The 68,882-nt window shown below is 47.4% G+C and overlaps 2 protein-coding genes across 4 annotated transcripts; both read left to right on the forward strand.

The window, feature by feature from the left end:
- The first annotated feature begins 26,101 nt into the window (after positions 1-26,101).
- LOC100278012 (uncharacterized) lies at positions 26,102-58,892 on the forward strand. 2 transcript variants are annotated; one of them, NM_001402533.1, is made up of 5 exons: positions 26,102-26,430; positions 26,515-26,672; positions 27,284-27,349; positions 28,348-28,428; positions 58,802-58,892. In NM_001402533.1, the coding sequence occupies exons 1-4, from the start codon at positions 26,258-26,260 to the stop codon at positions 28,392-28,394; spliced, it is 444 nt and encodes a 147-aa protein (NP_001389462.1). In that variant the 5' UTR covers positions 26,102-26,257; the 3' UTR covers positions 28,395-28,428; positions 58,802-58,892. The 2 variants fall into 2 exon arrangements, with proteins under 2 accessions (NP_001389462.1, NP_001389463.1); NM_001402534.1 differs by having other exon boundaries at positions 26,102-26,672.
- On the forward strand, positions 56,401-58,904 carry LOC109941238 (uncharacterized). Of its 2 annotated transcripts, XM_020541790.1 has the most exons (4): positions 56,401-56,648; positions 56,770-56,951; positions 57,662-57,727; positions 58,725-58,904. In XM_020541790.1, the coding sequence occupies exons 1-4, from the start codon at positions 56,431-56,433 to the stop codon at positions 58,769-58,771; spliced, it is 513 nt and encodes a 170-aa protein (XP_020397379.1). In that variant the 5' UTR covers positions 56,401-56,430; the 3' UTR covers positions 58,772-58,904. The 2 variants fall into 2 exon arrangements, 1 of the variants encoding a protein (XP_020397379.1); XR_002263867.1 differs by lacking the exons at positions 56,401-56,648; positions 58,725-58,904 and having other exon boundaries at positions 56,686-56,955; positions 57,662-57,732.
- Positions 58,905-68,882: the final 9,978 nt, after the last annotated feature.

Genomic DNA, 68,882 nt, shown 5'->3' on the forward strand with positions numbered 1-68,882 from the left:
GTTCTAAGAAACAAACTTCCGTTGTCCTATCCACCGCTGAGGCCGAGTACGTTGCCGCAGGACAGTGTTGCGCGCAACTACTTTGGATGAGGCAAACCCTCAGGGACTTTGGCTACAATCTGAGCAAAGTCCCACTCCTATGTGATAATGAGAGTGCTATCCGCATGGCGGATAATCCTGTTGAACACAGCCGCACAAAGCACATTGACATCCGGCATCACTTTTTGAGAGACCACCAGCAAAAGGGAGATATCGAAGTGTTTCATGTTAGCTCCGAGAACCAGCTAGCCGATATCTTTACCAAGCCTTTAGATGAGCAGACCTTTTTCAAGTTGCGCAGTGAGCTCAATGTCTTAGATTCGCGGAACTTGGATTGATTTATAGCATACATGTGTTTATGCCTTTGATCATGTTCCTTTTGCATTGTGTTGCTTATTTATGGTGCTCAAGTTGTACATGCACTCCCCGGACCTCACAAGTCCTTTGCAAGTGATGCACAAATTTAGGAGGAGATGTGCTACAACTTGACCCTTTGAGACTAACTATGTGCTTGAGTTTGCCTGATTTAGTCTCGAAGGTGGATTGAAAGGGAAAAGGTGGACTTGGACCATGCAAGACTTCCACTGCACTCCGATGAAAGAGTAACTTCTTCCAAGCTCATCTTTGTACTCTTATTGCCTTTTTACTCTCAGTTGAAGATTTTGGTGAGGCAATGGGGTTAAAGGGCCAAAATTGATCCCGTTTTGGTGTTTGATGCCAAAGGGGGAGAAAATAAGGCCAAAGCAATAAATGGATCAGCTACCACTTGAGAATTTTGAAAAAGTAGAGTTAGAGTTTTTGTTTGTCAAAATACTCTTGTTTGCTTCTTATTATCAAAAGTTAGTCTCTTGTGGGGAGAATGGTGGATTATGGGAAATAGGGGGAGTTTTTGATACTGTGATCAATTTCTATTGGAACAACTATCTTTATGTCTCTACAAGTGTGTTTGACTTAGAGATAGGAAATTGAGTTTGATTTGCAAAAACAAACCAAGTGGTGGCAAAGAATGATCCATATATGCCAAATTTGATTCAAAACAAATTTGAGTTCTTATTTGAATTGATTTTGTACTTGTTCTACTTGCTTTATGTTGTGTTGGCATTAATCACCAAAAAGGGGGGAGATTGAAAGGGAAATGTGCCCTTGGGCCATTTCTAAGTGTTTTGGTGATTTAGTGTCCAACACAAGTGCCTAAGTGTCAAATGGTGGACAAAGTACAAATCAAGTATAAAGGTATGTTTCTCAGACTTAGTACATTGTTTTAGTGACTAATGTATTGTGTCTAAGTGCTGGAAACAGGAGAAATCGAATTGGAGAAGAGATGGCCTGGTTCAGCCAAAGCCAGCTCTGTCTAGGTGCACCGGACTGTCCGATGGTGCACCGGACAGTGTCCGGTGTGCCAGGCTGGCTCAGGCGAACTTGCCGCTCTCAGGAATAAGTTAACGGCATACAACTATAATTCACCGGACTGTTCGGTGTGCACCGGACTCTCCGGTGAACCAACGGTCGGCCGGGCCAACGGTCGGCTGCGTGATCCGCGCGAGACACGTGGCCGAGCCAACGGTCGGGAGGGGGCACCGGACTGTCCGGTGTGCACCGGACAGTGTCCGGTGCGCCAACGGCTCCAAGCCTGCCAACGGTCGGCTTCGCCAAATAAGGAAGGAAATCCGCACCGGACAATGTCCGATGGTGCACCGGACTGTCCGGTGCGCCAGGCGACAGAAGGCAAGAATTACCTTCTCGGATTGCTCTCAATGGCTCCTAGCTGCCTTGGGACTATAAAAGGGACCCCTAGGCGCATGGAGGAGACAACCAAGCATTCCTTGAGCACTCTTGATCACTCACACTCCATTCTTGCGCACTTGTTCGACATTCTAGTGATTTGAGCTCCGTTCTAGTGTGCTAGTCTTTTGAGCTTAAGTCTGGGTCTTGTGTGTGCGTATTTGCTGTGATCTTTGTGTCTTATGTGAGTTGCTAATCCCTCCCTTACTCCGTGCTTCTTTGTGAACATCTTTGTAAGGGCGAGAGACTCCAAGTTGTGGAGATTCCTCGCGAATGGGATATAGAAAATAAAAGCAAACACCGTGGTATTCAAGTAGGTCTTTGGACCGCTTGAGAGGGGTTGATTGCAACCCTTGTCCGTTGGGACGCCACAACGTGGAAGTAGGCAAGTGTTGTACTTGGCCGAACCACGCGCTAAACCACCGTGTCTACCTGTGTTGATTCTCTTGTCGTTATTGTGTTTCGCTAAGACTCTTCTCTAGCCACTTGGCAATACTGTGCTAACACTTAACCAAGTTTTTGTGGCATTAAGTTCAAGTTTTACAGGATCACCTATTCACCCCCCCTCTAGGTGCTCTCACATAGACCTCTTCCTTGATTGGTCCATTGAGGAAGGCACTCTTCACGTCCATTTGATAAAGCTTGAAGCCATGGTAAGTAGCATAGGCCAATATTATACGAATTGACTCAAGCCTAGCTACGGGTGCATAGGTTTCACCGAAATCCAAACCTTCGACTTGGGAGTATCCTTTGGCCACAAGCCGGGCTTTGTTCCTTGTCACCACACCATGCTCGTCTTGCTTGTTGCGGAAAACCCACATGGTTCCTACAACATTTTGATTAGGACGTGGAACTAAATGCCATACCTCGTTCCTAGTGAAATTGTTGAGCTCCTCTTGCATCGCCACCACCCAATCCGAATCTTGAAGTGCTTCCTCTACCCTGTGTGGCTCAATTGTGGAAACAAAAGAGTAATGCTCACAAAAAATGTGCAACACGAGATCTAGTAGTTACCCCCTTATGAATGTCGCCGAGGATGGTGTCGACGGGGTGATCTCGTTGGATTGCTTGGTGGACTCTTGGGTGTGGCGGCCTTGGTTCTTCATCCTCCTTTTCTTGATCATTTGCATCTCCCCCTTGATCAATGCCGTTATCTTGAGGTGGCTCATCTCTTTGATCTTCTCCTTCATCAACTTGAGCCTCATCCTCATTTTGAGTTGGTGGAGATGCTTGCGTGGAGGAGGATGGTTGATCTTGTGCATTTGGAGGCTCTTCGGATTCCTTAGGACACACATCCCCAATGAACATGTTCCTTAGCGCGATGCACGGAGCCTCTTCATCACCTATCTCATCAAGATCAACTTGCTCTACTTGAGAGCCGTTAGTCTCATCAAACACAACGTCACAAGAAACTTCAACCTATCTAATGGACTTGTTAAAGACTCTATATGACCTTGTGTTTGAGTCATATCCTAGTAAAAATCCTTGTACAGTCTTAGGGGAAAATTTAGATTTTCTACCTCTTTTAACAAGAATAAAGCATTTGCTACCAAAGACTCTAAAATATGAAATATTGGGCTTTTTACCGGTTAGGAGTTCATATGACGTCTTCTTGAGGATTCGGTGTAAATACAACCGGTTGATGGCGTAGCAGGCGGTGTTGACCGCCTCGGCCCAAAACCGATCCGAAGTCTTGTACTCATCAAGCATGGTTCTTGCCATGTCTAATAGAGTTCTATTCTTCCTTTCCACTACACCATTTTGTTGTGGGGTGTAGGGAGAAGAGAACTCATGCTTGATGCCCTCCTCCTCAAGAAAGCCTTCGATTTGTGAGTTCTTGAACTCCATCCCGTTGTCGCTTCTTATTTTCTTGATCCTTAAGCCGAACTCGTTTTGAGCCCATCTCAAGAATCCCTTTAAGGTCTCTTGGGTATGAGATTTTTCCTGCAAAAAAAATACCCAAGTGAAGCGAGAATAATCATCCACTATAACTAGACAGTACTTACTCCCGCTGATGCTTATATAAGCTATCGGGCCGAATAGGTCCATGTGTAGGAGCTCCAGTGGCCTATCAGTCGTCATGATGTTCTTGTGTGGATGATGAGTGCCAACTTGCTTCCCTGCTTGGCATGCGCTACAAATCCTGTCTTTCTCAAAATGAACATTTGTTAATCCTAAAATGTGCTCTCCCTTTAGAAGCTTATGAAGATTCTTCATACCAACATGGGCTAGTCGGCGATGCCAGAGCCAACCCATGTTAGTCTTAGCAATTAAGCAAGTGTCGAGTTCAGCTCTATCAAAATCTACCAAGTATAGCTGACCCTCTAACACTCCCTTAAATGCTATTGAATCATCACTTCTTCTAAAGACAGTGACACCTACATCAGTAAAAAGACAGTTGTAGCCCATTTGACATAATTGTGAAACGGAAAGCAAATTGTAATCTAAGGAATCTACAAGAAAAACATTTGAAATAGAATGGTCAGGAGATATAGCAATTTTACCCAATCCTTTGACCAAACCTTGATTTCCATCCCCGAATGTAATAGCTCGTTGGGGATCTTGGTTTTTCTCGTAGGAGGAGAACATTTTCTTCTCCCATGTCATGTGGTTTGTGCACCCTCTATCGATGATCCAACTTGAGCCCCTGGATGCATAAACCTACAAAACAATTTTAGTTCTTGACTTTAGGTACCCAAATGGTTTTGGGTCCTTTGGCATTAGCCACAAGAACATTGGGTACCCAAACACAAGTCTTTGATCCCTTGTGTTTGCCCCCAACATATTTGGCAACTACCTTGCCGGATTTGTTAGTTAAGACATAAGATGCATCAAAAGTTTTAAATGAAATGTCATGATCATTTGATGCAATAGGAGCTTTCTTCTTAGGCAATTTAGCACAGGTTGATTGCCTAGAACTAGATGTCTCACCCTTATACATAAAAGCATGATTAGGGCCAGAGTGAGACTTCCTAGAGTGAATTCTCCTAATTTTGCTCTCGGGATAACCGGCAGGGTACAAAATGTAACCCTCGTTATCCTGAGGCATGGGAGCCTTGCCCTTTACAAAATTAGACAATCTTTTAAGAGGGGCATTAAGTTTGACATTGTCCCCCTTTTGGAAGCCAATGCCATCCTTAATGCCAGGGCGTCTCCCATTATAGAGCATGCTTCTAGCAAATTTAAATTTTTCATTTTCTAAGTCATGCTCATTAATCTTAGCATTAAGTTGAGCTATGTGATCGTTTTGTTGTTTAATTAAAGCCATGTGATCATGAATAGCATCAACATTAATGTCTCTACATCTAGTACAAATGGAAGTGTGCTCAACGATAGATGTAGAGGGTTTGCAAGATTTTAATTCTACAACCTTAGCATTCAATATATCATTTTTACTTCTAAGGTCAGAAATGGAAGCATTGCAAACATCTAATTCTTTACCCTTAGCAAGCAATTTTTCATTTTCGATTCTAAGGCTAGCAAGAGACATGTTCAATTCTTCAATCTTAGCAAGTAATTCAACATTATCATTTCTAGGATTGGGAATTGAAACATTACAAGCATTTGAATCAACCTTAGCAATTAAACTAGCATTCTCATTTCTAAGGTTGTCAATGGTCTCATGGCAAGTGCTTAGCTCACTAGATAGTTTTTCACACTTTTCTACTTCTAGAGCGTAAGCATTTTTAACCTTAACATGCTTCTTATTTTCTTTAATAGGAAGTCCTCTTGGGTGTCCAAGAGATCATCTTCTCATGAATAGCACTAATCAATTCATTTAATTTTTCTTTTTTTTGCATGTTTAGATTGGCAAAAAGAATGCGTAAGTTATCCTCCTCATTGCTAGCATTATCCTCATCACTAGAGGTTTCATACTTAGTGGAGGATCTTGATTTTACCTTCTTCCTTTTGCCGTCTTTTCCCATGAGGCACTTGTGGCCGATGTTGGGGAAGAGAAGACCCTTGGTGACGGCGATGTTGGCGGCGTCCTCGTCGGAGGAGTCGCTAGAGCTTTCGTCAGAGTCCCACTCGTGACATATATGGGCATCGCCACCCTTCTTCTTGTAGTACTTCTTCTTCTTTCTTCTCCCCTTCTTGTCGTTGCCCCTGTCACTATCACTAGATAATGGGCATTTTGCAATAAAATGACTGGGCTTACCACATTTGTAGCACAATTTCTTGGAGCGGGGCTTGTAATCCTTCCCCCTCCTTTGCTTGAGGATTTGGCGGAAGCTCTTGATGACGAGCGCCATTTCCTTGTTGTCGAGCTTGGAGGCGTCGATGGGTGTTCTACTCGATGTAGACTCCTCCTTCTTCTCCTCCGTCGCCTTAAATGCGACCAGTTGTGCTTCGGACGTGGAGGGGCCATCAAGCTCGTTGATCTTATTTGAGCCTTTGATCATCAATTCAAAGCTCACAAAATTCCCGATTACTTCCTCGGGAGTCATTAGTGTATATCTAGGATTTCCTCGAATTAATTGAACTTGCGTAGGGTTAAGAAAAACGAGGGATCTTAGAATAACCTTGACCATTTCATGGTCATCCCATTTCTTGCTACCGAGGTTGCGTACTTGGTTCACCAAAGTTTTGAGCCGGTTGTACATGTCTTGTGGCTCCTCCCCTTGGCGAAGTCGGAAGCGCCCGAGCTCCCCCTCGATCGTTTCCCGCTTGGTGATTTTGGTCACCTCGTCTCCTTCGTGCGCGGTCTTTAGCGTGTCCCAAATTTCCTTAGCATTTTTCTACCCTTGCACCTTATTATACTCCTCTCGACTTAGAGAGGCGAGGAGTATAGTTGAGGCTTGGGAGTTGAAGTGTTGGATTTGGGCCACTTCGTCCTCATCATAATCTTCATCTCCTACGGATGGTACCTGTACACCAAACTCAACAACATCCCATATACTTTTGTGGAGTGAGGTTAGATGAAATCGCATCAAATCACTCCACCTAGCATAATCTTCACAATCAAATGTTGGTGGTTTGACTAATGGGACGGAAAGTAAAGGCGTATGTTTAGGAATGCGATTGTAGCGTAGGGGAATCTTACTAAACTTCTTGCGCTCATGGCGCTTAGAAGTAATGGATGGCGCGTCGGAGCCGGAGGTGGAAGGTGATGAAGTATCGGTCTCGTAGTAGACCACCTTCCTCATCTTTTTCTTGTCGCCACTCCGATGCAACTTGTGGGAAGAGGATTTCTTCTCCTTCCCTTTCCCTTTGTTGCGGGACTCTTCCGATGAAGCCTTGCCGTGGCTTGTAGTGGGCTTGTCGCCGGTCTCCATCTCCCTCTTGGCGTGATCTCCCGACATCACTTTGAGCGGTTAGGCTCTAATGAAGCACCGGGCTCTGATACCAATTGAAAGTCGCCTAGAGGGGGGGTGAATAGGGCGAATCTAAAATTTACAAACTTAATCACAACTACAAGTCGGGTTAGCGTTAGAAATATAAATAAGTCCGAGAGAGGGGTGCAAAACAAATCGCAAGCGAATAAAGAGTGTGACACGCGGATTTGTTTTACCGAGGTTCGGTTCTCGCAAACCTACTCCCCGTTGAGGTGGTCACAAAGACCGGGTCTCTTTCAACCCTTTCCCTCTCTCAAACGGTCCCTTGGACCGAGTGAGCTTCTCCTTCTCAATCAAACGGGAACAAACTTCCCCGCAAGGACCACCACACAATTGGTTTCTCTTGCCTTTGTTACAATTGAGTTGTTCGCAAGAAAGAATGAAAGAAAGAAGCAATCCAAGCGCAAGAGCTCAAAAGAACACAACAAATCTCTCTCACTAATCACTAAAACCTTGTGTGGAATTGGGAGAGGATTTGATCACTTGGGTGTGTCTTGTATTGAATGCTTAGCTCTTGTAAGTAGTTGGAAAGTGGAAAACTTGGATGACTTGAATGTGGGGGTGGTTGGGGTATTTATAGCCCCAACCACCAAACTAGCCGTTTGGTGGAGGCTGCTGTCGCATGGCGCACCGGACAGTCCGGTGCGCCAGCCACGTCACCTGGCCGTTGGGTTCCGACCGTTGGAGCTGTGACTTGTGGGCCCGCCTGGCTGTCCGGTGGCGCACCGGACAAGTCCTATAGACTGTCCGGTGTGCCACCCGCGCGTGCTCTGTCCTCTGCGCGCGCAGGCGCGCATTTAATGCGTTGCAGTCGACCGTTGTGCGTGAAGTAGCCGTTGCTCCGCTGGCTCACCGGACAGTCCGGTGTGCACCGGACATGTCCGGTGAATTATAGCGGAGCGGATTCCCGAAGCTGGCGAGTTCAGAGCCGCTCTTCCTTGGAGCACCGGACACTGTCCGGTGGTGCACCGGACAGTCCGGTGAATTATAGCGGAGCGCCTCTGAGAATTCCCGAAGGTGTTGAGTTCATTTTGGAGTTCCCTGGTGCACCGGACACTGTCCAGTGGCACACCGGACAGTCCGGTGCGCCAGATCAGGGCACACTTCGGTTATCCCTTTGCTCTCTTTGTTGAACCCTTTTCTTAGTCTTTTTATTGGCTTATTGTGAACCTTTGGCACCTGTAGAACTTAGAGACTAGAGCAAACTAGTTAGTCCAATTATTTGTGTTGGGCAATTCAACCACCAAAATCATTTAGGAAATAGGTGTAAGCCTAATTCCCTTTCAAATACCTTCAGGCGTATGTCCGAAGGTTCTTACGACTGAGGGCACAAGCGCCAACGGTGCCTAATGAAATTGTTATTGAGGCCATGATTAAGGGGCTTCGGCCAGGACCTACAGCCCAATACTTCGCCAGGAAACCCCCTTAGACCTTGGAGAAACTGTTTCAGAAGATGGATGAATATATCCGAGTAGATAATGACTTTCGGCAAAGAAGGGAGGAAGCTTACAGGTTCTCTGAAATGACCAGGGGCTTCGGAGGGAGAATCCACCCTAGGCACGTCAGATCTATCCATTCTACTTAGAATGACGATAGGGGAAGTCAGCAACAAAGACCGCAGTATTCCTCCCAGGCTTCGGGGCAGCAACAGAACTATCCTCGGCCCCCAGCTCCAAGGGGCAGAGGCGCCAAGGGCTTCGGAGGAAGGTTTGGGGATCAACCAAGAAAAATTTACTGCCTATTCTGCGGTGAGGACAAGGGCCATACTACCAGGATGTGCCATGTTACCATTCAAAAACAGAAGGAGATAGCAGAAGCTACAGCCCAACAGAGCCAGCCGAAGCAGGTTATGCATACTGCTTCGTACCACTCACCATACATTCCAGAGTATGTGGGTAACCATCATGCAGTTTCTGTTGCTTCAGCAAGCCAACCTCAGGCATCTTGGCAACAACCCCCACCTCCACCACCAATGCAACCCGCTTATCCCCAAGGCCAGCAGCCAGAAGGGAGCCAGCACAATCATCAGCAGCGAGACTTTAGGGAGCAGTCCGAAGCTCGCACAGTCAACAGTACTGTGCCAGAATTGAAGCACATCTACTAAGATATATCCTACCTCTGAAACAACTTTTACATTTGTTATCATTTACCCTTTCAATAAAGAGCAATCATTGAAAACTTAGTTCTTTTCTTGTTTTCAATTTCTTGTAATTGCTTCGTCATTATCATAATGAATATACCTTCTTCAAACATCGACGAAGCTCTAAAGGTTTTGACTAAGGAATGCACTACAAGTTTTTGTCGAAGCAACAAAAGTCGTTCTTTAGGGGATGCAGCGTAAGTTTTCTGCTCAAAAGTCGTTCCAAAGGGAATGCAGAGCTTACAGCGAAAAATAAACGCTGATACCACCGAAATAAAAGGCGAAGAAGCTCCTAAGGGAGGCTTACAGCGAAAAATAAACGCTGATACCGCCGAAATAAAAGGCGAAGAAGGTCCTAAGGGAGGCTTACATCGAAAAGTCAACGCTGATATACCAAAAAACAAATTGTATGCTCCACTGGGGAATGTGTGTGGGCCTCCGGCGCAAATATCATTTTGCATGTCATTACATCATGTGCATAGCATAGCATCATACATCATATTGCATCAATGGCACAAGAAGGGGATGCAATGTTGACCTTCGGAAAGGTAGACAATGTTGATCTACAATATTGAGCTTCGGAGATTGTTTCGAAGAAGTGCCAAGGCACAAAATAAGTTTTCAAGAAATACAGCTTCGTCACTTTGATATGAAACAGGAGATCCATTGTTCACAAAGCATAATGTTTCTTCGAAAACTATATATTTTACGGAATATGGATATTCTTCACGAAGCATGAAAAGAAGGGAAGGTGTTTTTTCGCCGAAGGCTCAAAAAATAGTATGTACGTAAAGTTTCATGCATCGTAAAGAGTTGAATTATAAACAGCTTATATATTACATTCAAAATTATAAAATATTACACACATTGTCCAGCAAATATTACATTTCAAATGTCTTTACAATAACATCGAATCTTCTTTTAATACTACTTCTGCAGCTTCGTTTAATAGTTGATCAACAACTTTATCCATAATAGCTTCGGCCATTTTAATAATTTCATCATCCTCCTTTGCTTTGGGGTCCACCAATGGCTCGGCGGGCTCTGGGGGAGGAGATAGTGCGGCTGTGATGCAAACCATAAATAAGTTCGAACTTATAGAATTAGAACATAAAGTCAAAAGCTATTAATTAATACCTATTTGTCTCTCAAGATCCGCAATTTTCTCAGTGACCTTTGCTATTTCTCTAGCATCGTGAATACCTTTTTCACTTTTCCTTATAATTTCTTGAGACATCTCCCGACCGTCGTTTTCCCAGATGTCGGTGAAAAATTTTCCACCAACCAAGCTTGCTTCGGCCGAGGGGTCCTTTATACCTTCGATGCATAAGGCAGCCTCGGTCTGCGCCAAGGATTTCACATGTTCGCAGCCTCTCCTCTCCAAGATAGCGGCAATCCCCCTAGCACCCGAGAAGGCGCATATGTCCCCGCGGCCACTCAAAATTTCTTCAAAAGCTTCGGCCTCACCGTTGATCCATTCAATTGGACCTTCAGGATTTCCCAGTACGAAATTTCCTTCATTCGAATATGCGCCGACGCTAGCGAAACTAGTCTTAATTGTTTCCACACATTTCATGTATTTTTCATAACATCTTTTTTTGAAGACCGAAGTTCTGCAGTTGTTTTCTCCCATTGATTTTTCCAATAATCGCTGGCATCTCGGTCAGCTTCGGCAATTGCACACTTTAATTTCGCTTCAGCCAGTTGTTTCTGAAGATCTTCAATTTCGCACTTCTGGGCTTCAGCTTGGGCCTTGGAAGTAGCTTCATCTTCTTTTATTTTATTAAGCAATGAGTTTAATATTTTATCTTTCTCAAGACCTTCGTTCCTTAGCTCAATCACTTTGGAACGAAGGTTATTCAACGCCATAGTACATCCCTTGTCTTCAGCGCTTTTCTGCGCTCTGAGGGCATTGCTAAGAATAAGGCCCTGCAAAAGGAATGTGGTATTAAAAAATAAGCACACGAATTTTTAAGCACACAAAAAGTTTATTTTCTCACCTTTAAGCTGTTGTACGCTAAGCTGTCGGCCAATTCATCCTTTGACAACACTGAGAGCCCGTCTTCTAGTGTTGGGAATCCGAAGCTTCTTGCCATCTCCCGGCAGACAGAGATCTCCTTGCTGTCTGGGAGACAATACAAGAAGTCTTCTTCTCCGCTGCCTTTGAAAATCAACGCCCCCTTTGGATATTTCAATTTTTGGGCATAGAACTGAGCATCCTGCTTTTCTTTTTCAGTCAACTTTTTCCCCGAAGCATGTCGTAAAATATAATTGAAAGCTTCGGAAAATGCTTCGGGGGCGGCAGTGCCAGTTTCTTCAGCCAAAATTTGTTCTGCTGCTTCTGTTTCTTTGGTTTCCAAGGATTTCACCTTGGCGGGCTCTGAAGGCCTAGCTTCAGTCTCAGCTTGGTGCTTTGTAGCTTCGGCACCAAAGGCTTCAATTTGCACTTCGGGAGTTTCGGCAATTTTCTTCGGAGTAGTGCTTGAAGACTTTGTTGTCTCCAATACATCCAGTACATTAACCATCCTTTTTCTTTTGGGGGTCATTGCTGGACCTTTTTGGCTTTTTGGTACTTCAATTTCTGCCAAAGGACTTAAAATTTCTGTTGTCTTTGTCCTCTCAGCTCTTGGCTCTTCAATTCTTTCAGCCTTCGGCGTTGCAGTCAACTTGTCAATTTTCTGCGAAGGTGTAGGCTCTTTGGCTTCAGTAGCAGTAGAGGTCTCACCACCAAATTCGGGCACCAAGGCTGGATCGATGAAGCGTGGTCGGTGAGTAAGGACCTTCACTCTTTTCCTCTTTGCCGCAGCCTCACTCAGAGCAACCGAAGTATCGCCTTTTCCAGAAGTTGCGCTTTTTCTCTTTTGCCCTTTCAGCGGGTAGCGGTAATCAGGGTACATAAACCCAATAGCATCGAAAACTCTATTCAGTCTCTTCTTTTTCCGCCCTCCGAAGGTCGCAGATAGAGCGTTATCTTCTTTCTTTGAATATGGTCCAAGCAGTTCGTCGCTTGTAGCTTCGATGCATTTCAACCAATCATCAATTGGCTCAATAAACTTACCCTTGTATCTGAAGGTGTATTTCAACCTAACCAGTCCACCTTCGTCAGTCTTGCTGATGGTTTCCTTTGGCATTTCCAATTGCTCTACAAGAAGCCACACTCTGAAAGCTATGTGCTCCTGGACTAAATCCCTCGTTCCGATGAAAGAGCAGACTATGCCGAAGGCCTTTTGGCAGTCTTCGGCTGCATCATCAATTTCCATCTTCGGTTTCCTAAGGCCGAAGCGCTGCCAGATAGGACGCATGATAATATCTTTGATGTCTTCTCGTGCCTTTAAATCGTTTTTCACGTAAAACCATTCCTTCATCCAGTCCCCAGGCCATCTTTTCCGGAAGGTTGGCACGAGACAGCTCGAGCCAGAGCGAGCGATGAAGCTATAACAGCCAAAATTGTTATGATATTGCTCCTTGCCCCAGGGTTTCGTCTCATATAACAATTCATGCATATTGCAAAAGCTTTTTGCATTTGGCTCCAAGCCCTGGCTCCTCGCGGCCTAGACGAAGATTCCCATTCTTATGATTGCTTCGGGTGTAATTTGATGAAGGTAGACTTGATAAATCTTTAAAACCTCAACCACAAATTTGCTTAATGGAAACCGAAGCCCTGCTTTAAAAAAGCTTTGGAAGATCACAACTTCATTCTCTTCGGGAGTAGGCACAGTCCTCTCTTCGTCATCATCCCTTACAGTAGACATGTCCCGAAAATATCTTCCCCTCATATTATCGAGATGACTCTGTTTAATAGTTAATTTTCCAAAAACTGTATGACTTAGTCGCCAGGGTTGACCTTCGGAGTCTTCTCCGCCACTTCCCACATCATAACTGTCACTATCACCAGTATCTTGAGATAAACCTTCTAAAATCTCCCTAGTAATCTTCTCTGTATTTGTCTTTGCTATCGATTCAATAAAGCCAAGATTCTTCTCCTTAGAAAGGCTCAGCTTCGTTTCAGCAATAGCATTTTTGTCTTGAGACATCTTTGGAAATGTTGAAAGCATGCTCTTAAAGCCGAAGCTAAAGAAAATCTAAAAAGCCATGCAAGCGTTGGTGTGCAAAGAACTAAAAATTAGGAAGGCAAGAGCATACGGCAAGAAAAGCGTGCTAAATGTGCTCGCGGTGCGCTCTTATTTATACGCCCAATACGTTGCAAGTGGCAGGGCCCCGCTTGTCATTGACTATTGCTATTCTAGCAAAGGGAAGGTGTTTTTTCAGACCTTCGGCTTAAGGCCTTCGTCCATATCGCAATCTGAATTTATCATTCTAACAAATTAATATTGCGAGGGGCTACTGTTGGGGGCCTTCGGCTTCCGAAGGTCCTCAAAAACATGATTTAACAATGTTTCTGGAGTATGATACATGAACAAGAACCTTCGGACTTAGGTCAAAACCACAGTATGAAGAAGCACAAAGAATACGAAGGATGGCGCAGAGCCGAAGCTGTTTGCAGGAGAGCTTCGGCGTGATAGCAGAAAAGGAAACCGACTTAAAGGAGAAAAGGCTATTTAGACCCCGATGGATTACTATAGAGTTATTAGCGAATGTAAAGGGCATGGGTGTAATTTTACATGGGCTGCATTCCGTGCCTATAAATAGATGAACAGTGCTCCTGTACTGTTCACGCGGACTTGGCATTTGCTTTTGCGTCACGCTTGTGCTTTTGCTTTCTTTCGAGCCGAAGGTACACTTGTAATTTAATGTTATTTCTATTTTCCATGTTAATAAAATAGAAATGGGATAATAATAATATATAAATGTTCATGATATCTTTCGTATTGCATGTGTTTCACATTTTCACTATCATATGCCGTAATGGTGAAGGTATGTCCTTCATGACCTTCGTCTGAAGATCATTATATCCCGAGGGAAATAATGCTCAGAAGGACGAAGGACATTAATCATTTAACCCCCTTTTTTGTGTTGCCTTGTTCTTAATTCATAGCATTTGAGAACAAGTCCCCAACAGTCATGATTGCTTTGTCGATCAAATGCTGGAAGGTAGGGAAAGTGTGATTCATCAGCTGGTAGTGAAGGGCGTCAACCAAACCTCTCAGAAAACGGTACTGCCTCTTAGCATCCGTGTTGACATCTTCTGGTGCATAACGTGACAGCTGCAGAAACTTGTCCCTGTAATCACTGATAGACAGGGGACCTTGCTTCAAAGCCAGATCTTCCTCCTTCCTTACTATCATCAGTCCTTTAGGCACATGGTAGCGATGGAAGTTGTCCTTGAACTCCTCCCAGGTGACGGCTTCAGGGTCGGCATGGGTGGCGAGGTAAGACTCCCACCAGGAATGTGCTGCTCCCCTTAGCAGACAGGGACCATACAAAAGCTTCTCGCGATCGTTGCATTGAGCAGTGTGCAACTCACGCTCCACGGTACACAACCAATCTTCGGCGTCCATGGGATCAACAGAATGGGCAAAGACAGGGGGATGGCCCCTCATGAATTCTGCCCGCTTGTCTCTGTGCACCTGCGGCATTTGAACTTGCACTTGGGGTTGAGGTGGGGCGGTTGCTGCCACACCTGCTGCATTGTTGCTAAGGTCTAACCAATTGCTTAGACTGCTTGGGTCTGCATTTGAAACATCTGCTCAATGGTCATCGGGGGTGGCGGTGGTAACTGCTGCTGCTGAGCTGCCTCCTCCTAGGGTGCGTGCTGCCCCGGCTAAGCACTCCTTGCACCTCGGCGCCTATTCTCAGACATCTATAGAAAGCACACACACATCAGATCTCACTATGCAGTCTTTCAGCATAAGAAAGGATATATGGAAATCTTCATAGCACTAAACAATTGATCATCTTCACTGACACCTTCTCAGATAAAGAGAAAAGTGGAAATAAAGGGATTACCCAACTAAATAACTAACTTTATTAATAACTACACCAAGTTGCAGGGGAGGCCCACACCTTGGTGACAATCATTACAAAGATCCAATTTCATTACAGGTACATCATGACAAGCATCCAAAACATATGATAAGCAAACTAACTCTAACTAAGACTAACAAAGACTAAGATATTGAATTAAGCATTATTACAGACTCCGATTCCGTCGATCTATGGATCCAAATCTTTCTGAGTCTGCAGTCAGGGGTACCATAATCGAAGCGACCACGGGGCGGTGAACGGTAAGGGTGCTGAATCCCGACAGGGGCGGGAGAACCACCATCCAAATAGTGGCGCGTTGTGCACTCAGCACGCAATTCCGCAACCTCCGCCGAACCTTGCCTAACTCGTCAAGGGCGTGGTCTAGCTCGGTGTTGAGCACGGCGACCAGGTTGACCATGCTGTTCAGCCTGGGATTGCCCTCATCAACGGGCGAGACAATCACACTTCCAGCACTGCTGGTCAGACGACGAGGGTTGTACTTCAAGTCACGGCCATCAGCTACCCCGCTGAACAACGAGCAATACTACGAAAGTGCACGTCGTGCTGCATCTTGCATGGCTACCTCGGCAGTATCCCTCTCAGTGATAGAATAGTGCTCTGAGAAGGCCTCTGCACCCCAGAGATCATTGTCCGGACGACGCACCAAGCAAGTAGCCTGCCACTGGTCCGGGTATAACCCGCGACGATGCTGGTAGACTACACAACGGTACTCGATGGACCAAGTGTGTCGACTGAAGGCTCGACGCAACAAGGTGTCGAGAGCGTCGTGGAAGTGACACCCGCGAGCAGCGTCGTGAGTGATGGGTCTAGCAATCTATCCCTCCGGCTCCTGCTCCTTCGATAGCTCCATGCTATGGCTCGAACTGCCACCGGCGTCGTCGTCGTCGTCGTCTCCGTCAGGGTCTCCTCCAGTAGCCGGGATGCTCTATGGTGGTGCAGGGGGCATCTCTCGCTGAGGTGCAGGGGAAGGCTGCCTCCTAGACTCCACCTCCTGCTGAGGCGAGGGGGAAGAGTCCTGCTGCTCCTGGCGTCGGTGCTCCTGCTCCTCGTGTAGGCCACGATGCAGTCTCTCTAGGTGGCTGGACTGACCTGTCACCATGCAGTGCAGTGGATGCTCCGCCAGGCGAGAGGGCAAAAAGGGGATCACTGACTTACGTGCAGTGCATCTAATACGAGCCATCTACAAAAGACTTCGTAAGCACAAGAGTGAGAGTAGGACTATAAGACCAACAAATAAACAAAAAGAAAAGTGAGACAAAATTTTGTAAGATGAGTAATAACATAGAATTGGTCAAGATGACCAACTTTTGAAATGACACTAAAGGTCAAGGTAAGAGTAGAGGTCTATAGTCCTTAGGGCGACCATTCTAGTCTATGTTAGCGGTCCTACAGTCAGCAAGGCTCTGATACCACTTATGTCACATTCGGTTTGCCTTCCAAAAACCGGGTGTGACATGAGGTGTGAGCATGAAGGATTGTCCCTTTTGTATAAGGACCAATTTGTCATTTTCACTACCTGTACTCTTATCAAGTACAACCACTCGAGACTGTATGGGTAGTCGCTTGATCTGAACTTGCACGGTCTGTACCCCAGGGTTATGGTGGTTGGGGAGCACTGAGATGACAAGGAGGGGAAATGTTTTATCCTGGTTTAGGCATGGGGTGGCCTTGTTCCTCTCGTTATAGCTTCCAAGGTAAATTCGTGCAGGGGAAGAGAGAGTTTTGGCATTCAGATCTCACGACGGTGAGATTGCAGAAACCAGACTAGTGGGTAAAGTTACACCTCTGCACAGAGTTCAAAAACCTACTCGAATAGTCTGCGTCCATGAATATGGATGAGTTCTGACTTGGTATGACAATTAGTGTTTTGTTTTCCAAAAATGCTTTTGAAAAGTGGTTTTAAAAGGTCCAGCGGTTGGGCCGTGAGCTATGGTGGATGGGAAGTCCAGTAGTTGTTTTTTAAAAGAAAACTGGTGGGAAACTACCAAGATTTCTGGATGGTTTAGTCCAGGAGATTTTGTTTTATATTGAAAAAACTTCCTGCTCCTTTAGGAGAGGATGCACTTTGAAAAGATAAAATGTTTTACAAAATAGCCCTGCATCAAAAATTGCTCTTTCTACAAAATATCATGACCTCCACATACTCCATGCATTATATATGATTTCCCCATTCCGTGGGTGAAGGTGGGTTGCTGGGTACATAAGTACTCACTCTTGCTTATTTGTTGTTTTTCAGAGAAGGAGATCGTTGATCGGGTAAGAATTACGCTTGTTCCCAACCATGCATGTGGCTGTTGCACCATTGATTTGCTTCACTGCGTATATCGGGCTACTTCAGCCCCACTCTGTTGATATGTCCCGAGTTGTGGACCAACTCTTAAAGTTGATCGCCACCTTTATAGGTTTGTCTTATTTAAGCAGATCTGGAACCATCTGATGTACAAATGTGTTTACTAGCCTCCTGGGACTAGTAATTATATCACATTTGAGTACCAGAGGATTGGGACAGTTCATTAGCCAACGCTAACGCTCGACCACAAAATCCTAATCGACATTTTACAAGTCCCCATCACCTAGGCGCTTAGAGTGAAGAACTATGATCTATGGCGTCGGTTCCTATGATCTCCCTATCGGGAACAGGATCCAAGCCTCCCCCTGTAGGTGCCACTGGGAGGCGGAGGAGGAGGCAGATCTATGATGCTAGACACCAATGACATCGCTACCGTGATGAACAACAATGAATGTATGTAACCCTACACCTCTCAGTAGATTAGATCTACTCGTCATCAAGGTTTTGCAGTTACAGATTGTATTCTAGTGGCTTAGGAATTGATCCTAAGCACCATAGAATCGAACAATCGTATCAGAGTCACCTTAAGTACCCCTAGATATCTTAATTCGCACATGATTTTGAGATGGAATAAAGGTCTTAGGTCAAATGATTAGACTCAGTATCCCTCATCATCTAATCACCCCAAGCACAGATCAGATCAGAAAAGGAGAAAGACAGAGAGTGATAAGATCTCTCGAGTTAGGGATTTTTACCTAACCCTACGTTCTAGGGTTTCATACACAGTAAGAGACACGAGGTCTTAGCCATGAACCCATGAACCCATAGTCTAGGGTTAGGGTTGTATTAACTAACCATAGTTCAACCAAATTTGGTCAGAGTGACAGCAAACAAAGGGCTCAGGATTTTGAATCCCTGACCAAGAAACAACATAAAGAAGAAATAGAAATCACACAACATCATTAGGGTTGGTAACCCTGAATTTTCTTTTGAAACGCAACTGGATCAGATAAGTGTAGTAGCACTATCTAAACATATAGTATGTTCTGAGCCGCATCCAAAATAATAGAACAACGTACATGGGGGCTCGGATCCACATCATAGGCACCTCACAACTCGATCCCATTTTACATCATATACATCTCATACAAGTATTCAACACAGAGGGATAGGAGTATGGAGGGCAAGATCTGAGCATGCTCAATTCAAGGAGACAGCCACAGAGGCCATCACTTGCCTTGTCGTTGTGCTGGACAACCGCCAGACCCAACCGATGTGGTGCGTCCACCCGCAGGAACGCATTCGTCGGTAATGAGGCCCGCGGTGCCCCCAAAATCGGTCGACCATCACCGGTAAGAAAGAGTGAAAGAAACAGACATAGAAGAGTAAAGAAGCGACAAAGGTCCTAGAGGGAGGCCAGAGTTTTCTGGAGCAAGAAGAATGAGGCGACGTTGTGCGCGTCAAGAGTGGCGGTGGTGTCCGTGGACTCGGCCGAGAGAGCCAGCGTGAGCTGCGGCGGGGTGAGAAGAAACCCTTGGGTTTTCAAACAGTTGCCGATTATTTCACTATATATATGACCGGTGCAGTAGTACATGGTAAACAGTAGCCTCCGGATCAAAATTGACAGTTCAGATGCAGGGGAGTTGGGTGCCGGCGACTTAGGCCGAATTGGCGGCTCAGGCCTAGGTTGTAGCCTGGGCACGCACTATAACACCCTAAATTTGGGGGTATAAAATTTCTTTCTAATTATTTTAAAATTCAAGTGTTACTCTTGTATCTCTCTCTAGACTTTCTCTCTCTCTTTTTCTTTTAGCTAGAATTGAGTTAATTAGGAGTGGATTAATTATTTATTTTGTCAAAACAATATGAGTCATGAAATGTTGCATCATGCTGAGCATCAAATATTCCTTGAACTGTTGCACATGTTTGAATTAGTTTGAAATTGAAACTTGGTTTGAATTTGAATTGAAAACCCTAGGGAAGATAAAATAGAAAAGTATTAGAAATTCCAGAGAAAAAGGAAAAACCATTTCGGCCCAAGCCAGCCCAGGCGGCCCAGCCCCCGTGCGCGCCCCTCCCCTCTCCCTCTCTCTTTCGCTGCTCTGTGGGGCCGGCCTGTCGGCGTCGATCCCCTCGCGCACGCGCACGTTCTCTCTCACTACCCGGTGGTCCCCTTTTGTCAGTTTTGTCCGCCTGTTTGCGCGCAATCTCTCTCACTGCCCGGCAGACCCCACTCGTCAGTCCCCTCATCCCTAACCTCTCGCCCGCACACTCCCGCCGTGAACGCACCCACATCCGCGCATTTCCCGGCCACCTCCGCACACCCTTGACCCCTTTTGAGCCCACACCTCGCTCGCCCACTCCCCTGCTCATTTGCACCCTCAACCAAGCACTCTCACTCTCTCTCACCCTGCGTGCGCGCCCAGGAAGTTTTGCCGCTTGCCATGGTTCCGCCGTCGTTCTACGGTCGCCGTCGAGCCCCCCACCGTGTCCGTTGCCCCGGTAAGCTCCGCCTTATCACCCGCCACCTGGAACACCCCTCGGTTCACCCTCTCCCCCTCTGATTAGCTTGGTCCACACTCACTGGAGCGTTTCTTGCGCAGCCAGAGAGCCGCCTCCGTCAGCCCACGTCCTCACCGTGCCCCGAACGCCATTTGTGAGCCCCTGAGTCTTTACTCAAGGTAACCATCCTAACCCTGCTCTTATTTTCCCCTGCCTTGTACTTTCTCGCCCGCGATTGCTCGCCGGAGTGCCCCTGGTCCGTCGAGGACTCCCCCTCCACCGTCCGATCGCCTCACCCCCGTTCCTGCTACCTCAACCCCACCATAGTGTTCACCGAGTCCTCCCTAACCTCCCTGGTTACCCGACCACCCCTAGCGCTCCTAGGAGCCCCAGTCCACTTCGCCCGCGCTCCCACGCTCTCACCCATGGGATTTGATCTCAACCGTTCGCTTGTGATCGTGCGGTCAAGATTACCCAATACACCTTCGTGTGGCGGTTTTGCTTAAGAGACCCTCGAGTTTCCGAGAATCAACCCGTCGTCCTGTGTTTTAGCGCGCAGACCCCTGAAATCTTATAATCAGACCCCTGGCTTTTTAAATAATCACAAAATTGGGCTTAGTTTCATATTTCAAACTTCAAAATTTGTTTATTTCATATCTTTTTCATATGAACAACAAATTTAGTGGTTCAAATTGCAAAATGTTCATAGAAATATTCTCTGCCCAAATAAATTATGATCACACACAGTTTGTGCACTTTAATTTTATGCCTAGACTAAAGGTTAAGTTTAAGTAATAATGCATTTGTTTAATAAAATAAATAAAAAGGAAATGCTAATGGTACGTAGATGTTTAATTTTGTGAGATTAATAAAATGTTGTGTATGAATTGATCCCTGGTATAATTTTGTGTCTCCCTAAAATTAGTGGCACTAAACTTTATAGTCCATAATATCTAGGGAATGACTGATCTCTAAATGAATTAATCCCTAACATTTAAGTCTACCCTTTATGTTCATAGTGCCTTATGAAATTTGTGTTCACTTGATTGTACATGTTTGGTGTGTTGTTCATTTGTACTTTTCCAAATGTATTGAATGTATGATCGCTTTATTTAGACAACGAGCAACCCGTGGTTCCTGAGGGTGTTGCCGAAGATTTTCCTGAGCAACAACCTGGTGAAGGAAAGTGTCATCAGGTCCATTATGTCCTATTTACTTATAATTCATTGTCCCACATTACATTATTGAAACCTAAGGATTGACTAGTCTGTATTTACCTTATCCTTGTTTACCTCTTGGGTTATTATGGTTAGCTTCATGCTATTGCTTTACTTTAATCAATGAACATGATGTGAATATTTATGATATGATGATGTTATCCCGACGATGATCTTGTGATATGTAACATCCCAATTTTGATCCCAAGGTTAGAAACCCTAAAACTCGTAACCCCCCTTAATTATCTGCTAAGACCCCCACCTCATGAGACATTTCATTTATCCTATGCTTACACTATGGTTGTTAGTAGCACCTCACATAGAATATTTTGACACCCAAGAAATATAGATAAATAATTGTTTAAAGGAAAAAGGAGATTATAGAAAAGAAGAAAGCAAAATAGATTTGGAAATAGGAAAAGAAAAAAAGAAAAGGAAATTTTTCTCCCCTGGCTGGGCCGTTTTCCGGCCCAAGTTCTCCCCCTCTTTCTCTTCCGCGCGCCCACGCTCTCCCTCGCGGCCCACTCGGCCCACCTCCCGCGCGCCCGCACCCGCCTGACAGCCCGACCCCGCACGTCGGCCGCTCCTGCCCTCTCCCCCGCATCTGCTCTCCCTCTGTCAACCCGACCCCGCTTGTCAGCCGCTCCCTCACGCCCGTGATCAAGCTATCGGCACGATCACTACCGGCCACCACCCGCCCCGTCGCCGCGCCATTAACGCGCTCGCCAGCAAGGTTTGGCGCCTTGCGTCCCTGTCTCCCTGCGCCTGCCCGAGCCATCCCGTCACCCCATATGCCCGAGCTATCCCGTCGCCACCACTGTGCGCCATCATCGCCGCCGCGGTAAGCGTCGCTGGTGCTCGCCACCCCCCCTTCCTCCCCCTCCCTGGCCGCCTATAAAAGGACCACCCCAAGCTCCCCAACTCCTCAGCCCGGCCTCGGCCACCTCTTCCCCCTTCCCCGAGCTCGATTGAGCCAGCGCCACCGTCATCTTCATCTCCGGTGAGCTCCCCCCTTCCCCTCTCTGTTGGGTTCTAGTCAAATTAGTGTAGCTCTTGAGCTCCGCCACTTCACCACGAGCACGGCAAACCTTTTCCCCTCGCCTATTACACCCGTTGGCCTCGCCGGCGATCTCACCGCCGCGGAGCCCGCCACCCGCCGTGGACCGGCCATCCCAAGCGTCCACCGGCCAAATTAACTCCACCACCGTGACCGCCTACCTCCGCCCGTGCTTTGCCACCATTCCGTCAACACAGAACCGGACCACCGGTAAGGAACCGCCATCTGGTTCACCGACGACCGGTTCTCACCGCCGCGGACTGCCCTCCTCCTCCCCCTGACGCTGTTACCCCCTCCTCTCTCTGGCGCGTGGGCACGCGCCCACGGCGTTCACCGTGCCATCCCCTCTCCTCGTGGGCCGTCTGGGCCCATTCTGCCGCGGTGCCGCGCGCCCGCGCTTGGCTGGTCCGAAATCCCCCCGGCCCAGCTATCTAGAATCCTTTTTCTTTTTCTTTTTCCTTTTCCCTTTTTCTTTTCCTATTTTCATATAAAAATGCATATATTGATATTTTATGCACCAAAAATAGTCTAAATAAATTATAGGGCACAAAATAATAATATTTAAAACTTGGCACACTCCACCAAGCCACCATGGTTGATGTATTGTTCATTACCTATTTTTGCTAGGAGAAGAGGGATCCGATCCTCCAGAATTTGTAGCTCCGGAAGAAGGGCTGGAACCCGACCTCTCCGAAATAGATCTTTCGTGCCAAGAGAACTTCGACGAAGGCAAGTCCATTCTTCCCTTGATGCATAAATTACCTACTCTTTCTACCACTACCTAAGCTAGGAATAAGGGTTGGGTCCTTTGCATTGTGAGAAGAGAGATAGCCCGCATTAAAGAATATCTTTTGAGTACAAAATGTGGGATGAGAAAAGGGTTGTGTTTTTACTAAATGATGTTTTCAAAATGTGTATGATGAAGGGTATTTCACCCTTATCACCTTTTGAGTGGGATAATCAGGGACTCCCTGGTTTAGGGGAGGACCGCAGGTGATTGGCTCAGCCGGGTTAGGTGTGAGCAGAAGGATTGGCCCCTCATATAAGGACCGGTTTGTCATCCTTCACTACCTATACTCATGACAAGTACAACCACTCGAGACTGTATGGGCAGTCACTCAATCTGAACTCGTACGGTCCAAACCCCAGGGTTATGATGGCTGGGGAGCACTGAGAGGATAAGGAGGGGGAATGTTTTGTCCGGTTTGGACATGGCGGTGGCTTGACTCCTTCTGGAATAACCGTTAAGGTAAGGACATGCGAGGAAAGAAAGAGATTCAGATTCGGGTCTCATTGGCCATGAGACCGCAGAGCCGGACTAGTCGGTAAAGTGTACCCCTCTGCGCAGAGTTCAAACCTATTCGAATAGTCCGTGTCCACTGGTATGGACGAGTCTGGTGTGGTATGACAATTAGTGTTTATGACCTCCGTGAATATGGAAATGTGTGAGTGTGTGTTTTTGTAAATGAAAACAATGTCACGAGGTAGGAAGCTCAGTGGTGGTTGAGTGTGAAAATGTGCTACTTCTTCCTTTGGGGAAAATCATCAAAGTATTGCCTTTTTCTGAAAAAAAGAGTGACTTCAACTCCACCATATAAAGCATGTATTATATAGGTCCCTCTCTCTTTACGGGCGGGATGGGCTTGCGGAATACCTAGTGTATTCACCCAGATTTATTTATGTTTTTCAGCAGCGGAAGACTTCTTTTTTGCTATGCTCGACTAGAAGGGGGCTGTGTCTGCAGCCAGTCTGCCTGTGGCTTGGGCTATGTGACTGAACCTCCCAAGTTATTAGGCCCACCTACAGTGTCCTTGTCCAACGGACCTCAGACAACCCTGCAGGTGCACCTGATCACTTGACAAGTTTGGTATCTGAATTCCTTACCTTGCCCAAGAGCGTTTCCCCCGTCACGCAGACATTACAATACATCGGAGGTACGAAAATGTGGAAGCAATTACAATAACTTACCTTATATTAAAGTAAGAAAGAGTTGTATTATTATAGACCGGAACAAAATATAAGAGTGTTGAGTATTATTATTACATATCCTAGGAGGCAAAAACCCCTCCCGATAAACAGTAAAAAGTTTTTCTTAACGGAGGACCCTTCCTCCCGCAGCTTCAGTCTTGATTTTCTTCTTTAGGTACCACCTTGGAACAGAAGCAACAAAAGTTTGTTGCTTCATCACCTAAAACAACATGGGACAAAGCCCTGAGTACGAAATGTACTTTCGCAAGTCTTACCCGTCAAAATAAAAGACTCTCAAGGATATGCTGGCCTTTGGGATCAAGGTATGGCTTTTCATTAATCAATGACTCTGTTTGCAGAAATGCTAATAATGGATCCTTAAAAGTCAAGTTTTATTAGCAAGTTAAGTCATTACCTGAGCTCTAGAGTTCTTGCTACCCTAGTTCAAACACTTGACCTGTACTAGCCAATTTCTTATCAACCCTTCTTATTCACTTGAATGCTACGTGTAGGTCAGTGACCATGTCTTCATGTCCGCGAAGTTATGGCGATCCGAATCGATTATACTTAGCTGAGGATCTCCAATCACATGACATATGTAGCACTTAACCCTTGCATATGTCAACTTGCCACTGGGGTTCTTAAGACCAGATCAGGTTCACGCCAACCGAGAGCACAGATACACCACCATCTAGCCTCTTGCCATGGAGGGTACACGCTACTCTCGCCATCTCTCCACTCCCATTGTGTGTTATCTTATTCTGGTATTAGTCTGCCCGAGGCAAAGTTTACCCATGTTGAGGCATGTGACCAGTTAAAGTGTCCTCGATCATTAAGCCTACATCGACAAGGTCCTTAATCGACTCAGACAGAGACACTACACCGAGACTCTTTTCTCGTGCAAGTCACCTGCCTGGTCTCAGCTTTATCATTTCAAACCCAAAGTTTGGTACCTGGCAGAGGTACATCTTTTCCGATGTTGAACCCATCACGACCATGATGGATCCACCATCAAGTTTTATTTTTGAAAACATCTCACCCACTTGAAGCATCATCTTTGTCAAAAACAAAACATTTTGTTTTTCTAGAGCAAAGCTAAGCATAAGAAAAACCTTTTTGTAAAACAGGGATTTAAGAAGAAGTAGTCAAATCCAAGGAAAGAAATGCAGCAACTGGTTTAGCAGACAACTCCTATCACCTAATGCATCAAGTAAGTAGGAAAGATTTTAAAATAGCAAGGAGGTGGCAAATGCACCGGGGCTTGCCTTGAGTGATAGGTGAATCTGGCTCTGCTCCACAGATATCAAAGTAAAAGCAGTTTCCTGCCTTGTAACACCTCAAATCCATCAATTAAAATAATACATTATTAGTTGCTAAACTAAGTAGAGAGTAAATTAAAAATTTATCAAGTGCTTGAATGCATTCTTTATCGGTGCATGATTTCTTTGTCTGTTAATGAATTGCAACCCCTTTATTTTAATTTATCCTCTTTGTGAAGCTCCATTTACTTAAATTGCCTAAAAGCTTATTTATAATATATATTATTTAGTAAAATACTGTTATCAGATTTATTATAATTTTTAAAATATTTAAAATATAGTTATTTATGAATAATCTATTTTTTTAAAAAGAATGAATTTTCGAAATTGAAAAAAACACACGAGATGCTTGGCCGAAGGCCCATGCCTAGGACTCTCACGTTCTCTCCTTTGTGTGGCTTACATGTGGGCCCTTTTCTTTTCTGTTTTCCTTCTCAATGACAATTGGGACCCACGTGTAAGTGCTATCTTCTTCCCCAAATCAGCTAGCGAACACATCAGAAACAGTGCAGCCTTGCTGATTTGACCGAGCTACGCGTAGCAGCGCCGAGCACCAATGCCCAGCCACGCGCGTGCCCAAGCCATGCCACTGCCACGCCAGAATGCAGTAGCCCGAAACCACCGCCACTCAGTCATTCGTCCATCGTAATGTCTACCATTAATGGAGCTCCATGGCATGCGTTTCTCTGGATTTATGGTGCAGCTATGGCCACGGGACCGCGTGAAGTCTGCAGCCCCGACTCCTCTGCTTCCCCTCTCCTCTCCTATAAAAGGCAGCATCCCCTTCTGCACTCCCTCACAGCGTTCCTCCAACCTTCTTGTTAATCTCTATTCGTACGACCGCTCATCGAAATTTACCTCTGCTCGTCACAACTGTGCTGGTCCTCATGCTAGCGACCCATTTTGCCCCGCTACCAGATCCCCACCGTTGCGTTGCAGTCGACGCCGTCATATAACACCGATCGGAGCTGCCGACGCGGTTTGCCGCCGACGAGGACGCCCCGAAGCCGACACAGTGCTTCCGTCAACCTTCCTCCGTGCCGTCCTCTGTTCATCGCCGTCGTTCGAGAGCTCCGGTAGGTTCGCTGCATTTCCCTCCACCGTTTCCCGCCTTTCTCCGTCTCTTCGTCATTGGAAAGCCATCCGCCCATTATCGGCCTATTGATTTTGTTCACCTTGAACAACAGAGAAACATTCGAAGTAGAATAAGGAAGTTTTGTGACGTACCACTAGAATTTGTAAATAATCGTGTATCGACCTGTGTAGCAGCTTCCTTATTAGTTGAGCATTTCAGCTCAAATAGAATGAAGTTGTTTGTTAGTTTCATGAATACATGACGAACAATTTTGGTCTAATTAGAATGAAGTTGTTTGTTAGTTTCATGAATACATGACGAACAATACATGACGAAGAATTATCTAGAAGTTTATAATCATACATGATGTAGAATTCATCATAATGCAAGAATTATAGGTTAATCATTGGTCTAATTAGATGTTTTATTATACTGATGGTTTCTTTTAGAAATAAAGGAAAAATGAAATAAGTTTATTCTAGGCACTAGTTGTAATTATAGTTTGTGTGGTTCTGCTTGTTCATGTACTGGTGAATGTTATTCATGTAATGGTGTATGTTTATTTATTTGATGTATGTATTTTTTTGTATGTATGATGTGCGATGTTATTAGAAGCTAATTGTGTGGTAGAGGATTCGAATTTGATTGAGGACAACCCACAGGACATGCTTGAGCAAGGCAAGTGGATTCTCCCTCTTCATATTCTATTTGTACCAATCAATGCATATAATAATGTTTAATTTTTGATATACTGCATAATTTGATTGGTTTTACCTAATTAAGGATTTCCTAGATTTACCAACTGTATTCCTTGTTTACCCTGGGAAATTATAAAGCTTTGCAATTTGTGCTACCGCTCAACTTATTAATTTTGAAGTCACTCATTAATTGATATTAATGTTCCAAAATTGAAATTGGCAATTATGACATTAACCCGATGGTTAAAACAACATTATTTTAAATTAATTAGAACATGGAGTGACCACCCAGGATAACAGTACAACCACGAGTGCTATCATGGCTCTAGCTTTGGTAATTAGCTTTATATGCTTAGTGCCTAGCAATCTTACCTGAAATATGGGCAAGAGGGGGAGCGGTGGTGTTGGCAGCCCACGTTAACATGGGGACATATTCTTGGTTAAGGTACCTCACCTTGTGGGCCTCCACCATCGACTTTAGAAACCTTAGCGGGTTGCTTAGTATTAAGTGTATTTTGTGAAAGCCTCATAGTGGATCCCTAGCCATTCACCTCGGCAGTGTTTAAGGGTCCGTACAACCCAGGCTAGACGGGATACACGGCTTGTGGGTAAAGTTGTACCACCTCTGCAGAGTGTAAAACTGATATATCAGTCGTGCTCACGGTTATGAGAGGCTTGGACGCCTCACATGATAATTGAACTTGAAGATGGAAATAAATTGAGATCCGATGATCTGCCAATGGTTTGCTTAAGTGGTTTCCCTTAAGTGTTTTTGATATACTCATATTCCTCCTTTGTTTAAATGGGATACTTGGGATTCACACTTATTAGTAAGACAAGTGTTGTTAATAAAAGGTTGACCAACTAAAATGCTTACTGCTCAACCTTAGCCTCACCTTGTTATACCTGCATTAATTTTTCCCCCACTCGCTGAGCCCCGACCATAAGTGAGCTCACCCTTGCTAATATTTTGATCAGAGGGTGATGCTGGAGACTTTGATGGAGATTTCGACGATGAGTTCTAAGTCTAATGATGTGCCGGTCATCTTCCTGTGGGAGATTGCCCATGTTATTTAATTCCGCCTTACTTTGATGTGATACTTGTTAAAGATACAATGATTCAGATGATGTAATAAAGTATTCTACTCTCTTTACGCCTTTATTGCATTGTCTTTTGATATATTACACTTGTGACGTCAACATATGTGTGGAAATGGATCATGGCACACATATGCTATGCGTTAGGTTCTGCCCCCTGGATCCGGGTGTGACAGAAGTGGTATCAAAGGCTGAAAGTCGCCTAGAGGGGGTGAATAGGCAAATCTGAAATTTATAAAGTTTAAGCACAACTACAAGCCGGGGTTAGCATTAGAAATATAATCGAGTCCGAAAGAGAGGGCAAAAACAAATCACAAACAAATAAGGTGGATGACACGGTGATTTGTTTTACCGAGGTTCGGTCCTTGCAAACCTACTCCCCATTGAGGTGGTCACAAAGACCGGGTCTCTTTCAACCCTTTCCCTCTCTCAAACGATTACTTAGACCGAGTGAGCTTCTCTTCTCAATCAATTGGGACACTTAGTCCCCACAAGGACCACCACATAATTGGTGTCTCTTGCTTTGATTACAAAGAACATGGGAACAAGAAATGAGGAAGAAGAAAAGCGATCCAAGCACAAGAGCTCAAAAGAACACGACAAAACTCTCTCTTCTAGTCACTATTGCTTTGAGTGGAATTGGGACTTGGAGAGATTTTGATTCACTCTATTTGTGTCTTGTATTGAATGCACTAGCTCTTGTATTGATTGTGTTGGCTAAAAACTTGGATGCCTTGAAGTGTTGGTGGTTGGGGGTATTTATAGCCCCAACCACCAAAGTGGTCGTTGGGGAAGGCTGCTGTCGAAGGACGCACCGGACAGTCCGGTGCGCCAGCCATGTCACCCAACCGTTGGGGTTCGACCGTCGGAGCTTCTGACAACTGGGCCACAGGACAGTCTGGTGGTGCACCGGACAGTCACTGTTCACTGTTCGATGCGCGCTTCTGGCGCCTGCTCTGACTCTACGCGCGTAGTCGCACTGTTCACTATTCACTATTCACTTTTTTAGTCGACCGTTGGCGCTGTAGCCGTTACTCCGCTTGGCACACTAGACAGTCCGGTGCTACACCGGACAGTCCAGTGAATTATAGCGGAGTGGCTCCCAGAAAACCCGAAGCTAGCAAGTTTGAGATGATCCACCCTGGTGCACCAGACAGTCCGGTGCGCCAGACCAGGGCAGCCTTCGGTTGTCTTTTGCTCTTTTTATTTGAACCCTTTCTTGGACTTTTTATTGGTTTGTGTTGAACCTTTGGCACCTGTAGAACTTATAATCTATAGCAAACTAGTTAGTCCAAATATTTGTGTTGGGCACTTCAACCACCAAAATCATTTAGGAAAAGGTTTGACCCTATTTCCCTTTCAATCTCCCCCCTTTTTGGTGATTGATGCCAACACAAACCAAAGCAAATATGTAAGTGCAGAATTGAACTAGTTTGCATAAGGTAAGTGCAAAGGTTACTTGAAATTAAACCAATTTACATTTTATAAGATGTGCATGGATTGCTTTCTTCATATTTAACATTTTGGACCACGCTTGCACCATTTGTTTTGTTTTTGCAAATATTTTTGGGAATTCTTTTCAAAGTCTTTTTGCAAATAGTCAAAGGTATATGAGTAAGATAGAAAGAAGCATTTTCAAGATTTGAAATTTTCTCCCCATGTTTCAAATGCTTTTCCTTTGACTAAACAAAACTCCCCCTCAATGAAATTCTCCTCTTAGTGTTCAAGAGGGTTTTAGATATTAATTTTGAAAGGGGTCATACCAATTTGAAATTATATCAAAAATAAGATTCCAATTTGAAAAACTTCTTTAATACAAATTGAAAGACTAATTTTTGAAATTGGTGGTGGTGCGGTCCTTTTGCTTTAGGCTAATACTTTCTCCCCCTTTGGCATGAATCGCCAAAAACGGATACTGAGTGAAATATAAGCCCTTTTACTTTCTCTCCCCCTTTGGCAAACAATATATGAGTGAAGGATTATACCAAATTGGAGAGCGAGGCGGAGTGGCGGCGAAGAGTAAATAATATGATGGAGTGGAGTGGAAGCCTTGTCTTCGTCAAAGACTCCATTTCCCTTTCAATCTATGACTTAGCATGAAATACACTTGAAAAACACATTAGTCATAGCACATGAAAGAGATATGATCAAAAGTACATAAATGAGCTATGTGTGCAAAATATCAATCAAAATTCCTAGAATCAAGAATGTTTAACTCATGCCTAAGTTTGGTAAAGGTTTTCTCATCTAGTGGTTTGGTAAAGATATCGGCTAATTGTTCTTTGGTGCTAACATATGCAATCTCGATATCCCCCCCTTTGTTGGTGATCCCTCAAAAAGTGATACTGAATGACTATGTTCTTAGTGCGGCTGTGCTCAACGGGATTATCCGCCATGCGGATTGCACTCTCATTATCACATAGGAGAGGAACTCTGGTTAATTTGTAACCATAGTCCCTAAGGGTTTGCCTCATCCAAAGCAATTGCGCGCAACAATGGTCTACGACAATGTACTCGGCTTCGGCGGTAGAAAGAGCTACAAAGTTTTGTTTCTTTGAAGCCCAAGACACCAGGGATCTTTCCAAGAACTGACAAGTCCCTGATGTGCTCTTCCTATCAATCTTACACCCTGCCCAATCAGCATCTGAATATCCTATCAAATCAAAAGTGGATCCTCTAGGGTACCAAAGGCCAAACTTAGGAGTATGAACTAAATATCTCAAGATTCGTTTTACGACCTTAAGGTGAACTTCCTTAGGATCAGTTTGGAATCTTGCACACATGCATACGGAAAGCATAATATCCGGTTGAGATGCACATAAATAAAGTAGAGATCCTATCATCGACCGGTATACCTTTTGATCTATGGATTTACCTCACGTGTCGAGGTCGAGATGCCCATTGGTTTCCATGGGTGTCTTGATGGGCTTGGCATCCTTCATCCCAAACTTGGTGAGTATGTCTTGAATGTACTTCGTTTGGCTGATGAAGGTGCCCTCTTGGAGTTGCTTGACTTGAAATCCTAGAAAATACTTCAACTCCCCCATCATAGACATCTCGATTTTTTGAACCATTATCATACTAAACTCTTCACAAGTAGATTTGTTAGTAGACCCAAATATGATATCATCAACATAAATTTGGCATACAAACAAATCATTTGCAATTGTTTTAGTAAAGAGAGTAGGATCGGCTTTGCCGACTTTGAAGCCATTAGCGATAAGAAAATCTCTTAGGCATTCATACCATGCTCTTGGGGCTTGCTTGAGCCCATAAAGCGTCTTAGAGAGTTTGTAGACATGGTTAGGGTACTCACTATCTTCAAAGCCGGGAGGTTGCTCAACATAGACCTCCTCCTTGATTGGTCCATTGAGGCCGGCACTTTTCACGTCCATTTGATAGAGCTTAAAGCCATGGTAAGTAGCATAGGCAAGTAATATACGAATTGACTCAAGCCTAGCTACGGGTGCATAGGTTTCACCGAAATCCAAACCTTCGACTTGTGAATATCCCTTGGCCACAAGTCGAGCTTTGTTCCTTGTCACCACACCATGCTCATCTTGATTGTTGCGGAAGACCCACTTGGTTCCTACAACATTTTGGTTATGACGTGGAACAAGATGCCAAACCTCATTTCTCGTGAAGTTGTTGAGTTCCTCTTGCATCGCCAACACCCAATTCGAATCCCTTAATGCGTCTTCCACCCTGTATGGCTCAATAGAAGACACAAAAGAGTAATTCTCACAAAAGTGTGCGACACGAGATCGAGTGGTTACCGCCTTATGAATATCGCCGAGGATGGAGTTCACGGGGTGATCTCGTTGTATCGCTTGGTGGACTCTTGGGTGTGGCGGTCTTGGTTCATCATCATTTTACTTGTCTTGATCATTGGCATCTCCCCCTTGATCATTGTCCTCCTCTTGAGGTGGCTCTTCTTGATCCTCATTTTCATCATCTTGAGCTTGATCCTCGTCTTGAGTTGGTGGAGATGCTTGATTTGAAGATGATGGTTGATCTTGTGCATGTGGAGGCTCTTTGGATTCCTTAGGACACACATCCCCAATGGACATGTTCCTTAGCGCGACGCATGGAGCCTCTTCATCATCTAGCTCATCAAGATCAACTTGCTCTATTTGAGAGCCGTTAGTCTCATCAAACACAATGTCACAAGAAACTTCAACTAGTCCAATGGACTTGTTAAAGACTCTATATGCCCTTGTGTTTGAATCATAACCAAGTAAAAAGCCTTCTACAGCCTTAGGAGCAAATTTAGATTTTCTACCTCTTTTAACAAGAATAAAGCATTTGCTACCAAAGACTCTAAAATATTAAACATTGGGCTTTTTACCGGTGAGGAGTTCATATGATGTCTTCTTGAGGATTCGGTGAAGGTAGAGACGGTTGATGGCGTAGCAAGCGGTGTTGACTGCTTCCGCCCAAAACCGGTCCGAAGTCTTATACTCATCAAGCATGGTCCTCTCCATGTTTAAGTATAGTTCTATTCTTCCTATCTACTACACCATTTTGTTGTGGTGTGTAGGGAGAAGAGAACTCATGCTTGATGCCCTCATCCTCAAGGAAGCCTTCTATTTGTGAGTTCTTGAACTCCGTCCCATTGTCGCTTCTAATCTTTTTGATCCTTAAGCCGAACTCATTTTGAGCCCGTCTCAAGAATCCTTTTAAGGTCTCTTGGGTTTGAGATTTTTCCTGCAAAAAGAACACCCAAGTGAAGCGAGAATAATCATCCACAATAACTAGACAATACTTACTCCCGCCGATGCTTATGTAAGCTATCGGGCCGAATAGGTCCATGTGGAGTAGCTCAAGCAGCCTGTCAGTCGTCATGATGTTCTTGTGTGGATGATGAACATCAACTTGCTTCCCTGCTTGACATGCGCTACAAATCCTTTCTTTCTCAAAATGAACATTTGTTAGTCCCAAAATGTGCTCTCCCTTTAGAAGCTTATGAAGATTCTTCATCCCAATGTGGGCTAGTCGGCGATGCCAGAGCCAACCCATGTTAGTCTTAGCAATTAAGCAAGTGTCGAGTTCAGCTCTATTAAAATCAACTAAGTATATCTGACACTCTAACACTCCCTTAAATGCTACTGAATCATCACTTTTCTAAAGACAGTAACACCTATATCCGAAAAAAGACAATTGTAGCCCATTTTACATAATTGAGAAACGGAAAGCAAGTTATAGTCTAAAGAATCTACAAGAAAAATATTGGAAATGGAATGGTCAGGTGATATAGCAATTTTACCAAGTCCTTTGACCAAACCTTGATTTCCATCCCCGAATGTGATAGCTCTTTGGGGATCATGATTTTTCTCATAGGAGGAGAACATCCTTTTCTCCCTTGTCATGTGGTTTGTGCACCCGCTATCGATGATCCAACTTGAGCCCCCAGATGCATAAACCTACAACACAAGTTTAGGCCTTGTTCTTAGGTATCCAAACGGTCTTGGGTCCTTTCACATTAGAAACAAGCACCTTGAGTACCCAAACACAAGTCTTTGACCCCTTGTGTTTGCCCCCAACATATTTGGCAACTACTTTACCTGATTTGTTAGTGAGCACATAAGAAGCATCAAAAGTCTTAAATGAAATATTAGGTTCATTTGATGCTATAGGAGATTTCTTTTTAGGCAATTTAACATGAGTGGATTGCCTAGAACTAGATGCCTTACTCTTATACATAAAAGCTTGATGAGAGCCAGAGTGAGACTTCCTAGAATGAATTCTCCTAATTTTGTGCTCGGGATAACCCGCAGGATATAAAATGTAACCCTCGTTATCCTGAGCCATGGGAGCCTTACCCTTAACAAAATTAAATAATATTTTAGGGGCATTAAGCTTGACATTGTCTCCCTGTTGGAAGCCAATGCCATCCTTAACGCCAGGGCGTCTCCCACTATAGAGCATGCTTCTAGCAAATTTAAATTTTTCATTTTATAAGTCATGCTCATTAATCTTAGCACTAAGTTGAGCTATGTGATCATTTTGTTGTTTAATTAAAGCTAGGTGATCATGAATATCATCAACATTAATATCTCTACATCTAGTACAAATAGTAGCATGCTCAATGGTAGATGTAGAGGGTTTGCAAACATTTAATTCATCAATCTTAGCATGTAACAAAACATTTTCATTTCTAAGATTGGAAATAACATCATTGCAAACACTTAAATCTTTAGCCTTAGCAATTAACTTTTCATTCTCAATTTTAAGGCTAGAAAGAGATGCATTCAATTTGTCAATCTTAGTAATCAAACTAGCATTATCATTTCTAAGACTAACAATTGAATCATCACAAACATCTAACTTCTCAACCTTAGCAATTAATTTGGCATTTTCATTTCTAAGGTTTGAGACAACATCATGGCAAGTGCTTAGCTCACTAATCAATTTTTCACATTTTTCTACTTCCTGAGCATAAGTATTTGTAACCTTAAAATGCTTTTTATTTTCTTTAATTAGGAAGTCCTCTTGGCTATCCAAGAGTTCATCCTTCTCATGAATAGCTCCAATTAATTCATTTAATTTTTCCTTTTGTTGCATGTTGAGGTTGGCAAAAAGAGCAAGCAAATTATCCTCATCATCACTAGAGTTATCCTCATCACTAGATGTTGCATATTTAGTGGAGGCTCTAGATTTTACCTTCTCTTTGTCGTCTTTTGCCATGAGGCATTTGTGGCCGACGTTGGGGAAGAGAAGACCCTTGTTGACGGCGATGTTTGCGGCGTCCTCATCGGAGGAGGAGTCGGTGGAGCTCTCATCGGAGTCCCACTCCCGGCAAACATGGGCATCGTCGCCCTTCTTCTTGTAATACTTCTCCTTCCTTTTTCCCTTCTTGTTGTCGCCCCTGTCACTGTCACTAGAAATAGGACATTTTGCTATAAAGTGACCGGCCTTACCACACTTGTAGCAAACCTTCTTGGAATGGGGCTTGTAATCTCTCCGCTTCCTTTGCTTGAGAATTTGGTGAAAGCTTTTGATGATTAAAGCCATCTCCTCACTGTCGAGCTTGGAGTCATCGATGGGGAGCCTACTTGAAGTAGACTCTTCTTTCTTCTCCTTCGTTGCTTTGAATGCGACGGGTTGCACCTCGAGTTTAGAGGTGGCGCCTCGCTTGATTATTTGTTTGGAGCCCTTGATCATGAGTTCAAAGCTCACAAACTTTCCTATCACTTCCTCGAGAGACATTAGTTTATATCTAGGATCACCACGAATTAATTGTACTTCAGTAGGATTAAGAAAAACGAGTGATCTAAGAATAACCTTGACCATTTCATGGTCATCCCATTTTGTGCTCCTGAGGTTGCGCACTTGGTTCACCAAAGTATTGAGCCGGTTGTACATCGCTTGTGGCTCCTCTCCTTGGTTGAGCATAAATCGACCGAGCTCCCCCTCGATCGTTTCCCGCTTGGTGATTTTGGTCACCTCATTTGCTTCGTGCGCGGTCTTGAGCACGTCCCAAATCTCTTTGGCGCTCTTCAACCCTTGCACCTTATTATACTCCTCTCAACTTAGAGAGGTGAGGAGTATAGTAGTTGCTTGGGAATTGAGATGCCGGATTTGGGTGACCTCGTCCGCATCATAATCTTCATCCCCTACCGATGGTTCTTGTGCTCCAAATTTAACAATGTCCCATATGCTTGTGTGGAGTGAGGTTAGGTGATATTTCATCATTTCACTCCACCTAGAATAATCTTCACCATTAGAAGCCAGTGGTTTGCCTAATGGGATGGAAAGTAAAGGAGTATGTTTAGAAATGCGAGGGTAGCATAGGGGAATCTTACTAAACTTCTTGCGCTCATGGCACTTAGAAGTGACGGACGGCGCGTCGGAGCCGGAGGTGGATGGCGATGAAGAGTCGGTCTCGTAGTAGACCACTTTCTTCATCTTCTTTTTCTTCTCGCCGCTCCGATGCAACTTGTTGTGTGAAGGGGATCCCTTCATCTTGTTACCGGACTCTCCCGATGGAGCCTTCTCGTGGCTTGTGGCGGGCTTCTCGCCGGTCACCGTCTCCTTCTTGGCGTGATCTCCCAACATCACTTTGAGCGGTTAGGCTCTAATGAAGTACCGGGCTTTGATACCAATTGAAAGTCACCTAGAGGGGGGTGAATAGGCAAATCTGAAATTTATAAAGTTTAAGCACAACTACAAGCCGGGGTTAGCGTTAGAAATATAATCGAGTCCGAAAGAGAAGGCCAAAACAAATCACAAACAAATAAGGCGGATGACACAATGATTTGTTTTACCGAGGTTCGGTTCTTGCAAACCTACTCCCCATTGAGGTGGTCACAAAGACCGGGTCTCTTTCAACCCTTTCCCTCTCTCAAACGGTCACTTAGACCGAGTGAGCTTCTCTTCTCAATCAATTGGGACACTTAGTCCCCACAAGGACCACCACACAATTGGTGTCTCTTGCTTTGATTACAAAGAACTTGGGAACAAGAAATGAGGAAGAAGAAAAGTGATCCAAGCGCAAGAGCTCAAAAGAACACGGCAAAACTCTCTCTTCTAGTCACTATTGCTTTGAGTGGAATTGGGACTTGGAGAGATTTTGATTCACTCTATTTGTGTCTTGTATTGAATGCACTAGCTCTTGTATTGATTGTGTTGGCTGAAAACTTGGATGCCTTGAAGTGTTGGTGGTTGGGGGTATTTATAGCCCCAACCACCAAAATGGCCGTTACGGAAGGTTGCTGTCGAAGGGCGCACCGTACAGTCCGGTGCGCCACCGGACACTGTCCGGTGCGCCAGCCATGTCACCTAACCGTTGGGGTTCGACGGTTGGAGCTTCTAACAACTGGGCCACCGGAGAGTCCGGTGGTGCACCGGACAGTCAATGTTCACTGTCCGGTGCGCGCTTCTGGCGCCTGCTCTGACTCTGCGCGCGAAGTCCGCACTGTTCACTGTTCACTTTTGGAGTCGACCATTGGCGCTGTAGCCGTTACTCCGCTTGGCACACCAGACAGTCCGGTGAATTATAGCGGAGTGGCTCCCGGAAAACCCGAAGCTAGCAAGTTTGAGATGATCCACCCTGGTGCACCGGACACTGTCCGGTGCGCCAGACCAGGGCAGCTGTTGGGGCGAAGGCGAAGACGCTACCCTTCGCTCGATGCCTGCGCCAATCTCGCTGCACCAACAGAGGCAAAACGACTGGCAGTCTCCACCCTTTGTCCAACACGCTGCAGGACGAAGGCCTACGACGAGGTCGCACCATCCCGCGCCCTCGTCCAACACGAAGGCCCACGTGGAATTTGGCCCAATGTAATAGGCCCCGTGTGCCTGCTGCGCATTACAGGCCTAATTTGTAAAGGCTTCTCTGTAATTACAGTCTGTAACCCTGCTTTATAAGAATATTCCGGGGATAACCTAGGCGCTTGAGGGCACATGCGTCCTTAACCCTAGACGCTAGGCACTCAGGCACCTATAAATACCCCCGCACAGTGCCCTTGAGAGGCTAGATTAACAGAGCAATTGCCTTCCTGAGCTAAAACCTTGTCTGCATTATTGTCATTCCCCCGTTGGATCATCCTGCTCGGGAGAGTAAGTTCCAACATTTGGCGCCCACCGTTCGTGCTACGAGGAAACCACCCACGATGGCACCCAAGAGAGATAGCTCGAAGGCAGCCCCATCCATTGACAAAGCAGCGAAGGCAGCGCTGTTGGCTGAGAAAAAGGGCAAGGCCCTGGTCAACACCACCCACCAAGAAGCCTGCGAAGATGACGCACTCAGCAAGAGGCAGCGCAATGACCAACCCACACCTGAAGGCAGTCTCCGCACCTGCAGCTCCGGAGGACAACCGTAACTTCCCCTAGGCTTCGCTCCACCGGAGGGCGCGGATGCCACTTAGGATGGCGAAGTCATCGGTGTTTCAGCAGAAGAACAGCTACAACTACGGGCCTTGCGCATCAAGAACCACAACCTCCAGAAGCAGAAGGAGATCCTCGAGGCCAAGCGCCAACGTGTCTCTGCGCAGGCCAAGGTGCGCCAGATGATACGCGACGAGGAGCAGAAGGCTCAGGAGCTTGAGCAGGAGATCGCGCTCATGCAGAACGAAGGCCAACTTGGTCTGCAACAAGGCCCACCCCTCCAACAGTGCGCGCCATTCGAAGACCTATTCATACCTCCATGCGGACACGTCATCCCGCACGCCGCAGCATTCCAAGGTGTCAACTACCTTGACGAGCGAAGTCCCCTGGCGCCGCACCTGCAAGTGTCACCATGGCCCGCCAACTTCAGGGCAGGGACCTACCCCAAGTACAACGGCAGCACTGACCCAACACAGTATATCATGAGTTACCAAGTCGCTGTTGCATCATCTGGAGGGGACGACGCCACGATGGCCAAATCATTCATCATCGCCCTCGAGGGCCTGGCTCTCACTTGGTACACCAGGTTGCCCCCGCTGTCCATCGATTCCTGGAGAAGTCTGCGGGACAAATTTTTGCTCAACTTCCAAGGGTACCGCCCAGACACCGACGCCTTGGCTGAACTGCCACTCTGCAAGCAGCTGGAAAGAGAGACTCTATGGGAGTACTACCACAAGTTTCTGACTCTCAAGTCGCAACTGCCTTCGGTTGATGACCAAATAGCCATTCACTATGTCAGGAAAAAATCGCCTACGCAGTTGTTATGGCTTCGCACAAATTGCGCCATTATTTTGAAGCGTTCAAGTTACGAGTCACCTCAGACAGGGGACTCGGCGAATTGTTTAGAAACCCGGAGGCATCTGTTTGGATTGCCAAATGGGCAGCCGAGCTTTCCGGCTACCATATCACCTTCGAGCCTAGGACAGCCATCAAGTCACAAGTCCTGGCAGACTTCATCGTCGACTGGACCGGGCTAACAACGCAGCCGGACGCGTCCGCAGAGAAGGTGTGGACCATCCATTGCGACGGCGCATGGTGCCATGCGGGGGCAGGCATAGCTACAGTCATTACTTCACCCACAGGGGTCAAGCACAGATATGCAGCACACCTCAGCTTTGCTTTGGAGTCTGACAGATGCACCAATAATATAGCAGAATACGAAGCTGTCACCCTCGGCCTTCGCAAGCTAAGGGCACTTGGTGTCACTACCTGCATCATCAGAACAGACTCCAAGGTAGTCGCCAGCCAAGTCGAGAAAGATTATGCAGCGAAGGACCCCGCACTTATGCAGTACCTCGCGGCTATCCGCAGTCTCGAGAGGCAATTCAAAGGTTTCACCTTGCAGCACGTGGACCGAGCCAAGAATGAGGAGGCCGACGCATTGGCCAAGGCAGCCGCCAGAGGCGAGGCCCTGCCCTCCGACGTATTCTACCATGTCATCGGCACGCCAGCCGTCCGTAGCCCAGAGGGCCTCCAAATAACCAATGACAGCGAGGGCCACCGCATAGTCAACCTCATAATGACCGAAGACTGGCGGGCACAAAGGTGATCCGTCAAGGCTTCTATTGGCCCGCCATGATCTGCACCGCCAACCGGGTCACAAGGTCATGCGAAGCCTGCCAGAAGTTTTCTCCACGCTCGGGAAGCCCTTCGCAATTCACAAAGCTAATCGCCCACACGTGGCCCCTTCAGCGCTGGGGCCTGGACATTGTCAGGCCACTACCCACGGCCCAAGGGAACCTCAAGTTCACCTTCGTCGTCGTCGAGTATTTTACCAAATGGATCAAGGCGAGGGCAGTATCCACAATAACATCGAAGACTGCCCAGAAATTCTTCTGGCAAAACATTGTTTGCCGGTTCGGAGTCCCGTCCGAGCTCACAGTTGACAATGGCAAGCAATTTGACAGCCAAGACTTCAGGGATTTCTGCTTCTCCATTGGCACCAAGCTTGCCTTCGCCTTAGTGTACCACCCACAATCCAACGGTGTCGTGGAGCGCGCCAACGGCAAGATTTTCACGGCGATCAAGAAAATGCTCCTCGACGACAAGAAGGGCAAATGGGCCGACCTGCTACCTGAAGCAGTCTGGGCACTGAACATGACCGAGTGTTGGGCGACCAGATTCACTCCCTTTCGCCTGCTATACGGATCGGAGGCCATGACCCCGCAGGAAATCAAACATGGGTCCCCGCGGACAAGCGCTTCAGCAGTACCCGACGTCGATGAGCCAACTTCCAAAGACCTCATTGACGGAGACCGTGTCTTCGCCCTACAGGCCCTCGACAAATATCAAGCCCAAACGAAGGCCTGGCGCGACCACGTGGTCGTCCCAAGAGAATTCAACGAAGGGGACCGCGTACTTGTCCGCACAACCCGGACAGAGTCACGGGGTAAGCTGGAATCGAAGTGGGAAGGACCATTTATCATCAAGACGAAGTCGTCTCCCAGCGCGTACAGATTAAGAACACAATCTGGCGAAGACCTAGAACATTCCTGGAATATAGACAATCTTCGCAAATTTTTTGTTTGAATCCTCAGGGCCATCACGCCCTTGTAATTCACTTAACATTATTATTCTGGCCCGCACTCTTTTCCTCCCAGGGGGGTGAGGTTTTTAATGAAGCAGCGCCATGTAATATACAAGCAAAAATCCCCCGCAAAAAACTAAGCCAATGTCGAAAAAGACCGCACCAAAGTCACCGTGAGGGGCAGCGCTGACTACCCTCGCGTGCGACACTCCGCGCAAAAGTCGCCTACGGGTGCAGTCAGAATAGCACAACAAGTGCGCAAAATCGAAGTCTTCTCCAAAAGACTCTCCGTGCAAAAGTCGCCTACGGGTGCAGCTGGAATAGCACAATAAGTACGCAAAATCAAAGTCTTCTCCAAAGGACTCTCCGTGCAAAAGTCGCCTACGGGTGCAGCTAGAATAGCACAACAAGTGCGCAAAATCGAAGTCTTCTCCAAAAGACTCTCCGTGCAAAAGTCGCCTATGGAGGCAGCCGGAATAGCACAATAAGTGCGCAAAATCAAAGTCTTCTCCAAAACACTCTCCATGCAAAAGTCGCCTACGGGTGCAGCCGGAATAGCACAATAAGTGCGCAAAATCGAAGTCTTCTCCAAAAGACTCTCCGTGCAAAAGTCGCCTATGGGTGCAGCCGGAATAGCACAATAAGTGCACAAAATCGAAGTCTTCTCCAAATGACTCTCCGTGCAAAAGTCGCCTATGGGTGCAGCCGGACTAGCGCAATAAGTGCCCAAAGTCGAAGTCTTCTCCAAAAGACCCCGTGCAAAAGTCGCCTACAGGTGCAGCCAGGCTAGCATAACAAGCGCGCAAAATCGAAGTATTTTCCAAAAGGTTCGGATCAGTGAAGGCTCCCAGTTTCATATAAGTTACGGTTACATACATACAGCGAGGGCATCACACTTTACATTGGCTCAACCTTCGGGATGATACCCATCTCCCTGTAGTTGAACAGCATTATCCTCAACTTCTCACCCTCAAAAAGATTTCGCAACTCCCCCTCACCTATACTCGCCCCAACCGGCGAGGACAACAATTCCCGCTTGCTAGCCCCGTCCACACGAAGAGGACCACCCTCCACCTCACTCACTCTCCGCTTCGCCACCGCCCTTCGCCGCCTACGCCCAGCACTCGGACCAGGAAGAACTTCAGCATCCATTACATGCGGAGAAGCCTCCGTCGCAGCCACATCCAAGGCTGCAAAATAATCCAAGTCCTCCTCCGAAAACTCTTCCGTCCACACAACCGAAATCCCAGAATCATCAGACTCAAAAAACTTAGACACGGAATCATCCGAATCATTTTCAGCAACCACGGTCGAACCGCCACAAAATTAGCATTGTTAGTAGCGGTTGCGTGCGCAGGCCCAAAACCCTGAACCTGCGCAGCAACCGAGGTTCAGTAACACGTACACAAAATTCACAAACTCCCCTGCACCTATTTAACTACTTAGCCACCTGCGAAGGCACGGCTGCGGCCGTGGGGTCTTCGACTGTTGGCTCCGCCACCACCTCAGGGGCACCTTCGACCGTCGGCTCAGGGGCCGACGCAGGGTCTTCGCCGGTCATAGCAGGCATGGGTACGGCCGAGGGGCCTTCACCGGCATCCAAGGGCAGCACCGGATTACCCTCCGCAGCCTCAGGCGGCACGCCGACCAGACCTCCAAGGTCCTCGACGTCCTCGGCACGCTCCATCTGCAGCAAAAGCACATTCACTCAGCAAAAACTACACATATCCACACGCAACCAACCACACAAAAATAATAACCTTCACCTGCTCTCTCGCCCGGTCGGATCGCTCCCTGACAGCCTCCCGACCATGCGCCCCCACATCCTGTCAAAAAGTGCCCCCGCTAACTGCTTCACAGCAGGGTCTCCGGCCTTGAAGATCTCGCACTCAAAGCTCTCGTCTGATTGGTCGAAGACCTCATAGTGTCTGCAGCCCTCGCGAGACAACGCATTCATGGCCCCCTCGCAGGTGACGAGGGAGGAAAAGGACATGAAACCCTCGACGATGGTCAGGAGTACCAGCAACTCCTCTTGTAACCACTTGAGGAAGCGAAGGCCCGCTTCCCGGTCGGGCACCTCAAAGTCCGCAGTATGCGCACCCAGCTCGCGGTACGAGTTCACGAACTGGGCGAGCGTCCGCTCAACCTCCGAGCGTGTAGAGGTCTCGGCCTTGTCCACACGGTCGCGCAGGGCGTTGAACCTCGACTCCCACTCCTCGGCACGCTGGCTGGCGAGACTTCCCTCCGCCCGCGCCACTTTGGCCTCCGCTTGCGCAGCCTGCGCCTCAGCGATGGCCTGGTTCGCCTCCTTCCTTTCCTCCACCAGCTGGCGCCGAAGGTCCATCTTCTCGGCCTCTAAGGCGGCCACTTTCTCCGCCAGCCTGCGGTTTTTGCTCTCCGCAGCCGACTTCTCCCGGACGGCGTCCGCGTGCTGCGCCCGAAGTCTCTCGACTTCGGCAGCCACGTCCGCAGTGAGGATGCCAGACACAACACGGTCGGCGAAGTCGGCCGCCTGACAACAACTCATGAGACCCAACTCCTCATTAAAACAACAAACACCGAAGTCCAGCTCAACTTACTTGACTCAGCTGCTGCGACAGCCGCTGCGATGCATCCCTCAGCCGCTGGGACATGGTGCCCGCCACGTCCTTAGCGGCAGCGGCTGTCAGAATCTCGCCACTTGCGCAGAAGGCAGCCCACGGGTCCTGTGCAGTTCCCTTCGCCCTTACCACCGCCGATGGCGAAGTGGTTGCCACCAAAGGCGGGACAACAACCATTTGTCCCTCCTCGGCCCTGCAATATATCACCGGTCAGAAAACCTCAAAAAAAACCTACCAACAAAATAGTCCTCTAGGCTGATATTCGTGCCGAAGTCGGCAACATGTTTTCCCGGCGAGGGCAGCTCCCGCACTTTCACAGCCTCGACCGGGGGAGGCTTGGTCCCGCCGGCACCGGATGCCTTCGCGCTCGCCGACGACTTGCCGGATTCGGGCGCGGCCGGTTTCGCAGCCGGCATCGGCTGGCTGCTGCTGGGGGCCGTAGCCTTCACGCTCCCCCACGCCTTCTTCGCCTCACGCCTAGGATCTGCGATCCTGATGACCGTCCGGCGCTTCTGTGCAGCGTCCTGATGGTCCTTGTTCATCACTACCGACACAACAACAACAATATTCAGTCCGTAAGGGAAAATCCTCAAGCCACGAGCTATACGAGACGTAGACATGTCTTTGCCCTCCGCCCAGGGGATCGGAAGATTCTTTGGCCATCGACCCCCGGTAACCTCCAGCATTCGCGTCGAAGACTCCCGGAGCTCGGGCGAAGATATCCTTCCCCCGGGGGCCGCGCATGTCCCCATCAACTCCACAGCAAAATTATCAGACACCCCCATTCCCCCCACCGTAGTACCTAATTTCCTCTTCTTAGCGGCCGGGGCAGCATCCTGCGAAGGCCCTTCCTCGATCCCACCCATCGGTTTCTTCCCGCGGAGGTCGACGGCGTCTTCCCCGGGATAACCACCATACGGCAACCGGTTCAATTCGAAGACTCGATTCAACTTGTCATTGGACCCATGGATATCCCAGCTCTGCAGACCCTCTGTCTTCGGCACGTAACGCCCCACAATTCGCACCGCCCCATCCTCCGCTTCGCGCACGACCGCGGCAGGATCCCGACCTCGCACATCTAAAGCAAAAAGTGGACTTCGCACTTTCCGCCTACCCAGGGAGGGCATCTCGCGAGGGCATACTTCGCCCAACGCCCATCCATGCGCCAAGGGCCACACCCCATACCCGATGAATTCCTCAACTAGATCGCGCCCACTACTCGTACGGGCAGCGATCCGAAGGGCCCCTTCATTCTCATCATCCTCCACTACTTCAAATGGCGGGTACGCCACATAATGATGAGAACACATAATGGCCGCGGGGAGCCCTGGGTGGTCTTCGACTTCGGCCTCTGAAACATAGAACCAGTAATCCCACCAGTTGCCCCACTTATTACGGGCACAGAGGGACTAGCTCCACGACTTCCATCGAAGTCTTCTCGGACTTCGGCGTGAAAGTGCACGATCCAAATTGTGCAATCTTATGTCCAATTTTTCTCTTCTGCCAGTGCAGACAGTATTGCTTGGCGAAGACTTCCACCGAAGGCTGACCGTCGTACGAAGTCGTTGCCCAGACGTACTTCGCCAGAGCCACCATGGCGTTAGGTGTCAGCTGGTGAACCTGGACTTCGAATTTCTACAGAACCTCCGACACAAAACGATGAGCGGACAGACAAAGGCCAGCGGTGAAAAATGCCTCAAAAACAACCAATTCGCCCTCGGGCTCGGGAACCTCCTCTGCCCCTGGGACACGCCCAACCCCGCCGCCAAAATATCCCAACTGTTGCATATCTTGCACGCGGACCGACGACATTCGCGAAACACCGAATTCCACCGTATCACCCGGTCGTAACTCTGCCGCCGCCACAGTGCTCGAGGTATCTTCGGACGATGCCTCGGTCGTCGGAGTGGTCGCAGTAGATGAGGAGGAAGACGGCATAGCTACGTACCGTCGGCGGAGGCGAGCGGTCTGCTTCATGTGGGCCAGATCTCCGACGAACAGGAGCAAGGAGGGCAGGCGAGCAAGCGAGCAGTTTGAAAAGGAGGCTAGGGTTTTCGCGGCGCGCGAAAAGGTAAAACTCAACCTGTGTCGCCCCCACCCCCTTTTATACACAGGACGCGACGCTTCGGGAAACCCGCAATCCAACACTGCGACGTCAATCAACGGTCATATCAAAAACCCCGCGGAACCACTTCGAGCGAGGGCAGTGTCTCCACCATCTAGCGACGCCTTCGGCACCAGATGACTTAGTCGAACTGGTCCCTCGGAGGGCAAATGTTGGGGCGAAGGCGAAGACGCTACCCTTCGCTCGATGCCTTCGCCGATCTCGCTGCACCAACGGAGGCAAAACGACTGGCAGTCTCCACCCTTCGTCCAACACGCTGCAGGACGAAGGCCTACGACGAGGTCGCACCATCCCGCGCCCTCGTCCAACACGAAGGCCCACGTGGAATTCGGCCCATTGTAACTGGCCTCGCGTGGCTGCTGCGCATTACGGGCCTAATTTGTAAAGGCTTCTCTGTAATTACAAACTGTAACCCTGCTTTATAAGAATATTCCGGGGATAACCTAGGCGCTTGAGGGCACATGCGTCCTTAACCCTAGACGCTGGGCACTCAGGCACCTATAAATACCCCCGCACAGTGCCCTTGAGAGGCTAGATTAACAGAGCAATTGCCTTCCTGAGCTAAAACCTTGTCTGCATTATTGTCATTCCCCCGTTGGATCATCCTGCTCGAGAGAGCAAATTCCAGCAGCAGCCTTCGGTTGTCTTTTGCTCTTTTTATTTGAACCCTTTCTTGGACTTTTTATTGGTTTGTGTTGAACCTTTGGCACATGTAGAACTTATAATCTAGAGCAAACTAGTTAGTCCAAATATTTGTGTTGGGCGCTTCAACCACCAAAATCATTTAGGAAAAGGTTTGACCCTATTTCCCTTTCAAAGGCCTTTGTTAACCCTAGGTCGTTAGACTAGTTAGAAATGGAAAGCCTAGTTAGTCTTTCAAAACTTGAGTTATTTTCCTCCATAAAAAACTTATTTTATCTCCAAACTCAACTCCTTTATAATCAACTCTTCTAGTCTGATTTTCTCTCATCTATCAGAAGGTTGCTATCAGAAGAACTGCTTACAAAAGTCTTACTTATGTTGCTCAAGATCGGCCAGCACCCTCTACCCCACCTTTGGATGATGAAGAAGAAATGTCTTTCTCTTCCTTATACTCATTCTTTTGGAAGGCTTTGTTATGGAACCCCTGAGTCTATCACCATACTCCTTTAGGTTGATAGGATAGTTTATTGAAATAAGCTAGATGCAGTAGCTAATAAAACAGTGTTATACTATAATAATAACAACAATGTGATGGTGATGTTTGCATAATGTTTGATTTGGATTTTTGCTTGAGTGCAATGATCTTATGGAATGATGGCCATAAGAACATTTAAAATTAACAGATAAACTTAACTTTAGCTAAAAGCTATTTTCCCTAGAATCTTTCTCTTCTCTTATCTAAAAGAAGTTCACTTTCTAACCAATCAGATGGTGAACGCTCGCCAAGGACCCAACAACAACAGGAATCAGCGTGGTCAACAAATACCACCACCACTACTGAACCCTAATATGGAACAGTTCATCGCCGCCCAGATGCAGCTCCTGCAAGGCCTCACTGCATCTTTGCAGCAGATTCAGCAGAACCAGCTGAATCAACAGCAGAATGCACCCCCGGCTAGAGACAAACACCGGGATTTTATGAGTCATCACCCGCCAACATTCTCCCATGTGGTTGATCCTTTGGATGCCGATGACTGGCTTAAGGTTATCGAAAAGAAGTTGGACATCACCCAGTGCAACGACCGGGAAAAAGTCTTGTATGCCTCGGGAAGACTCGAGGGAGCCGTGTCCGATTGGTGGGATGCCTTCACAGCGGCAAACCCCAATGCGGATACTGTAACCTGGCAGGAGTTCCAAGCGAACTTCCGCGCTCACCATATTCCCTCGGGAATTATGAAGTTGAAGAAGAAGGAATTTCTTTCCCTTACTCAAGGGAATATAATGGTCAGTGAGTATCGTGATCGCTTCACTCAGCTTTCACGCTACGCACCGGAAGAAGTGGACATAGATGAGAAGCGCCAAGAGCGTTTCCTAGAAGGATTGATTGGACCTCTAAACTACCAACTTCAGAGTCATACCTTCCCCAATTTTTAGACACTTCTGAACAAGGCAATTGGCCTTGAAAGCAAAAGAAGGGAACTATCTGACCACAAAAGAAAATTCCAAGGTCAGTCCAGCAGGAACACCCGCCGGAACAACGCTCAAGGTTCGTAGTTCCGCTCTGGAAATCAGGGTGAAAATGATTATCAAGTGCAACGCTTTGGACAACAAGGCCAGAGAAATAATCAAAGCCAGAATCAGCAGAGGAACAACTCTCAGGCCAACCAGAGGTCTGGTGGGAGTTCACAGAATCGTCAAGGTGGCATCGTAAACACCCAGGCCAGAAGCAACAACGCACCAGTCCAACCCAATGGATGTTTCAAGTGCGGTGAGCTGGGCCACTATGCAACAACTGCCCAAGGCGCAACCAGCAGACACCTTAGAAAAGCAATAATCAGATAAATGACCAAAACACCCCCGCTCGTGGATCTGCTCAGAACAAGACTCCGAAGAACCAGAGTATAGGAAGGGTCAATCATGTCACAGCGGAATCAGTGCCTGAGGATGCCGACGTAGTGTATGGTATGTTTCTTGTTAACTCCATACCTGCATCAGTTTTATTTGACTCTGGAGCATCGCATTCGTTTATAACTGAGTCATTTGTGGAAAAACATAACATACCAAAGTACCCTCTTAAGAAGATATTACATATTAGTTCACCGGGAGGTGACATGAAGGCACACACTCATGCCCCCATGTTAATCTCAAGATTCAAGGAATAGATTTTTCAGTCAACCTAGTGGTCCTAGGATCCAACGGTATTGATGTGATTCTTGGATGCGACTGGTTGAAAAGTTGTGATGGAGTGATACAATGTGCCAACGGAACAATTACGTTGACAAGTCCGCAAGGCGAAAGGATCCAAGTTAGCACAGACATGTCAACAGATACAAAAGGAAAGATAGTGGTGAATCACTTGGAAGAAAAGCCCTTGGAAAATATCAAGATAGTGTGTGAATACCCAGACGTATTTGTAGAGGAATTACCGGGTATGCCACCTGACCGTGATATAGAGTTTTCTATTGAATTATTACCCAGAATTGCACCTATCTCAAAAAGACCTTATATAATGGATGTCAAAGATTTAGTAGAACTAAAGAAACAAATAGAAGAATTACTAGAAAAAGGTTTCATTCGCCCAAGTTCATCCCCTTGGGGAGCCCCAGTTCTATTTGTGAGCAAGAAGGATGGTTCGAGGAGAATGTGTGTTGATTATAGAAGTTTGAATGAAGTAATTATCAAAAATAAATACCCATTACCTCGGATTGAGGATTTATTTGATCAAATGAAGGGAGCTAAGATATACTCGAAGATAGATCTGAGATCAGGATATCATCAGTTAAAGATTCGAGCAGAAGATGTGTGGCGGAACCGCCCGAATTATTCCAACTTAAGTGCCTAAGTCCCTCCTTAAAGTCTAGACCACACTTAAATAGGAATAAAACGTCAGTCCCTCGGATCTAGTCCGACAAGGCCACTAACAGGATCAAGTACCACGTACTCACTCGAAGGTGAGGCACAGAGCAAATACAATAAAGCATAAAACCATACATTGAGGAGTACTTAATTTATCACAACATTATCGGAGTTTATCAAAAGTAGTGATCATTGTTCGGAATGCAGCGGAATATAACTAACGGTAAATAAACGGAGGGATGGTGAAGCCTGGCCCATCACTCCTCATGCTCCTCCTCTACCGAGGTAGGGTCCCACTCGACTGTCCACCCCAGTGGCAAGATGGACGGCCAAGTCAAGCCAGCAACCATGTCCTCCAGAGAACCTGTAAAATTTTTGCCACAAGCAAGGCTGAGTATACTAATACTCAGCTAGACTTACCCGGTGTGAGGAGTCTACTCCTCTACCTCTAGACATGCAGTTGTTTGGCTGAGGGGTTTGGTTTGCCAAAAGCACTAACTGAGTCTAAAATTAAATTTTAGCTTTTCAAGTTTTAGTGTGACTCTCTTAAGACTAAATGTGTACCTGTCTAATCATACATGGTATCAAACATTTAACAATCAACATCTTTTGCCAAATCAACACATTTCCACTTGTTACTCAATGTAGCAGCATGGATCAAGCAGTCTCATTAGTTGCAAGAAGCAGACGATTCGAATCGAGTTTTTAAACCTTGCAAGGTAAACCTAAACACACGATGTGGCGAGGCACTCCGTCCCCACACACATCAACCGTCCCCATCGATTCCCCGTCAGCAGCGAGGGGCTCACCGCCTTGGCGTACAATGCCTCACTGACCCCGACTGCCATCGTGCAGTGACCGCACTTGTACCCACCATATCCGGAATGGGAGACCACGTCTCAGGTCGCGTGAGGAGGGCAATCTACTGCCAGGTTCACTCAGGTACTAGGCTTACCGATTTACCATATTTCTCGGCATGTGCTTAGTACGTTCAAACGCTTGACACACGGTACCACACCTTAATCCTTATTCCAATTTCCGTCTCGTAGACAATGCATCCCCATGGACCATTGTCCATAGACCGTCATCATTACGATATATAAATGGATACAAGCAATTCCTGACCTCGCGCGAGTGCTAGGAAAATCACTTGACTTCTACCGAGAGCCCTAATTAGTAAAGAGCTACTCGACCTAGCATACTAGTATCCATCTCAAAAGGAATCCTGAGTTCATGCAACTAAGGTTCCAAACAACTCCTACACTTAAGTGCACATTACAAACCTACAAACATTAAGTGTAGTAAAATAGCTTATAGAATAGGTTATGCATAAAACCGGGGCTTGCCTTCCAAAGCTGTGGCAGGCAGATCCTCGATGGCAGGCTCTGGTGCTGGCTCCTGGGCTACCTCCTTAGCAGCTCCTTGCTCCAGAACGAGGATGTACTCCCCGTCAGCGAGATTACAGTCTATCAAATGCAATGAATAAGATGTATGCAAATTAATGATATGGCATTTTGGAAACACTAAGCATAGTGGAACAATATTAAAATAGGGGTATACTAGGGTTTCCGTTGTTAGTCTTAAGGGTTTCATACCTTCATCTTTAGGGTTTTGAATGAACTTATAACCTCTAGTTACATCTTTTAGGTCCTATGGGACTCTTAGAAGGATTTAGTTATACCTTATTAAGTTCTCCCAAAATTTTCCCTTTTTCCTCCTATTGTGCTTCTTATTAAGTATTTTTGAACTATCATGGCAAGTTAACATTTTCCAAAAATGTTATAAAAATTACAGTGGGTAAACATTAACTTTTGTGGGTTAGTCTAAAAATTTGAGGTTGAAATTAGTTCAGACACTCCTTGCACAAAATTAACAAAAGTAAGGGTAAAAGGGCACTTTACACTATAGCTCTGCTTTAGGTGAGGTTTCTGCACTAAATTTTATTTTTGTCATGATTCCTAAATGATAATAGGTCTCTGTGTTAAAAATCACAGAAAAAGACCCACTGGATATTTAGTTGTGATTTTCTAAATTTTAATGCCAAAAGGGTACTTATAACTAACTTGTTATTTGAAAAAATATCAAACAACAGAAATTACATTTTTCCTAGATTCATAATAACATATTATTAGTTATCCCAAGGTTTGGGGTGGGTTCTTCTCAGGATTATTTTTCTAGGATTTTTTCTAAGTCTTCCTTGTTCTCATGAAATAAAAGGTAATTCATTTTTTTGTACTAACAAAGGGCTTAGCAAAATTTTCCAGTGAACTATGTTAAATAAGTGAGCTAGCAAAAATGTGGTTGCCCCCTGGTTATTATTTTAATCTCCCTTTTCTATTTTCTTTAACTTTGAGTCAAAATGAGTTTAAATGGTAAACCCTTCCCTAATCTGGTGTACTGAGGGGTTTATTATTTTTAAACAGGCTAGGTAGTGGTTAAGCACCTCTCAAATTTTTCTTAACCCAGTCTAAGAGTGTAGCTATTTTTTGCTTCTTTATTTAGCTTTTGGTTAGTTTACTATTTAAATCAAAACTTTAAAATTTCCTGCAATACTTAGGGTGTTTTGTATTTTTCCTAAGTAGTTCATATTATTTAGAACCTATCAAAATTGGTTTGACCAAATTTGGTTGAATAAAACTGAAGCTATGAATTTTACAAGCTCTGTTTACATTTAAATAATAAAGTTTAAAAGGTTTTAAGAAAAACCAGTTTACATCGAGACCCTTGGGCTTTTCCTAAACCAAGTCTTCAACTTATGCCCCTGCGGAACTATTCATATGAGTCTCTGACTGTTCAAAACCCCCCGACTTCGTCTTCTTTCTCCCCGAGATCCCTCCCCTCTTTGAAATTGTAACCGCGGAAGTAAACAGGACGGCGCGGCTTACCGGCGGCAAGGGAGGTCCGGCGAAGGGCGGGGTTAGCTTCGGGAGGTCCTGGCGGTCACATCGAGGTACGGCTCGTCGACGGTGATGGCCGGAATTGGTCGGACCACGTGCACAGGCAGGCGGGCTCGTCGGCGGCGTGTGCTCCGGCCTACTCACGACGGTAGAGTTCAATCCAAGGGCACAAGGAGCTTCATGGGGTGCTAAGGAAACTACCCGTGCAAGGAATCAAAGGAAGACTCACCGTGGAGCTCGGTCTACGTGCGCCGATGGTCGGGTGAAGTCTGACGACGTCGATCCGGTGTCTTCGGCGAGGTAGAGTTCGATTCCTGGCTCTGGAAGCTTCACCGAGGCACGCAGAGGTTATCCCGAGGGTCGGACGGGGCGGGGAATGGCTAGGATGGCCGGTCTACGGTGGTCGGGTCTCGGGCGACCGCTGGCACGCCGTGCGCAAACCGATCGCCGGTGACCTTGCGCTCTAGCGAGGTTGAGAGCGAGCGGGGGCGTACGATCGAGGCCTCGGTCGGCTTTATATGCGCGGGTGCGGGCGTGGGCACGAGTCTGGCTTGGCGCGGCACGGCGCGCAGGGCCGAGCGCCGGGGCGTGCTCTGGTGTTGCCAGGGTGCGTTGAACATGTGGTTGTGTTATTCTGCTCGAGTTCTTGCGCCTGCTGAGCACCCAAATGTGCGAATCTTGCCATATGGCTTGTGTAAGATTTCTTCCCTGCACCTAGAGCTACCTAGTTCATGTGAGTTCCAAGGGGAGATCGGGTCTGGCTTAGAAGATATGGTGGCGCTAAGTCTTGTCTGTCTATACTGTTCATCTCGCGACAAAACAGATGCCAAACCATGTCAAACAACCCTAGTTTGGTTTCAAACTTCTCAGGGTTTGTGCCTTGGGTAGTTTGGCTACTTTTTGTTATTTAGACCATGTGGTTTTGGCGCCATCAAATAGGTGAACACTTCTGGTCTCTAGATTAGGGTTGAATTTTGACTTAGAGAAAATGTGAGTTACTCTATAGTGTCCTCCACTTGGGGGCTGATTTGGTGTCTTTGTGGGGTCTTTTTGTAATATTTCGCTTACTGTATTTTGTAGATATATTAATGTACTTAAACTTTGGTAAAGGGTTTAAGTCATGAAATGTTCATTTGCTTAACCTTTCCAACAATCCAGTGTTTGGGGGGTCTAATGGCTCAAGAGGGGTCTAGGGTTTGAGCCTCTTTTTTTCCAAGGTGAAAAATGCATAAAATTCTTGGGTATTGCTTTTGTCATTAACATTCCTTAATTAATCCATGGTTTCTAAAGTTTTGGTGCTCCTTCTCCTCCACTTAAACACATGTGATAACAGGTCATGAGTGCATGTATTGAGCCAGGGCCTTGGGTAACACCTGGGGTGTTACAAGATGTACCCAAGACAGCCTTCACGACGAGATATGGATTATATGAGTTTTTGGTCATGTCATTCGGACAGACTAATGCACCGGCATACTTTATGAACTTGATGAATAAAGTATTCATGGAATATCTGGATCAGTTTGTGGTCGTATTCATTGATGACATACTGATATATTCTTCGAATGAAGAAACACATGAAGATCATCTAAGGCTAGTCCTACAAAAGCTTCGTGACAACCAACTGTACGCAAAGTTCTCGAAGTGTGATTTTTGGTTGAAGGAAGTTGCTTTCTTAGGACATATTGTTACTAATGGTGGAATTAAAGTGGACCCAGGAAAGATAAGTGAGATACTAAATTGGAAGCAACCAAAGGATGCGTTCAAGATCAGAAGTTTTCTTGGATTGGCAGGATACTACAGAAGATTTATTGAAGGTTTTTCCAAGTTAGTGAAACCTCTTACCTCACTACTGGAGAAAGGTAAAGAGTTCAAGTGGGATGAAGTGTGCCAGAATTGCTTTGAAGAACTCAAGAAAAGGTTAACCACTGCACCAATATTGGTAATGCCAGACATCCACAAGGGATTTGATGTGTATTGCGATGCATCACACTTTGGACTTGGATGTGTGATAATGCAAGAAGGAAAAGTAATAGCCTATGCCTCAAGACAATTGAGGAAGCATGAGAAGAATTATCCTACGCATGATTTGGAACTAGCTGTCGTAGTGCATGCTTTGAAGATTTGGAGACACTATATGATTGGAAACAAGTGCAAAATCTTCACGGATCACAAAAGCTTGAAATATATATTCACTCAGAAGGAACTCAACCTAAGATAGAGAAGATGGCTTGAGTTGATTAAGGACTATGATTTGGAAATACAATATCACCCCGGAAAAGCAAATGTAGTAGCTGATGCTTTGAGCCGTAAGGGTCAAGTGAACAACATCACTACTTATTTGATGTCACAGGAATTGTGCTGGGAAATGGAGCAACTCAACCTTGGTATGCTCAATAATGTAGAAGCAACGGTTATGGAAGTTTAATCTACTTTGGAAGAAGAGATTCGTAAGGGACAAGAGTCCGATGAGAAAATCAAGGAAATTAAAACTTTGACTGGGATGGGTAAAGCCCCAGATTTCATGGAAGATGAACAAGGCATGGTTTAAAAAGAGAATCTGTGTACCCGAAATCGAACACCTTCGCCAACTTATTTTGAGAGAAGCTCATGATTCAGCTTACTCTATTTACCCTGGTAGTACAAAGATGTACCAGGATCTTAAGGAAAAGTATTGCTGGTACGATTTGAAAATAGATGTTGCTACTCATGTTGCATTGTGTGACGTGTGTCAGCGAGTTAAAGCCGAACACCAAAGACCAGCAGGATTACTACAACCTCTCAAGGTACCAGAATCGAAATGGGAAGAAATCGGTATGGATTTCATAGTTGGACTACCCCATACTCGGGATGGCTATGATTCAATATGGGTCATAGTAGACAGGTTGACTAAAGTGGCACACTTTATACCTGTGAAGACAACCTACTCAGGAGCCCAATTAGCAGAACTATACATGTCAAGGATTGTTTGTCTGCATGGAGTACCGAAGAAGATCGTATCAGATCGAGGAACCCAGTTTACCTCGCGCTTTTGGAAAAGACTACATGAGTCCATGGATACCAAGCTAAACTTTAGTTCTGCTTATCATCCGCAAATGGATGGGCAAACAGAAAGGACAAACCAAGTGTTGGAAGATATGCTAAGAGCTTGCGCTCTAAAGCATGGTAGAAGCTGGGATAAAAGTTTGCCTTATGCAAAATTCTCGTATAACAACTGTTATCAAGCAAGTCTCAAAATGGCACCATTTGAGGCACTTTACAGACGAAAGTGTAGAACAACGCTTTATTGGAATGAGACCGGAGAAAGTCAAGTATTTGGTCCAGAAATTCTCCAAGAAGCGGAAAAGCAAGTGCAGATTATCAGAGAAAATTTGAAGACAGCACAGTCAAGACAGAAAAGCTATGCTGATAATAGAAGAAGAGAGTTGATATTCGAAGTATGAGACTTCGTATACCTTAAAGTTTCACCAATGAGAGGAATGAAACGATTTAAGGTTAAAGGAAAATTATCTCCTCACTACATTGGCCCATTCAAGATTTTGGAAAGAAAAGGTGAAGTAGCGTACCAGTTAGAGCTACCCGATAGTCTATCGGCATGACATATTTCACGTGTCACAACTCAAGAAGTGCTTGAGAGTACCAGAGGAACAGTTACCCATGGAGGAACTGAATGTTAATGAGGATTTGACTTATTCGGAGTACCCTATCAGAATTCTGGAAACATCTCGCAGAATTACACGGAGTAAAGTTATTAACATGTGCAAAGTTCAGTGGAGTCATCATTCGGAAGATGAGGCCACTTGGGAAAGAGAAGATGAACTTAGAGCAGAATTCTCCCAGTTATTCTCGGAAGTTCTTTAATCTCGAGGACGAAATTCTTTTAAGAGGGGTAGGTTTTGTAACACCTCAAATCCATCAATTAAAATAATACATTATTAGTTGCTAAACTAAGTAGAGAGTAAATTAAAAATTTATCAAGTGTTTGAATACATTCATTCTCGATGCATGATTTCTTTGTATGTTAATGAATTGCAACACCTTTATTTTAATTTATCCTCATTGTGAAGCTCCATTTACTTAAATTGCCTAAAAGCTTATTTATAATATATATTATTTAGTAAAATATTGTTATCAGATTTATTATAATTTTTGGAATATTTTAAATATAGTTATTTATGAATAATCTATTTTTAAAAAAAAAGAATGAAAAAACACACGAGATGCTTGGCCGAAGGCCCATGCCCAGGACTCTCACGTTCTCTCCTTTGTGTGGCTTACGTGTGGGCCCTTTTCTTTTCTGTTTTCCTTCTCAATAACAATTGGGACCCACGTGTAAGTGCTACCTTCTTTCCCATATCAGCTAGCGAACACATCAGAAACACTGCAGCCTTGCTGATTTGACCGAGCTACGCCTAGTAGCACCGAGCACCAATGCCCAGCCACGCGCGCGCCCAAGCCATGCCACTGCCATGCCAGACATGCAGTAGCCCGAAACCACCGCCACTTAGTCATTCGTCCATCGTAACGTCTACCATTAATGGAGCTTCATGGCATGTGTTTCTCTGGATTTATGGTGCAGCTATAGCCACGGGACCGCGTGAAGTCTGCAGCCCCGACTCCTCTGCTTCCCCTCTTCTCTCCTATAAAAGGTAGCATCCCCTTCTGCACTCCCTCACACCATTCCTCCAACCTTCCTGTTAATTTATGTTTGTACGACCGCTCATCGAAATTTACCTCTGCTCGTCACAACTGTGTTGGTCCTCTTGCCAGCGACCCATTTTGCCCCGCCACCAGATCCCCACCGTTGCGTTGCAGTCGACCCCGTCGTATAACACCGATCGGAGCTGCCGACGCCCTTTGCCACCGGCGAGGACGCCTCGAAGCCGACGCAGTGCTTCCGTCAACCTTCCTCCGTGCCGTCCTCTGTTCATCGCCACCGTTCGAGAGCTCCAGTAGGTTCGCCGCATTTCCCTCCACCGTTTCCCCGCCTTTCTCCATCTCTTCATCATTGGAAAGCCATCCGCTCATTATCGGCCTATTGCTTTTATTCACCGTGAACAACAGAGAAGCATTCGAAGTAAAATAAAGAAGTTTTGTGACGTACCCCTAGAATTTGTAAATAATCGTGTATCGACCTGTGTAGCAGCTTCCTTATTAGTTGAGCATTTCAGCTCAAATAGAATGAAGTTGTTTGTTAGTTTCATGAATACATGGCGAACAATTTTGGTTAATGGTTTTTTTTTCAATTCCCATATTTAAGTTAATTTGTATAATGGTCTAAGCGTAGCGTTTCTAAATAAAGAATTAAAAAGAAATTGTAGGCCATATGTTAATGATAAAAACACTAGATAAATAATAGTAAATTTTGGTTCACGATGAATTTTAGAAATTATCTAGAAGTTTATAATCATACGTGATGTAGAATTCATCATAATGCAAGAATTATAGGTTAATCATTGGTCTAATTAGATGTTTTATTATACTGATGGTTTCTTTTAGAAATAAAGGAAAAATGAATTAAGTTTATTCCAGGCACTAGTTATAATTATAGTTTGTGTGGTTCTGCTTGTTCATGTACTGGTGAATGTTATTCATGTAATGATGTATGTTTATTTATTCGGTGTATGTATTCTTTTGTATGTATGATGTGCAACGTTATTAGAAGCTGATTGTGTGGTAGAGGATCTGAATTTGTTTGAGGACGACCCACAGGACATGCTTGAGCAAGGCAAGTGGATTCTCCCTCTGCATATTCTATTTGTACCCAATCAATGCATATAATAATATTTACTTTTTGATATACTGCATAATTTGATTGGTTTTACCTAATTAAGGATTTTCTAGATTTACCAACTGTAGTCCTTGTTTACCCTGGAAAATTATTAAGCTTTGCAAATTTGTGCTACCGCTCAACTTATTAATTTTAAAGTCACTCATTAATTGATATTAATGTTCCAAAATTGAAATTGGCAATTATGACATTAACCCGATGGTTAAAACAACATTATTTCAAATTAATTGGATCATGGAGTGACCACCCAGGATAACAGTACAACCATGAGTGCAATCATGACTCTGGCTTTGGTAATTAGCTTTATATGCTTAGTGCCTAGCAACCTTACATGAAATATGGGCAAGAGGGGGAGCGCTGGTGTTGGTAGCCCACGTTAACATGGGGACGTATTCTTGGCTAAGGTACCTCTCCCAGAGGGCCTCCACCATCGACTTTAGAAACCTTAGCGGGTTGCTTAGTATTAAGTGTATTTTGTGAAAGCCTCATAGTGGATCCCTAGCCATTCACCTCGACAGTGTTTAAGGGTCCGTACAACCCAGGCTAGACGGGATACACGGCTTGTGGGTAAAGTTGTACCACCTCTGCAGAGTGTAAAACTGATATATCAGCCGTGCTCACGGTTACAAGCGGCTTGGACTCCTCACATGATAATTGAACTTGAAGATTGAAATAAATCGAGATCCGATGATCTGCCAATGGTTTTCTTAAGTGGTTTCACTTAAGTGTTTTTGATATACTCATATTCCTTTGTTTAAATGGGATACTTGGGATTCACACTTATTAGTAAGACAAGTGTTGTTAATAAAATGTTGACCAACTAAAATGCTTACTGCTCAACCTTAGCCTCACCTTGTTATACCTGCATTAATTTTTCCCCCACTGGCTGAGCCCCGACCATAAGTGAGCACACCCTTGCTAATATTTTGATCAGAGGGTGATGCTGGAGACTTTGATGGAGATTTCGACGATGAGTTCTAAGTCTAACGATGCGCCGGTCTAACATGGGAGATTGCCCATGTTATTTAATTCCGCCTTACTTTGATGTGATACTTGTTAAAGATACAATGATTCAGATGATGTAATAAAGTATTCTACTCTCTTTACGCCTTTATTGCATTGTCTTTTGATATATCACACTTGTGACGTCAACATATGTGTGGGAATGGATCTTGGCACACATATGCTATGCGCTCGGTTCTGCCCCCTAGATCTGGGTGTGACATGACTGAGGTTCTTCAGGTGGTAGTGGTGTAGTCCTTGCTTTTTCAACTTCTATTTCCTACTCGTTCTCTAGATATAACCACATATAATCATGAATGCTCATGTAATGCTCATGAAGATGCAAAGATAATAAAAGTTTATTATTTAATGTTAACTTTCCTTCACGGTTCTCCGGGAAACTAGGGTTTTTGGAGTCTATAGTGAAGTTCATAGGGCAGGGGTTAGGGTTTTGGATTTTAAGTACCAATCATGGTTCAAATCATACCAAATTTTACCCAAGGCTTCTAAATAATATTTAAAGCTTATCTAAAAAGTTTGGTGAATTTTGGGATTATGAATTACTCTCTAAAATTCCAGAAGTATGGATTTTTAGCTATTTTAAATGTCCCAAAATTCCCTATTAGAACTAAAAATCATGAAATATTTTTATTAAATACTATAGGAAATTAGAAGCCTAGCAAAATTGGTCTGGTATTTTTAGCATTTTTCTACAGTTTTCTAGAAATTTTTTAACCCTGGTAGAAAAAGAAAAGGAAAAACAATGAACAGTGTTGGGCTGAATTCAGCCCAACCAGCCTACAGAAGGGGAGGACCCACGCGCGCCCGCGCTCGCGGGGCTGTTTTACACCGAAGCCCTTAGGGGTCTGAATATCTAAGGAAGAATCATGCGCACTATTTAACTGGGTCACTGACATTTGCGAATAAGCTCTTGCACTTCTATCTCTTCACGGCTCGCAGTCCACGACGACGAACAACACTAGGCCGAGCTCTGGTGAGCTTGTACCGGCCGAATCCCGCAACGACCGGTGCTCCCGTGCGGCAGACACCAAATTGGACCCCCTCTTAATCATTTCCCCTCACTCAATTTCACAAATGAGGCTCTACATCAACTGGTTCACGGAGACAGCGTGAACAATCGGATTAGTGAACGTGTTCCCGGTGATCTAGGGCCTCCTAGCTTAATTGGATGGGTCAGCGAGTATCAGGGGCAAGTAAGGGTGCTGAAACAAGAGGATAGAGGACATGAACGGACCTGAAACTCGTTGGCCACGGCGAGGTCACACCGCTCGGTGTTCTTGGTTGATTTGGGGGAAATCCCAAATTGGGGAGCTCTAGTGGATGATTCGAGGCATGGGTTGCTCGATGAGGGGCTTGACCACTTAATGGAGCCGTGGGTATGCGCAATTTATCGCAGGCTTGAGCGGTGGCCAGTGAATTTGAGGGAGACGCGCGGCGGCCGAAGAAAGAGGGGGTCACTGGCGCGCGCGATTGGTGGCAATTACCGTGGCAAGCTCCCCGGCGACCATCGGACGGGCTAACGTGAGTCACGGCGGTGTGGTTAACGTGCCAAGGCACATGGCGCAAGGCCGCGAAGTGGCTATCTCCGGCGAACCCATCCGAAGCAACTGTGATCTGCTCGGGTACGGTAGCCGGAGTAAATAGTGGTCGGAGTTTATCCACGGCGTGACATTTACTTACCCCCGGTGTTATCTAACTGATCCGAGCGTGAATCACCACGACGAGCGCGAATCCGAGCGCACGGCTCGTCGGCGGTGAGGGGATCTGAACCTGATCCTATCTGTTTACTGTACCATTGGAAACGTTCGACAGAGCGCCTGACAGACCACTTCGCAGGGCTTAGATCTTAGGTTTTTACATGATAACTTGTTAATCTGCCAGTAGCAAAGTTGTTGTCCGATGATCCAGCTACAATCTTGCTATAGCAATCATAGCCAAATTGTCGGCGTTTTGACCCCGGGGGGTCCCTGGACCGACGAGTAAATTGTCGCTGCGTGTCCCAGCCCAGATGGGTCGGCGCGAGACGGGACACAAAGGGGGGAGAACAGTAAGGGGAACCCGCGGCCTTCGTGTTGTCCGGCGCCCAGGGCGGATGGATGCGCTTGCAGTAGGGGGTTACAAGCGTTCGCGTGGGAGAGAGAGAGAGAGCGAGAGCCTTATGCTTTGGCCCGTTCTCCCGCGCGGCCAACCTCCTCGTATGAGAGCCCTGGACCTTCCTTTTATAGGCGTAAGGAGAGGGTCCAGGTGTACAATGGGGGGTGTAGCAGTGTGCTAACGTGTCTAGCAGAGAGGAGCTAGAGCCCTAAGTACATGCCGTGGTGGCAGTCAGAGAGGTTTTGGCACCCTCTTCATGTGATGTCGTGGCCGTCGGAGGAGCTCTTGGGCCCTGTGGAAGGACAGCTGTCGGGGCTGTCGAATCCTTGCTGACGTCTCCTTGCTTCCGTAAGGGGCTGAGAGCCGCCGTCGTCATGGAGCACGCGGGGCGCCATCACTATTTGTTTACCGGGGCAAGCCAGATGGGACGCCGGTCTTGTTCCCCGTAGCCTGAGCTAGCTAGGGGTAGGGTAATGATGGCCCCCCTGTGACGTGGTCGGTCCGAGCCCTAGGTCGGGCGAGGCGGAGGCTCCTCCGAGGTCGAGGTCGAGTCCGTCTTCCGAGGTCGAGGCTGAGTCCGAGCCTTGGGGTCGGGTGAGGCGGAGTCCGTCTTCCGAGGTCGAGGTTGAGTCTGAGCCCTGGGTCGGGCGAGGCAGAGACCGTCTTCCGAGGCCGAGGCTGTGTCCGAGCCCTAGGGTCGGGCGAGGTGGAGTCTGTCGTCCAGTGTCGAGGTTGAGCCCGAGCCCTGGGGTCGGGCGAGGCGGAGCTTCCTATGGCGCCCGAGGCTGGACTTAGCTGCTGTCAGCCTCACTCTGTCGAGTGGCACAGCAGTCGGAGCGACGCAGGCGGCGCTGTTTTCTTGTCAGGTCGGTCAGTGGAGCGGCGAAGTAACTGCGGTCACTTCGGCTCTGTCGACTGAAGAGCGCGCGTCAGGATAAGATGTCAGGCGATCCTTGCATTAAATGCTCTTGCGATACGGTCGATTGGCGTGGCGATCTGGCCAAGGTTGCTTCTCTGCGAAGACTGGGCCTCGGGCGAGCCGAAGGTGTGTCCGTTGCTTGAGGGGGCCCTCGGGCGAGACGTGAATCCTCCGGGGTCGGCTGCCTTTGCCCGAGGCTGGGCTCGGGCGAGGCGAGATCGTGTCCCTTGAGTGGACTGAGCCTTGACCTTAATCGCGCCCATCGGGCCTTTGCAGCTTTGTGCTGATGGGGGTTACCAGCTGAGATTAGGAGTCTTGGGGGTACCCCTAATTATGGTCCCCGACAGTAGCCCCCGAGCCTTAAAGGGAGTGTTGGCTCTCGCTTGGAGGCTTTTGTCGCACTTTTTTGCAAGGGACCGGCCTTTCTCGGTTGCATTTCGTTCCGGTGGGTGCGCGCGAGCGCACCCGCCGGGTGTAGCCCCCGAGGCCTCGGAGGAGTGTTTTGACTCCTTCGAGGTCTTAGTGCCTTTCGTGATGGCTCAGCCGGTTTGGTTGTTCCCTCATGCGAATTGGCCGTTGCCCGGGTGTTTAGTCAGGTCCCAAGTTCTCGGGCTGGTATGTTGACGCTGTCAACGGTTTGGCCGGAGCCGGGTTTGCGAGAGCAGCCCCTGAGCCTCCGCACAGAGCGAGAGGACGGTCAAGGACAGACTCGGCTTTTTTCATACGCCCCTGCGTCGCCTTTCCGCAAGGAGGAGGGGGGGAAGCGCCATGTTGCCCTCGGAGGGTGCCGAACATGGTGTCTCCAATGAGTTGCTAGCGGGTGATCCGAGTGGACGCCCGTGCCCCATTCGTTAGGGGTCGGCTAGTGGCCCGGAGGCACGCTCCAAAAGTACCTGCGCGTGATTCGCCGGACCCGGTCCCTTTTTGATGAGGTCCGAGGGCTCGATGCCTCCCTCTGGTGGGATTCCGTTACAAAATCGTTCCCGTCGATCTCGAAAATGTCCTAGGGTACCTCGGGAGCGTAGCCCGAGCCTTGGTTATGTATCGAACGTACCCAGGGTCATCCCTCGCTCTGCGTGCTCTGAGGCGGCTATCGAACCCTTCGGGGGCCAGCCTACGAACCCCTGATCAGTAGTGGGCGCAGAGCTCGAGTGGCCTGAGGCGGCCGTTGAACCCTTCCGAGGGGCCAGCCTTCGAACCTCTGACCAGTAGTGGACGCGGAGCCCGAGTGCTCTAAGGCGGCTGTTGAACCCTTCTGAGGGGCTAGCCTTCGAACCTCTGATCAGTAGGGAGGCTCGGGGCCCGCTTCCTTCGCGGAGAAGGATCCCTTTCAGAGTATCCCCTTTCCCGGTCCCTGTGGCAAGAGAGAGAAAGAGGAAGTGGAAAAGGATACGAAATCGAATGACGTGGCGCACCTTTTTTTTTGACGCGGTCATTATGGCGGAGGTGAAGCGTCGCCTGCTTTGCCTGCCAAAGGTGCCGCCTGTCCCGCCGCAGAGTTAATGCGATGGGACGAGTGGTTCATGGGGCAACCGTTGTGCGTGCGCGAGCCGTTCGAGGAACAGAACATGGGCGCGTTGTCTTCACGCCATGGGAGAGGGTTCTCTCGCTGTCCCAGGAGGGGGCGTGAGCTTGCTGACGACTTGACTGCTGCTTCCGCCCGCCTGCCACCGCCATTACTGCCGGCCCATTTCTGGCCGTATCGACCGTCGCGCCTTCTCCCGCGGCTGACTGACCCATGACCGATGTGCTCGGTTGGCACTGTCGAGTCATGCGCAGGGTCGCCTCGAGTCACGGCACCAGCTCCGCAGTCGAGGAGGCGCGGTACTAGCGCGAGTGGTGGTGCAGTTTCTCGCACGTAGTAACCGGCGCGCCGGTTACATGACGTGTGGGCCTGGGCATCTAGGTATTTTTGGTGTAATACCATATTTTTTCCTCATTTCGAGCACTAGGACTCGCCTGTCGGCTAACTGAACCGCTTAACCAATTGTGAGTCGCCTCGTGCGAAGGTGACGAATGAGGTATCTGTGTCCCGGAGGCGTGGGAGTCCCTCGGCTCGGTCGGCCTTGCCGCCCGAGGCTTCTCTTGCTTAGTTAAAGGAACCCTCGCCCGCTCTGCGGTGAGCCGGGGCCGAGGGCAACGGTGTCAGCGTGGACAGAGGCGGAGTTGGCTCGAAAAAGGAAGCTTCATCGGCCGAGGCTTGGCCGGGTTGTCCACTGGCGGGACCAACACCGGAGTCGAGTTGTCGAGGCCACGAGCCGGGCTGGTGTCCTCGGGGGACAGCTGGCTAAGGCTTCGGGGCGGCCGGCCGAGCCGTCTGCTCGGGCCGGGTTCCTGGAGGAGACCCTGGCGGCGATGGCCCGGGCGTGGTGCTGACGTCGTCCTTCGGAGCGGAGATCCTTCACCCGTGTTGCCGTCCGAGGCTCGGTCGGACTTCGCCGAAGGTGGAGTTGACGCCGAGGGTGCTGCTGCTCCCCCTCCATCGACGTCCGACCCTGCAGGATCGGTTCGCCTGTAGTATGCATATGTTTTTTGCGGCCGCCGAGGCCCAAACATACTATCGTCGCATTGTAAAGCTGCGTTTCTTTTTCTCTTGTTTCGAGTATCAAGGCTTGCTCGTCGGTAGCAGAATCGTTTATCCGAGCTAGAGTTACTTCTCACGGAAGGTGATGAGTGAGGTATCCGTATCCCGGAGGCGTAGGAATCCCTCGGCTCGGTCGGCCTTGCCGCTTACGTGTACTCTTGCTCGTCCATGGGATTCTGCTATCGACGTAGCCGAGAAAACCCGAAAAACCGTTTCGGCAGAAAGTCTTTTGAGCGTTAAGGCTTGTTCGGTCAGCAGGATCGCTCATCCGAACGCGAGTTACTTCGCGCAGAAGGTGATGAGTGAGGTATCTGTATCCCGGAGGCGTGGGAGTCCCTCGGCTTGGTCAGCCTTGCCTGCTTACGTGTACTCTGTCGTTTTCATGATCCCACTACCGAAGTAGTCGAAAAGCACGAAAGATATTCTGGCAGAAAGACTTTTTCCGAGGAAAATTTTGACGCGGAGGGGGTTCCCCCCTTCTAGCCCCCGAGGGAGGGTCGGGCTTTGCCGAGGCAAGGCTGACCCTTCCTTGATGGTTAGACTTCATATGTAAACGAGGTATATGAACGGCTTGAAAACATCTTAAGGGTAGAAGCGACGTAGCTGTTGGATGTTCCAAGCGTTGCTGTAGACCTCACCTTGACTGTTGGCCAGCTTGTACGTCTCGGGCTTCAAAACCTTGGTGATGACGAACGACCCTTCCCAGGGAGGCGTGAGCCTGTGCCGCCCTCGGGCGTCTTGTCGTAGTCGAAGCACCAAGTCGCCCACCTGGAGGTCTCGGGACCGAACCCCTCGGGCGTGGTAGCGTCGCAGGGACTGCTGATACCGCGCCGAGTGTAGTAAGGCCTTGTCCCGAGCCTCTTCGAGCTGGTCCAGTGAGTCTTCTCGGTTGGTCTGGTTGAGTCAGTCGTCGTAGGCCCTCGTCCTCGGGGAACCGTATTCTAAGTCTGTGGGCAAGATGGCCTCGGCCCCATAGACTAGAAAGAACGGCGTGAAACCCGTGGCTCGACTTGGCGTCGTCCTCAGGCTCCAGACCACCAAGGGGAGTTCCTTCATCCATCGCCTGCCGAACTTGTGGAGGTCGTTGTAGATCCTCGGCTTGAGTCCTTGCAGAATCATGCCGTTGGCACGTTCTACCTGCCCATTCGTCATGGGGTGTGCCACGGCGGCCCAGTCCACCCGGATGTGGTGGTCTTCGCAGAAGTCCAGGAACTTTCTGCTAGTGAACTGGGTGCCGTTGTCGGTGATGATGGAGTTCGAGATCCCGAAGCGATGGATGATGTTGGTGAAGAATGCCACCACCTCTTCGGACCTGATGCTGTTTAGGGGTCGGACCTCGATCCACTTGGAGAATTTGTCGATGGCAACCAGTAGGTGCGTGTAGCCCCCGGGTGCCTTCTGCAAGGGACCGACGAGGTCCAGACCCCACACAGCAAATGGCCAGGTGATGGGTATTGTTTGCAGAGCCTGAGCGGGTAGGTGCGTCTGCCTTGCGTAGAATTGACACCCTTGGCAGGTGCGGACAATTCTAGTGGCGTTGGCCACCGCGGTCGGCCAGTAGAAACCTTGTCGGAAAGCGTTTCCAACAAGGGATCGAGGCGCTACGTGATGACCGCAAGCCCCCGAGTGTATTTCTTGTAAGAGCTCCTGGCCTTCGGCGATGGATATGCATCGCTGGAGGATGCCGGAGGGGCTGTGGTGGTAGAGCTCCTTCCCGTCACCTAGCAAGACGAATGACTTGGCACGCCGCGCCAGTCGCCGAGCTTCGGCTCTGTCAAGGGGTAGCTCTCCTCGGTGGAGATATTGCAGGTACGGGGTCTACCAGTTTCGATTAGGTGTGACCCCATTTCGCTCTTCCTCGATGCGCAGAGCCTCACCCTCGATAGCCGAGGGTGCCTCGGGCCGGGCCGAGGCCTTCTCGGGCTCGGGCGTGTCGTTTGTCTTGACTGAGGGTTGATGTAGGTCTCGGGAGAAGACGTTCGGGGGAACCGTTGTTCGCGCCGAAGCTATCTTCGCCAGCTCGTCCGCAGTCTCGTTGTACCGCTGGGCGACGTGGTTGACCTCGAGCCCGTAGAACTTGTCCTCCAGGCACTGAACCTCGTCGCAGTAGGCTTCCATCTTCGAGTCACGGCAGTGGGAGTTCTTCATGACTTGGTCGATGACAAGCTGCGAGTCACCACGAGCGTCGAGGCGTCGGACCCCTAGCTCGATGGCGATGCGCAACCCGTTGACCAAAGCCTCGTACTCAGCCACGTTGTTGGACATCGGGAAATGGAGGTGCAGCATGTAGAGGAGGTGCTTCCCGAGGGGCGAGATGAAGAGCAGGCCCGCGCCCGCTCCTGTTTTCATCAGTGACCCGTCGAAAAACATGGTCTAGAGTTTCGGCTGGATCGGAGCCATTGGAAGCTGGGTGTCGACCCATTCAGCCACAAAGTCCACCAAGACTTGGGACTTGATGGCCTTCCGAGGGACGAAAGAGATTGTCTCGCCCATGATCTCCACCGCCCACTTTGCAATCCTACCCGAGGCCTCTCGGCACTGGATGATCTCCCCCAGGGGGAAGGATGACACCACAGTCACCGGATGAGACTCAAAGTAGTGTCGCAACTTCCGTCGCGTCAGAATCACCGCATATAGTAGCTTCTGAATTTGTGGGTAGCGGATTTTGGTCTCGGACAGTACTTCACTGATGAAGTAGACTAGCCTCTGGACGGGCAATGCGTGTCCCTCTGCTCGTCTCTCAACCACGATCGCGGCGCTGACCACCTGAGTGGTAGCGGTGACATAGATCAAGAGGGCTTCTCCGGCAGCGGGGGGCACCAAGATGGGCGCGCTGGTAAGGAGCGCTCTTAGGTTCCCGAGGGCTTCCTCGGCCTCGGGGGTCCAAGTGAAGCGCTCGGTCTTCCTCAAGAGGCGGTACAGAGGTAGGCCTCTTTCGCCGAGGCGCGAGATGAAACGACTCAGAGCCTCAAGACATCCCATAACCCTCTGTACTCCTTTCAAGTCCTTGATGGGGCCCATGCTGGTGATGGCCGCGATTTTCTCCGGGTTGGCCTCGATGCCCCGCTCGGAGACGATGAACCCCAGGAGCATGCCTCGGGGGACACCGAAGACACACTTCTCGGGATTGAGTTTCACGCCTTTCGCCTTGAGACACCGGAATGTCGTTTCAAGGTCGGAGAGGAGGTCGGAGGCTTTCCTCGTCTTGACTACGATATCATCGACGTAAGCCTCGACCGTTCGACCAATGTGCTCTCCAAACACGTGGTTCATGCACCTTTGGTACGTCGCACCCGCATTCCTCAAACCAAATGGCATAGTAACGTGGCAGTACATGCCAAAGGGCGTGATGAAAGAAGTCCCGAGATGGTCGGACTCTTTCATCCTGATTTGGTGATACCCTGAGTAGGCATCGAGGAAAGACAGGGTTTCGCACCCAGCAGTGGAATCCATGATTTGATCGATGCGAGGCAGAGGGTAGGGAACCTTTGGACATGCTTTGTTTAGACTAGTGTAGTCTACACACATTCGCCATTTCCCTCCTTTCTTTCTCACAAGCACAAGGTTGGCAAGCCATTCGGGATGGAATACCTATTTGATGAACCCTGTGGCCATCAGCTTGTGGATCTCCTCGCCTATGGCTCTGCGCTTTTCTTCGTCGAATCGGCACAGAGGCTGCTTCACGGGTCGAGATCCAGCTCGGATATCTAGCGAGTGCTCGGCGACATCCCTCGGTATACCAGGCATGTCCGAGGGACTCCACGCAAAAACTTCGGCGTTCGCGCGGAGAAAGTCGACGAGCACAGCTTCCTATTTGGGGTCGAGCTCAGAGCCGATCCGGATCTGCTTAGAGGTGTCGTTGCTGGGTTCGAGAGGGACGGACTTAACCGTCTCTGCTGGCTCGAAGTTGCTGGTGTGGCGCTTCGCATCTGGCGCCTCCTTGGAGAGGCTCTCCAGGTCGGCGATGAGGGCCTCAGATTCGGCGAGGGCCTCGGCGTAATCCACGCACTCCACGTCGCATTCGTACGCATGTCGGTACATGGGGCCGACGGTGATGACCCCGTTGGGGCCCGGCACTTTGAGCTTGATGTAGGTGTAGTTGGGGACGGCCATGAACTTGGCGTAGCATGGCCTCCCCAGTACTGCGTTGTAGGTTCCTCGGAACCCGACCACCTCGAACGTGAGGGTTTCCCTTCAGAAGTTGGAAGGAGTCCCGAAGCAGACGGGCAGATCGAGTTGTCCGAGGGATTGGACGCGTTTCCCGGGGATGATCCCGTGAAAAGGCGTCACGCCTGTCCGAATCGAGGACAGCTCGATCTGCAGGAGCCCGAGGGTCTCGGCGTAGATGATGTTGAGGTTGCTGCCTCCATCCATGAGGACCTTGGTGAGCCTGACGTTGCCAATGACGGGGTCGACAACGAGCGGATATTTCCCCAGGCTCAGCACACGGTCGGGGTGGTCGCCCTGGTCGA

This window comes from Zea mays, chromosome 7 (assembly GCF_902167145.1).
Source record: "Zea mays cultivar B73 chromosome 7, Zm-B73-REFERENCE-NAM-5.0, whole genome shotgun sequence".
NCBI classification, from domain to species: domain Eukaryota; kingdom Viridiplantae; phylum Streptophyta; class Magnoliopsida; order Poales; family Poaceae; genus Zea; species Zea mays.

Excerpts from the sequence above, each read along its gene's own strand:
- LOC100278012 (NM_001402534.1), top strand. The coding sequence starts at position 26,258 with ATGGAGCTCCATGGCATGCGTTTCTCTGGATTTATGGTGCAGCTATGG. Across the intron at positions 26,673-27,283 it reads GCCGTCGTTCGAGAGCTCCG|AAGCTAATTGTGTGGTAGAG; the intron begins GTAGGTTCGCTG and ends CGATGTTATTAG. Across the intron at positions 27,350-28,347 it reads ACAGGACATGCTTGAGCAAG|AGGGTGATGCTGGAGACTTT; the intron begins GCAAGTGGATTC and ends TATTTTGATCAG.
- LOC109941238 (XM_020541790.1), top strand. The coding sequence starts at position 56,431 with ATGCCCAGCCACGCGCGCGCCCAAGCCATGCCACTGCCATGCCAGACA. Across the intron at positions 56,649-56,769 it reads CCTCTTCTCTCCTATAAAAG|CGACCCATTTTGCCCCGCCA; the intron begins GTAGCATCCCCT and ends TCCTCTTGCCAG. Across the intron at positions 56,952-57,661 it reads GCCACCGTTCGAGAGCTCCA|AAGCTGATTGTGTGGTAGAG; the intron begins GTAGGTTCGCCG and ends CAACGTTATTAG.